A 72,089-nucleotide genomic window follows, 5' to 3' on the forward strand; every position below is an offset into this window, starting at 1 on the left:
GTTTTAAAAACTGAACCAAGGGCAAAACTGTGTTTGCCTCCGATCCCTTATTCAACCCGATTTTGATCGGTTTTTGATGATTTTAGGGTTTTTTTTTTTTTTTTGTTCGAACCAAACTAGTGGTTGGTTCCTAGTTGAACCGATCGAACCGGCCAGTCCGATTTATTTTTAAAACCATGATAATTATTTATACCTATGTCGTCCGCTTCATGATGTATAGTACAAAAGCTGGTGGAAATGAGCATACCGACTTCAATGAGTTATAGAAGCTGGTGGCTACAACTTGACCCTCCATGTGGACAACTTTGAGTTATAAAAGCACGAGACTTTGGTTAGGGAAGCTATGCCTTTGGCTCGTACCAATAGTGTGAATGCCATTGAATGAAGAGAAATGTGCAATCTAGCATGGACACCAAGCATTATCATGAGAGAGAATCCAACCCCTGTTGATCAGATGATGTAGGACATCTCTCATTGGTTAGTATAAGTTGGGACCACCACCAAGGACACATGTAACGTCCTTAGGCCTCACATTTTCCTTCTCCTTCTCTTTGCTTGTCCTTCATGATAGTACAAAACCGCCCTTCAACCCACCACTTTGAAAGATATAGTTTTTCTCTCTCTTCCAGTTGCGGAATGGTAATAGTGGTAGCTATATTAGAGTTTGTAAGGAGCAATGAGAGTGATACACCTATCCTTGTACAGCGAGCATCATTCCTCGTACTATAAGAGGAGAATGTTGTTAAGAAAAGAGAAAACAACAAGGAGAAATTTGGGTAGAGAAAGAGAGTAGAAAAGTGTAAGGATTTTGGGGGAAGAAACACCGTGTAGTCCTCAATTTTTCTTAATATTGCATAGTCTTTAAGGGATAAGGATATCCCATCCTTCATCCTACCGTGGTTTTTTATTTATTTATTTATTTTTTTAATCTATATTCATAGGGTTTTTCCACATACACACCTTTTCTTTCATTGCTAATCTGTTTTGCCATTTTTCCCTTTTTATGTTTTGGTGTTAAAGATGTCATTTTTTATACTTAACAAGCATGACACCCAAATGTACTATTAGGATTTAGGTCATAAAGCATTTGAGTTATTCTAAAATATAACTTGCATGTATACATGATAATTCTTTTTATCACTGGCCAAAACACTAATTGGTGTTTGGTATAGACGGAATTCGAACATAGGGTTGGTCCCTTATTTGATGACAATATACTTTACCAATTTAACTATTTGAAACCAAGCTATTAAACCCATATTGGAACTTGACATGATGTAGGTTTTAGATTATTGGGCCGTTGAATGAATTGTAGATTCAATTAAGAAACAAAGTAGAACTCTCAAAAAAAAAAAAGTCGGGGACATATATTAAAAAAAGTCAATTCATTTACAGAAAAATATTATGAAAAAAGAAACTAGGGAACTTAAATGAAAATACTATTTTGGGACTAAATTAACTGCTACCAAAATGCATGTAAGGACCAAATTGACAATAACCCTAAAATGTAGTGACCAAAATGACATTTTCCTTTTAAAAAATGGTAAATATCACAATAGTAAAAGAGTCTACTTTTTATCTAAAAATATAAAAATAAATAAATAAAAGAGAGCTCTATTATAAAAGAAGTCCAAAACATATTTTAAGAAAGTCAATTTATTTACAAAAAATAAAAAAAGTTGAAAAGAAAATAATTTAAAGTCTTCTTCATTAAAAAATTCATTTAAATTAAGAGAGAGAAAATTTTGAAAATAAATTGTAGGGATAAAGGCCCAGAATAATATGTTGCGCCTTGGGCTTTTGTCCGAGGATGCTGAATGGTCCGAGGAGGGGCAAATAGTCATTTAGGGTCCTAATAAAGTCTTATGAGTAAGGAACGAATGGAAGGTAGTACAAGGAAGAATTACTCCTCAGATGTGGCATGTGCAGCTCAAATATGTATTTCAGCAATTAGAATGACCCTCCAAGAAGCTATAATGATAGGAACATGTTTCATGAACATACAAGAAGGAAGGAAGTCCAAAAATATTTAAGGAAAAGCTGTTGCCACTGTATTAAATGTATTACAGTTACTTTTCTGGCCGCATTTATGTAGGGAAGACCTCTGAACAGTGTTACCTTGGCTACCACAACTCACAGAAAGCTAGAAAGGGTGTCTGATGGGATAGGTACTCAAATTGAGGCTCAGATGATCAACAAGTGTAGAGTTAAGATGTTCCACAGAGAGCTATATAATGTGAGAGACCCTACATGAGAAAAATATCAGAAAAATAGAGAAACAAGACTGTAGCAATCTAAATTGTCTTTGTATTTAATTGCGATCAATATATATAAGTGTGACCTCCTCAGACTGAAAGTCTATTGATATCAAAATCTTTTATTTTGTGTTTGATTGTCATTCAATTCAGTACTAGTTGTTGTTCAACTCATTAGGGCCTAGTTCTTCGACCCACTCACTACAAATTTATTGTATTGGGCTCATTGGGCCAATATCCCATACGTTTTGGGCTTGAACTGTAGATCAAGACCCTATATAAATCATTGAAGATATAATATTCCTTTAGTTCTTTTTTTAATATAGTAATTTTTTTTTTCTAAAATACCAAAATTCGAATATCTTCTTAATTTAGAATAGAATTTTAAAAGTTAGGCAAATAAGTAATTCGAAGTACACTAAAACATTAAAATGGTTCTAAAAAATCTTTTCAATTCGATTAGGTTATAAAAAAACCTATTGGACTTGATTGGATTTAATTGAGTCATATGCTTAAACAATCTAATTAAATACTCAAATTGGTCTAGACGTCATATTACCAGTTCATTGGTATAATTGGTGGAGTTCATTTGAGCTTAATAATAATGCTTATCAATTTGGTGAGATTAATTAAAGCTTTCGACTGACATGAAAAATTGTAATTACGTCAATAATGTTGTAGTTCAGCCAGCACTTCTAGTATTTATTTTCAACAAAAATATCTAAGGTTCGAATACCGCCACTTCCATTGTAATTATGGAATTATAGAGAAAAAGAAAAATTTTAACTATTATATCAAGTAATAATTGTATTAGATTCAAAAATTAATTATTGTATTAAACTTTTTATCAAATTGGCAAAAGATAAAAGAATGTTTCTTCCCAAAACAGGGCTATAGATGACTCATGCTTTTTAAGGTGCGCAGCATCCTTTGGTAAAAAAAGAAAAAAGGGGAAAGTGCATACAGCCCAATACAGGATTCTCACTTTCTGAACAATCACTTCAATTTTCCAAATATATTGACGGGGTTTTTTCATTTTTTCTATTTATTTCAAGTGCACATTAGGAAAAAAAAAAAAAAAATTAAGGTCCGTTTGATAGAATAGTTTAAGTAATATCGTTTGTGGTTTTTTAAAATATGTGTAGGTGAAAAAGTGTGTAAAAAAGTGTGTAAAAATGTATGTAATATTATTTAAAAACTAAAAATTAGTTGTTTAACAACTCTACCAAACATGATCTTAATTTCACTTAAAACATGTTTGTTACCATTTGATTTATGCTAATAAAACAGTCAACATATGCAATGCATGGGAAATTTATCAAAACATATTTATAAATAATGCATGCATGCATGCATACAACAAACAAACATACATACATACATACATACATACATATATATATATATATATATATATCAACAAATAACAAACTAAATCAAAGAATTAGAATGAAATAATCTACATAATTAAATGCAAAACGTAGGTTAATTAGAAATTGTGTAGAGACCTGTTGCTTTATTTGATGCAATGTATATGTATGAAATAAGATTTTGACCCAAAAAAAAAAAATTCAATAATTTTTTTTTTTAATGTTGGGTTATTTATTCTAATAAAATAGTAAGTTCTAATTGGTTTTGATTGACAAATTACCACAACCAAGTTTTTTTTTTTTTTTAATTATAATAATGATGTGAAAAATGTTGACATCCAAAAATTTATGTGATAGCATAAAAAAGAGCCAACTATACATATATATAATATAACCCTGCATATTTTGATGTCACCAAAATAAGTTAAATAAAAAACACACTAATTATAAGACAACTATTTTCGTAACCTAACATAGCGGCTTCATGTTTATGCAATTTCTTCCATTTCCCATAATGAAAGTAGAATGACAGAGATATCTACAATATTTCTGTTATAAAAAAGAAAAGAAAAAGAAAAGAAAAGAAAAGAAAGAGATATCTACAGTTTCTTCCATTTCCCATAAGTGATTGTATGTCAAATATCTACAAATTACTCACTGTTTTTTTCTAAATGAATATTTGTATGTGTACAGGTAGTATACGTGGCTAACATAATATGGACTAGAAGTTCCGTATACATACTTAATTATGATTCCATGACAATCATAATATGGTTCTAACACTTATATTGATCATGAGAGGTGTGAAAAGACCACCACTGAACCCGTATAATTTTCTATTATAATAATTCAATGCTTCCATAAGCAAAAATCAGTCTCTTCATTTTAGATAAAATTAGACATGTATTCCAAACACATCACGAATATTTCCTGCTTGAGAATAGCATCTAAAAACCGCTATTGCCTAAACTATGAAATGCAAACCCAAAAAAAAAAAAAAAAAAAAAAAAAAAAAAAAAAAAAAATCACACAATGGTAATATATTTTTTGATGGAAAAAAAAAAGGGTATATAGAGGGACGACCTAAGTTGACGTTTTTCACTTGAGCGTGATCATAGTGACACTCTATCTACTGGACTTGGGCCTATGGGAATAGAAAATTCGAATTGAGCATAATACCATATAACATGCAAAAAAGAAAAAAAGGAACAGAAAATGGAAGTGGTATCCTCATTCTTTTTTCCCCCTTAAAAAATTGAAGTGGTATCTTTCCTAGTGTAAAAGGGATACAAGCATACAACTATTTAACTTTAGGCAGGGACTATTCGGAGTTGGGAACATAAATTATGCTATGCTTTTCAACACAGAAAGATAAGGGGAAAAAAAAGCACAACAACAATAAAAACATGTGTTTGAGAAATGAGATTGTACGTATTGAGGAATTGAGGTTGACATTCTTCATTGGTTCACTTTAGCATGTCGACCCCATTATAGCGTACTATGCTATATATTCCAATACTTCAGCATCAAGTTAGGCATAACTTCCATCTTCAACTTTGTTCGGCAAGAAAATTGAGTGCATACGTGGGCCACTAATTAAGATCCATTTCCAACTCATTCTTGAAAACAACAAAAGGTGATTATATTGATACTCCTTAGTAGTACTCGACAAGTGGCAAGTAAGCCGATTCCATTGGGTTTAGGTGATAAGGTGGGAGTAAATGTGTGCCAAGCAAATAAACTGGTCAGTAGTCAGTCTCGAAACCATTTCTAATCTGGAAGATGCTAAGTTATTAAATTTTTTATTATAAAAGACTTATATATGAATTTATGTGATAATGAATATAATTATTAATTAATGCCATTTTAATAATTAATAAATAAATAATTGAATTACTTTTCTGTAATTGATAACACATTATCTTACTTAGTTAAAATTATAGTATTTTCAACATCATTCTTCTAAATTAAGGATAAAAATATTTTTCTCAATTTTTTTCATAACAGCTAATATGATTGTTTCTAAGAGAAATTAGTCTTTTTATTTGAGTCTAATGTCAATAATACTTTTATCATGTATTAATCACAATAAATTATATTTAAAACAAAATTATGAAAAATATGGTGTTTCAAATCTTATTATTCTAAAGAGTAATGTTACATATACAAAATAATTAATATTTTTTTATACTAGTTGAGTTGACTTTTTTTTTTTTTTTTTTTGCTTATGCTAGAATTTTTCTATTCCAACCCTCCCATAAGAATTCAAGGGCGGGTCCCTTGGACTAATTTATATGTGGAACCAAGAAGCAAACCAGTGAGATTTATGCATGTGTTTGATTTGATGCCGAACGTTTGGAGTTAGAACTTAGCTAGATTACTCATGGAAGTGCTTTGTGTCAAATGCTGGCTGGTTTCACGTATTTTATCGTTTTGGGTTGTGATAAAATACACACGTTAAGCTCATGTGGCTCACATATTTGGACTAGAATCATATTTAAGAAAATATTTAAGGATGACAATAATTCAAAGAAGAATCCTTTTTTTTAGATGTAGAAGTTGTCTCACACTTGTGTTCCCCTTCATTCGGATGGATGGGTGACACCTAGACATGAAGAGACCTGTATCAAATCATATTCACATTTTAGAATACTTAAAAAGTTTCAACTGCGCAATACGATGAATTTCACTTCTATTAAAAAAAGAGAAAACGAGAAAGAGAACTTTCAAGTAAATATGAAGAGAATCTTGCAACTTGAAGAACCAAAATTCAAGTCTCTTCCAACATTAAGAAATAAAAAGTGAAGTTTTCATAACTTTATCAAGATTTTAAAATATATATAGAGTTTTCATGTGTCATCTATTGGAATTTAGAATCTTATGCGTAACTAGCACACTAGTCTTTGGAATCCTCCTTTTGCTTATGCTCGCATGATAGGATCTCTTCGGATTTTAAGATTATTTAAGATTATAATTAATTAAGTATTTTAATTCAATAGTTACAACAATGAGAGATGGAGATTCAAATTTTAGTTCTTCTAAAGAAAAGCATTAAATATCACTAAATTATAAGATTCTTAACTAATTATAAGCTTTCGTATACTATGATTATTATTTGAAACAACTTGCTGAGACAATCACCTAAAAATTACATATTTCAATTGTAATTATTTTTTTACCTATTGATGTACCTAATTTGATAATACATAGACCAATGTGGGAGGTTTTGGGGCTGGTTGGGCAAACCATGGGACTTATTCTATTTTACAAAGATTGATGTGAATGCTCATAACTAAATAAATGAAAGAGATCGATAAGAGTGAAGAGTCTGAATTTGGTAAGGATGGAGTGTAAAACTCATGTTTTACACCATCTAGTAAAATATTGTCACATCAATATTTTATTTAAAATTCAATACATCTTATCCCACCTAATAAAATCTTAATAAATTCCTAATTTGGTTAGATTTATATATATATATTTATATATATATATGGGTATTAGAATTAATTGGGTGTGGTTGTGCTTATTCTTAAATATGTGATAAGATGATGTGACATGTTGAGATTGGAGGGATAAAACATAGGTTTTACACCACATTCTTATAGAATTTAATCTCAATAGTGAATAGTGATTGGATACCAGTGATTGAATTTAACATATTGGTTAATGTACTTCAAGGGTGGCGTTACGTTGATGGAAGGGGGTTCAAAAGAACCCCCTGAATTGAGGTGAATTTTTTTTATATGATATATATATATATATATATATATGTAAATTACTGTATATTTTCAAAAATGGATAACTATGATTTCAGAACATTATTTTGTGGTTATACATTATTTTGATTATGTTATCTCCTACAAATTATATTTTGTTTTACATCTATTTTCTTATAACACTTCCATTCCCATTCATTACTTTCTTCATCTATTATTTATTCTCAGTCTTTGTTTATTGCAATCTCTTTTGGTGGTAGGCTGAGCCTCCCATTCTTAGTGGTGGACCAGTCCATTTTGACTGTTTCCCCAATTTCACTGTAGCACTTGATGACCCTCACATTATGAAGGTCCTCACCCTCAACATCAAGACCCATGGAACTCTCATGTTACATGGAACCAGACAGTTAGCCCTTATATACAGAGTGTATTATAAGTGCATCAGAACAAACATGTCTATCCAAGCCATAGACAAGAGAAAGATGGGAGAAACTACTCTCATCCAAACCACAGACGTTAGATCCAAAGTTCAAGTACCTAAAACCCTGAAATGGTCTGAAGTCACCTTCACAACTATAACCTTTTATTTATGCTTCCGCACCCAGACGGCCTCAGTCGGCCCTCTCCCCCTCTACTTGTAACTATATATATAGATAACTTTTTTTTGACCCCCCTAAAAATAAACTTGAACACCCTGACCTAAAAAAAAAAAAAAAAAGAAGAACATGAAGATGACAATATAGAAAGATTCACAATGTAGGATTAGAGAAATGTTCATTTTGCAGTGGAGGAGATCAATTTTTCACAACTTTGCAGCAAAGGAGATCCCTCTATCACAGTGGCTTGTAGTGGTGGCCATACTATATGTAGACGGCAGAGGAAACAACACTTATGGCTTGTTGGTGATCTCCACAGAGAGAGAGAGAGAGAGAGAGTAGTTGGTCAACAATAAAATAGAAAGAAAGAAGTATTGAAATAGGTGGGGAAATTAATTGGGATGATGTGTTCTACTTTGCTACTAGTTATTGTAAAAGGACAAGAATAAGAAAAAAAAAAGGGAAGATAGAGAGATAGAGAAAGAGTGATATTAAGGTACATAGTAGTAAGGAGATGAAAAGGTAAAGGGGGGGGGGGAGGTTAGAAAAAGAGTAAAAATAATTTGGGGATTAATATGAAGAATAAGAGTTAAAAATGAGAGAGAGAGAGAGAGAGAGAGAGAGAGAGAGTTGGAAACAGATGGATGATATGGCTGCTGATGTGGCTTAATATGAGTGTAGTAATAATAAATGTTACCTTTTATCTATATATAAATTTGTTAGCATGTATTATTTCGATTTAACTCTACTACTACTATACTAGAGTCTAGTAATGTGAGTGAAATAGTCAAATCTTTTTTTTTTAAAGTGTGAAATAGTCAAATCAAATGAGTTTTGGATTTTTGTGTGTGTATGTGGTAGAACTCTTTTCCCTCTCCCTTGTGTGTGAAATAGTAATGTGGTGTGCCCTTATATTAGAATTTCTTTCCCTCTTCCTTGTGTGTATTTGTTTCTCAAAAAAAAAAAAAAAAATTTGGATTTTAATGCTTTTGCCTTTTGTATTTTTTTTCCTTTTGGTTTCTAACTTTTAGTTTTATCTATTTTTTTAAGAAAATAAATGGAGGCGTGACCACTGGCTAGGCAATGCAGTGCTTTGTGCCTCTATGTATCTAGCACCTAGTCAGGCGTGTAGTCCAATTTTTTTTTAAAAAAAAAAGGGTTTGGTCAAGGGTTAGCAGGTAAAGTCACGGGTTAACCCGCAAAAAAGAAAAAGAAAAAAAAGAGAGTCAGGTCACATGTCAACCTATATTTTCTTTGGGACAAAAATTTCGGGTTCAAGTTGGGTATTTTCCTTCTGGTTCGCGTTGGGTCAGTGAATGCCAACCCATTTTGCTATGTCTAAATTTTATACACCAACTCAAGTATTTTCTTCTATTTGAAAAACTTATTTTAGAACCTTGAATTCTAAAAGTAAATATAAACATAAATATCGTCTTAGAAAAAAACAAAATTTGAGATTGCGATTGAGACTTTTTTTTTCTTCCGATCTATCATCTGTACGTTTTTTATTTATTTATTTATTTAAATAAACATAAATATTATATTCTTATCTACTATTTAAAAAAAAAATAGTAGATAAGAATATAATATTTCTATTACATAACTTGATTTGGATAACTTGGTGTTTATTATATCTTCTTCTTTTTTCTTTTTTGCTTCTCATCTTATCTTATTCACCCTTTAAATTCAGCCACATCCTCCATATCATTAAATAATTTATATTTTTTCTCATTTTTTATTTTTAAAAATTAAACATATAATATTTTACTTAAATTCAAGTAAATAAAATTGTCAAATTCTCACTTCCAACATATCTAAGAATTAACTCAAACCAAAATTATATGTGATGAGAAACTCACAAAACATACCACCAAAATGCATCGATCCAAAGTATCGAAAGTAGAGTTGCAAGAAGGAATAAATATATATATATATATAGAGAGAGAGAGAGAGAGAGAGAGTAATCACATATTCTAGGAGAGAATGTGAGAGAAATAGAAAAATTATATAAAATAAGGTTAGTAGAAGAATATTTAAAAGAAAATGTATAATTGTAAACAACAAATTATCCAAGCTATGCTATATAGTAGAATAACATTATATAACCAAATTAAAATATAACCAAATGCATCAACCCAAAGTAAAGTTCAACAAAAAAAATTCTTCAACCAAAATTAGATGTGCAACAAAGAATTAAAAATTCACCAAAAGAAACAAGAGAGGAGAGAGTATTCACCTGTTTGTGTAGGTAAAATATAGATAGAATGGAAGAGAGAAAAGAAATTATTTATAGTAAAAAAAAAATGAGGAGAAGAGTCAAAATAAAAGGAATATGAAGGGATGAAGGAATTGTAAGGTTAAGGTATAGAGTAGTGGGAAAATAAAAAGTTTTTTGCTCAACAGGGGAAATAAAAGGTTAAAAGTGGGGAAAATGTTGGAGAAAGAGTAATTATAAGATGAATAGATGATAAATTAATAAGGAGAAAAATACTTAAAATTGAGAGAGAAAATGTTAGAAGTAAGTGGATAATATGGCCAGTGGCGACTCCAGGAATTTTGTTTAGGGTGTTTCTTAGGAAGTATAAATTACACAATCTTATTTTTTTTTTTTTTTTTTAGCCTTTAGGTAATTAGGTTTGATTCAATGTTATTAATTTCATTCCGTTTTGGCCAGAAAATACCGTGCCGGTAAACAAACTGAAACAGTAACCCACCCTATTCCACTTCGGAAAAAATTTCGGGTCATTCTGGTCTATTTCAGGTGTTTCAGTAAATACCAGCTGAAATTCAAAATTCGGCTGGCATGAAGTTTGTGCTTAAAAAAAAAAAAAATTGTTCTTAAAACCAGAACAAATTTGCATTCTGTAAACCAAAAAACCTCAAAAGGAAAAGAAAAAAAAAATGAAAAGAAATGAAATGAACAAAGGTACTTGTACAGCTAAAAAAAAAAATCGTATTGAGAAATTTAAACTCAAAACTTGAGAAGAGGCAATGCCGCATTGGTATTGGTAGAAGACACAGACGAACAAGGAGGAAGGCAAAATGTAGATGTAAAAGTGTAGATGAAGATGTGATAAAATTTAAAAGTATGAAGTGTAAAAATCAAGAAGACAGAAGACGTGTGTGGTTAAATATAAATAAGAAAAAATAATTAAAAATGAGAAGTAAGTAATATATGTCTGGTGAGAAAAAATAATACTATAATAAAAAATAATAAAATGTTGAAAATTGTGTTGTATTGGGCAGTGTGTTGAAGAAATCAAGCCACTGCCCAACCTGTAGTAGTTTTATTATAATTTTTTTTTTTTTTTTAGATTTTAGTTCAAATTTTTTTTTTTTGAGTTTTTCATTTTTGCTTGAAAGACTCCAATATATATATATATATATATATATATTTTTTTTTATGAACTCAAAACAATAGAAAACTTTATTGAAACGAAATAGAATACAAGTAAAAGACTGGGCATTAAGCACATATTTCTTTTTTTCTTTTTTTTTTTCATTGGAAATGGGGGAACAGTAAACCATTAAAACAAGTGTCCAGGGAAAGGACCAAAACAAAGTGTAGGCGTAGCCCAGAGGCATTACACCTTTGTCCACTGCGAACCTATCAGACCTGTTCTGCCATCATCAGTTGAAAGACTCCAATATATTGTTAAGTTGCTCAAATTATGAACTAAAATTTAATTTTATTGACATAAAAAAATTCAGGGTGTTTCTAAATTTTTTTTTAAAGGTAAATAAATATAAAATTTTAAATTATTATATTAAAAAAAAAAATTTTCCAAGTCAGGGTGGTCCTGGGACCACCCTAGCCATAAGGTGGCGTCGCCACTGAATATGGCCGCTGATGTGGTTTAACAGAAGTATAGCAACAATAAATGTTAAGCAACCTTTAAATATAATATGATATAGATAGATAACATATATCCAATGAAATAAATAGAACAAGCACTTTTCAAAGGGGGGAAAATCTGAAACAAACGGAGCATTAGCTCTGCGGCTCCTTTTAAGATGATAGAATTTAGACTATTATAGTACTACACTGCTACATCAGTGTGAGGGATCTTTTGTCAATTTCTGTTACTTTTTTTTTCTTTTTTTCTTTTTCTGTAAAAAAAAAAAAAACAACAACAACAACAACAAAACAAAAGCAGAGCCTTTCTCCCAACCAAGTTCTTTACCAAATAGTAAACACTATCACACTAACAACTCCATAGCCCAGAGTACAAACTAAAAACTGTAGTATCAAGGCCCCAATTGGATGTTTAGGAGGGGGAGCTTGTATATCTATCTCAAACACACACTACACGCATGCTATATTGCGATCACTATCACCACTTTGGTCAAAAACTTAAAAGAAAACGGTCATATTGCGTATCTGTACATCAGTTTTCAACCAATGTCTATCCATCCAATGTCACTTGACTCACTTCCTTCGTCTCAAGCTCCCCCACTGCTGCATTCCGATTTTTATTCATCATACGTGAAATCTCTGTCCAGCATCTATCCCAGCCCTCTGGTGCTTCCCATGTTTGACACTGCTCCATAGATAATGTGAAAACATCTTCGTCCTCGTTATTAAGGTTAGCAAGGCCGCCAACAAGGTTGTTCACAGCCTCTAGCACGTCTTGCATTTCATCCATACTAAAGGAGGAAGAGGACCTTGGACGCCAACAAAACTGCAAAGTAACATGAGAAAGATGAACTACCAAATATAATTAGACATTTGTTAAAAATTTTGAAGGGACCTCCAGTTATGGCATTTTATATTGTCAAGCACATAGACTCACAAAGCTATGTTCAAAAACTATAAGCATATGCTAATACTAAAAAGCCCTGCACATATTACTTTCATGAGCTTCATGCTATGATGCTGTTAGGGAAGGCTCACATATGGCAAAGAGTGAAGATTCTTAGTCAAACAAATTAACCAGCTATTTCCCTTTTATGATATTTAATGTTGGATATGAATAATAGGTTCAATCCATATCATATCCTTGATAGACCTGCTAACTAAATTCCAACCCCATCCCTCCAAAAAAAAACGTGTATCTTAATGATCAAACAAAAATGAACAAGGGGTGTTAAGTAGACAGACACCAAGCTTAATAAGGGTTAAACCTCAAATAAATTTTAAAACAATATGGTATCAAGAATCTCATGACCTCAAACAATGGAAGAGTTTAAATAGGCAGATAACTGTTTGTACCTTGTACTTTTACTGAAATATCCTCTTCTTTCTTTTTTTCTTTCTTTTTTTTAATTTTGTTCCATTCACACGATATCACTAAGGGTTTGTTTGGATACCGTTTATTGTTAAAAACTGAAAACACCATAGCAAAATAATTTTTAAATGTGTGAATAGTGCCGTGGAACCTAATTTTAAAGTTGTTTTTTTCTGAAAAAAGTACTTGCAAGTCCCGTGAACAATGCACGGAGCCCACACAAAAATGCAGACGCACGTTGCTTTCCTTTTCAGTTTCAGTGCAATCCAAACGTGCACTAGTTATACCTGTTTAAGTTTCCTCCTTGGAATTTGACACAGTAGCACCCCAAAGAAGGACCAAATCATGACTCGCCCGACATCCATTTCATCAGATATAGCTGCAACATACCTGCGGAAAGGGTTGACATAATTATACAAGTAAAATAAATTATATTTCAGCAAACTACCAACTGATAGAAGTCAATTTTAGCAAACAAGAATATAACTGACCCCAACTTTCTCAAAAATAAAGATGGATAATGTATCCAACAAAAGGAACTATAATGGTAAATGATTAGGATGTGTTCAAAACCAGAATAAATGTTGCCAGATTGCTAACTATTTAAAAAAAAAAAAAAACAATATACAATATGATGCTATTGAAGTATGCATCACTTACCCTCCAGTAGGAGACCACTCAATGTTTGCAGCCGCAAAATGCTCAGTGGCTAAGGTTCCAAGAGCAGCAGCATCATAAAATATCAAGTTTCCACCACAACCCTTCATTGCTGCTACTACAATGAAACGCCCAACAGGTGACCAGTGAAGAGATCCTGCTTGCTCAACTTCCAGAGTCACAAGCTTTGAAAATTGGAGCCTATTGTGAGCTTTCAAAACCGAGTAAAAACTCACATTTCGCCTTTCACCCAAAGCATGGATGACTGCAAATCTTTGGCCTTTTGGCTCCCAAGCAAATGCAATAATCATATCATTGTTATTCTCAAGTTCGAAGTCCTCAATGGGGATACCTGGATCTTTGATACCAAAGATCACAAACCGTTGGTAAGTGGTACTCCTTGTTTCATTGAACTGGTTAAACATAACAGCAAGGTATTCCCCATTGCTTTGCCAAAACATTTTGCAATCTCTAACACCATCGAGATTTTTCCTCCTTAACTCCTCTTTACTGGGAACCTGTATCAGACTCACCTAAAATAGAAAGAACAAAAAGAAAAATGAAAATATAATGTGTGTTTGTGTGTGTATAGAATTTGTTAAGGCATTATTTAAGCTTTCCAAAAATATGAATTTGTTGGGGGAGGAGTTTTAAATACGCACCATGGCAGGCTGCACCTCATCATCATCTGTAGGAACAAATAGAGTTATTATAGGATCGGTAGGTGACCAACAAAAATCCATTACATTTTCAGCCTTTAAGGGTTCATTGTCAATGAGGCCGAAGGTCTTGGTTTCATATATGTATATTGCATTTTTTCCGATTCTGGCGAAGTACCTGTCATCATTTCTACCACTCCATCTACAAAAGATGCCTATAATTTGTGAAGACCGAAGCTAATAAACAATGCTTAAGAACATCATTTTTTTAAAACAAGAAGTTAACTAAATTAAAACCTGAAAACAGGCCAGGATACTTGAGATATGGCTTCGATCCCCCCAATTGCGTGCTCGAAATTACTTCTATCGATAACCATCTTTACTTCTCCAGTTTCAATATCAAAGATTTTAAGCACAGCTCCCTAATAATGAGTTCACATTAGAATTAGCTTATAATTCATTCTACTAACATACAACCAAAAAAATAAGAGAATATACAAACTCACATTTATTTCATACTTGCTGTAGCTAACCAAATATTTCTCCCCAGGTGAGATATCAATCAGCTTAACCTGCAATACTTGATCAATGTCAAATCATTACAGAAGGCAAGTACAATTTTATAGGACAAATATGAAAATAAAGCTCAAGAAGAAAACCATTTTGTGATCGTAAAACATTAATGGGCTAAAGAAGGTGGTGCCTCCCCAAATAATAGATCCCTTCTTGAAAGTGGTGGCCAAGTAAGTCCCAGAAGGAGACCACATAACAGATTCTGGATAAACCTGCAATGGAAAGGACAAATTTTATCGATTGTTATTTGTATGTTTTCATTTCCCTTCAGGAGAAAATTTAATTGGAATAACAAGGAATGAAAAAGGAATAAAACTACTCCAAATTAATTAAAAATGAAAAGACATTTGGTTCCTATAGAAACTTCAGTTGCTTTTCACCATAAATCTGCAAATAACAAGATTCTTTGCTTGTATTCCTTATCTTATTATATTACTTGTTTATCTAAGTAATTATTTATATTTAGTGTGGAAGAGGACCATCCGTGATAAAATTTCTCAATCTGCATATACTCATTATCAGATAATTCCTTCTCTCTAGTTGCATCACAAAATTTGAAACTGTAATCTTAACATCAAGCATGAGGATGAGGATGAGAATGGGATAACAAGGCATACATGCTAGTTTTTTTTTTTTTTTTCAAGATAGTGCATCTACTATTAGAAACTCCCTTAATGTCTAATAATTTAATCATGATGCATCAATGTTCACTACTGCAAATAATATACGACAAAAAAGAAAAAGAAAAAAAGAGAGGATGCAGGTCAATAGCTAGAGTCTGCAACTTGAAAGCAAGAGTAATAGGGAGGTAAGAGTGTTCTCCCTTGGATTATGTATAAAACTTACCATACGATAGTCAAAAAGCTCGGGCTTCAACTGTCCTGTACCAATGTTCCAATAAACCTCAAGCTCCCCAAAACGGTGAATAAGAAACTGATCTCGAACTCTTTTGTCAGTAAGCCAATTTTGAAGATGTACCTATACAATACTCACATGTGTAACTAACCACATAAAGCACCATCTTGTGTGTCAATTTGTATGTGAGAAATAGAGAGGAAGTACGTAATTATGATGGGGAATGGACAAGTCTATACCATCCACACAATCTATCAAGCTTAGAATACGAGCCATTTCTACAATTTTCACATTTTTCTCAAATAAACGACGCAAGACATACTAACACAAAGATGTTGATCCAACTATGCAAATCAATGACAATCAATCCATGTTACACAAAAATTCCTAAAAGATTAAGCTCCAAAAATACATAATTCCGATAGGAATGAGTACTTTTAAACTGTCTCATGCATTTACATCATCAGATATAAATTTGGATTTCAAAAAATATAAAACAATATTAGGGAATATTGAGAAAATTACCCCAAAAGAGGATGAACTAGAGTCTGTAGGAACTTCCATGATGATCCTGTTTAAGTTTAACTCTGTCAAAAAGGGGGAACAATATGGAATTGGTTATACTGTTGGCTAGGATTAATTAGTCACCAGACTCACCACATATCAAATCACAAAACATTTTTAGAGATCTCACATCATCAGATAAAGTGAAATTTCACAATTTCGAAATCACATGTCATCACGCTTAAATTTCGAATACTTGATTCACAAAGTGATTGATCCCGGGATGAAAGTGATTAAGTTTCTAATTAAGATTATCACACAAGTAAAACTAAAAACTTTCCAAAACACATAATAAAAAGTTCATTGGCTTCACAAAAAATTATTAAACTCTAACTGATATTAAAAACATTGTAGACTTGAAATCCACATACAGCATCTTTATAATGCATCTGAAAATCTACATATATGTGCAAAACACAACACCAGCGAATTGAGAATTGAAATCGTTCTGTAGAGTAATCTGTTTTTTTGCAATTTCGCTTTTACCTTGTTCTTCGTAAATGATCTTTGTCTAGATAAATCTTCTTAGGAATGAAACCTATCCCTAATTCTTTCTTTCTATTATAATTTATAAAAGAAAAAATCCCTAGTTCCCTACTTGACTTCTTAGCGCCTTTCAATTTTTTTTTTTTTTTAAATCTTATCTTAAATAAAAGTGGGGGAAAAGAGAGCATGTCATGATTCATGAAAGCATATTATGAACACATTTAATTCTTTTTTGCATGAGCTACGCTCGTGCTTAGAGCTTTTATTTTTCTAATTTAATGTTAATTTTTTTTTTTTTTTAAATATAAGATAAGATAGAAATTCTATTTAACCTAATCTAAGTGTATATGTGTGTAAAACTCCCTCTTAAAGACTTGAACTCCAGCTTTTGCCTCCCACATCTCATAAGCATTTATACTTATGGAGTGACCATCGTGCCAAGGATTCACAATGGTCAAAATTTATTTTTTTAAATGTGGGGGAGGGGGGTTTGAGTATATCATGCACATATTTAATTATTTTTGTTTGAGAATTTATATATATATATATATATATATTTTTTTTTTTTTATATTGAGATGAAGACTCAAAAGTGGATTGGGCTATTAAAAGTTGAAGGGACAATTTTTCTTAAAAAAAAAAAAGGGTTCGATTAATGAGTGCCTTTAGTGCATTTATTATTAGACCTAGGGTGTCTCGCCCACTCGACCCACCAACCCAACCTTCGCCAACCCATCGCCACCCAATCTGATTGCTAGAGGCGGTCAGACACAAACACAAGTCTCGACCTTCAAAAACCCAACATCAGTGGGTCAGTTACGGGTCTCCTCCTCTAAAACTTGTGAAACCAAACCCAATAGAAATACATTAATTCCCACAATTTTTCAAGATTTTTTTTTTGGCAACTTTTTCCAGCTAAATGCTACAAATTTTGGCGACCAATGCAACTAAATCTGGTGGATATACACTAGATTTGGTGAGTTCTCTACCTAATTTGGTGAAAATCTCTCCAAATTCGACAAGATCTCTACTAGATCTGGCAAGATCTCACCAGATTTAGCTAGATCTCACCAGATCTTGTAAGATCTTGCCAGATTTGACAAGATCTCGCTACTTTTCGGTAGATTTCGATGGTTTTTGTCTTTACCCAAAACCAACCACCACCCAATAGTAATTTGAATTGACCAACCAAATATCCTTAAAGGTTGACTATGGGTTTGGAAATTCTCCACCTGATTTGATTGAGTTGGTTATGGATTGGATATACACCCGACTCGAACCGACCTATGAATAGCATTAATAGACCATTGTTGATACCCATTTTTACGACATATTGGGGAAATTGAGGAAATGTGGTTTGGAGGGTATGGGTCGGTTTCATACGAACATTTTGCATAAGCCCAACCTATGTGTACTACCAAGTGAGCAAGGGATACTAGTAGCACCTCAAACTCATGGAAGAGGTCTTGTACTTGAAATTTCCACCCCAAAAGAGCTTTTATGCACCTGTTGTCTGTGATCCAACTTTTTTGCTTTACCTTTTTTTTGGGGGGACCTAAAACACATAATTGGCCTAAGTGGCTAGCCTTGTCTATTGAAGCAATCAAATGTGGCCTCCAAGGACCTACCATGTCTAGGAAATATTAGCCTATGAATTTAGGCCACTTCATTTCCCAAATTATGCAAAAAGCAAGTAAACTCTCTTACCCAAATAAAGTAAATCTTACCATATCCTTTTTTATTGAAATCCTGGGGTTCAAAGCCTTTTCTATTAACCAAAAACTAGTCACTTAGAGCACCCCAAAATCAATACAAAAGACCTCAATTAGATTCAAAAGGAGCTAGCCATGTTTTACCCATGGAGCCAAACATTCAAAAAATCTGAAGTTTGGGGTGGAAATATTGGTACAAGGAAATCTTTCATCTCTTCCTCACAACTTCTCTCAATTTTCTCTTCTTGCTATTTGTGGGTTGAATTTTCGAACTTATTGTTTCTAAACATTTTTATGCATTTTTAGTTATTGGCATTTTTTTTTTATACAAAATAGAATTTTTACTCTAACCTAATCTAAGTGTATATGTGTGTGAAGCTCCCTCCTAGAGACTTGAATCGTAACCCTTACCCCCCCACACCCCACAAGCACTTATACTTGTAGAGTGACCAATGCACTAAGGGTGTGCGGTGGTAGTTATTGACATTTTGATTTCTCTTGTAATGCACCATTAATCTCTATTCACTAATTATTGGAATTTTGGGTTTGGCTCTCCATAAATAATCACTTCTAAAGAACCCAAAAGGAAATTTGGGTCATTCTTGCATTTTTTGCCCTTGTTGCAAAACATCCCAACAACTATTTTTGGAAAGTTTTGATATCACTTTTGTGGGAAATATAAAAAGCTAACAAAAAAATTCAATTGCATTATTCTTTTCCCGTAAAGTTTCTAAAAATATTTCATAAGTCAATATCTTTAGGGCATTTGCTAAATTTTCTCCCAAAAAAAAAAAAAAAAAAGGCGAAGGACTGAAATGTGGGATTTTTTTTTAATAAAGACTCAAAAGTGGGTTGGGCAAATAAAAGTTGCAGGGAAATTTTTCTTTAAAGAAAAAAATTCTTGCTTGAGGTGTTTTTTTTTTTTTTCTTTTTCTTTTTTGGGTGCAAAAATCGTTCTTGAGTGGGAAAAGTCTTTTGTGGTTATGGAACTATTAGTAGATAAAAATAGAAGTCCAAAGCTTTTATTATTATTATTATTATTATTATTTATTTATAAAGAGTTTCAACCTATGATATCTGCTACTAATGATAGCTCTTAATCATCAAATTATAACACTAATTGGTTTTTAGTGTAGGCAAGAATTGAGCCACAGATTTCTTATTCAACCATCAATAACTTTACCAATTAAGATTAGAATTCTATTTCCTGATTTTTTTAAAAAAAATTCAAAATTGATTTACTTAGTTGACCCTATTCTTTTAAGATTTAATATGGTGTGAGAGGGTATTTTTGGACAACAGAAAAGTGAAACCAAAGCAGGAGAATCTTGTTATTAATAATACTATCGGTTGGCCTATCCTTTAATTTGCATGGATTTTTTTTATTTGTAAATATTAGTGTTTAGATCTCAACTAATGTTTTTTCTTTACATAAATTTCATAAGAAATAATGGTATTATATCAAATGATTGTATTTCTCTACTTAATAGAACTTTACATTTGAACTAAATTAGATAATGACTATTGTAAAGACTCAATTTGTAATGATCCCAAACTCGTATTGGGTTCGAACGCTAAAAACCCAAACAATAAATTTACAGAGCGTGGATATAAAAGAACTAGATTAATTTCAAAAGAAAAATGATTAAACTTCACGTTTTTAGATGGATTAACACAAATATTACAATCAATTTCTCATTGAAACAAGCTAAGTTCTTTATTTCATAAGATTTTCCTCTAGACGTCACTTGTTTAGAAGTTCCGATCTTTTTCTCTCAATGCATTCTTCCATGTTATATACTGCCCTCTTGGTGTCATCTTCACCACACATGTGTAAGTTAGATTCTGGAGATCCCTTCCTGTCCCATCCAACACTCCCTAGAACCTTCAACCAACATCTGTAAGACTGCTTCATCGTTGTAAGGCTGTTTCATCACTATTCAGGCATCGTTTCCATATTAATGCGGCTAGAGAGTTGGTTGAGAGGCAATTAATGCGGAGGTAGCAGTTGTTCAAGATATTTATTTATCTTTTCTTTCTTACCCTTAGTCCCATGTCCCACCTTTAGTGGTAATGTAGCTCTGAAGTGTATTTGTAATAATATGGCGTTCAAGTCGTTCTCGGACGCATATTGCCGAGAAGGATTTTGTCCTCGGACGAATACTGGACCCATCTTATGTGATATATACTCCTCTTTTCATTTGATTCCCCTTATAACCTTATATGGGCCTTCTCGAACAGTTTTACGTCCTTAGATGGGCCACAGGCCCATTTAGCTCAGTTTTAATAATTATTAATTAATCGGCCCCCACAATTATGTTGATGTTCTTTTTTTTGCAAGTTCATCTTCAATTAAATGTTACTTTTCTATTGTTATTTAACCAAATAGTTAGTGAACACTTTTAAACACATAAAATACATGTATGCGTATGCAATTTCTATATAAATAATTAAAATATTATATATATATATATATATATATATATACACACACACATTATTCAAAATTAATACATGTGATGAGTAAATGGTTGAACCATTTTAGTTATAAAATTCCTTAACCTCATAGATATTCTCCACGATATTATTTAATCCAAAACCTTTGTTTTTCCATGATTAAGATCTATTTGCTAATTAATTGATATGAACAAATGAAAATTAAGAAGAAAGAGAGTTAAATATGAAAAAAGGAGATAAAGAGAGAGAATTTGCTTTAATGAGATGACCATTTATACTAACTAGTTCGTAATCTCATGTATATTCATGGATACACTTAAAAATATATAATAAGATGCATAATATAATTCATATATATATATATATATATATAATTTAAATACTATTGATAGTCATTTTTATATTTTGTTGACTCTTTAAAAAATTTTGTAAGGATATTATTAGGTATAAAATATAAATTGTCCATGTTTATTTATTTATTATTGTGAATCACTTTTTTTTTTTTAATGATTCATTTATTTTAGACTCTTTGATTTTTGTACTTAATAACTCATTTTGATGAATATTTATGACGTGGTCTTATATCTAATTCTAAAATTAAGAAATGAAACTTTTTAAGAATAAATAATTTAGAACACATGGTGCAAAATTGAAATTTTAATTTAGAATTTTAATTTGAGTTTCTCTCAGTTTCACCTATTATATATATAGATTTTCATTTTGGACAGCTAGAAGAAGTTTTTATCAAGGTGGTCGATACCATACCGTACCGGCCGGTATGTACTATATTGGTACGTGTACTAGTACTGAAATGTCAACATTTCGTAATGGTTTAAATACTGGTTGATTTTGGGCGCTTTGGTCAGTACCGAAATAAACTTTTTTTATTATTATTTTTTATTTCAATTTTGTAATTTTTGAATTTTTGTAAGGGCAAAATGGTAACTTACTTGCGTTAACTTCTTCTTCTTATTATTATTATTTATTTATTTTCTTAGTATGCTAAAGTTTAAAGTCTAAAATCATGAATAATTTGTTTTGAATTGAGGTAATGTTTTATGGTAAATTTTTATTTTTATTATAATATATATAGAAAATAGTGGTAAATCCGAAACGGTACACCGATATTGATTGGTACCAAAATATATCGTTCCATTGGTCAAATTGATACAGCATTCGGTACGAGATTGACTCCCTTAGTTTTGATACTGATTATGTCAGTAAATTAACCCAAAACCCTAAAAAATTTCATGAACACCCACAGTACCATTAAAACAATACTTGTAACTACTCATACATTTTTGTATATAAATGCATATAATCTTCCTTTGATATATTGTTGTATATATATTTTCTTTAAACAAGATAATATTTTAAAAATATTTTTGGATGAATTTGAATTAAAAAGAAAAAGAAAAAGGAAAAGAAAAAAGAACTCAATGAGAGAGAGAGAGAGAGAGAGAGAGAGGTTACCTTCTAAAAGATTGAAGCAATCCACTACCCACACACCAAGAAAGCTACCACAAGTAGCTGTTGCGAAGAAAGCTTAAAAGGAAAAAGAATAGGATGAAGAACACTGAGGTGAGCATTGAGGAAAAAAAATTGGGATATAATTTCTTCAAGAATTAAAGATATATATATATATATATATATATAGAGAGAGAGAGAGAGAGAGAGAGAGAGAGAGAGAGAGAGAGAGAGAGATTTTCTGTCTTTTTGTTATTAAAGATTTATAGTCTCTATTTTGGCATATCTTATGAGATAAATGTTAGATTTATTAATGAATTTGTATTCTAGATTTCAGGAGATGATTTAATGACTTTGATTCCTATTAATTTAGATTTTAATTTTGTTAGGAGTTTTTTGACTAATTTTTTTCTCTTTCCCTTCTTAATCTTCTATGTTTTGGGATTTAGCGAAACATTTTTATTACACAATGCATTCTATTGGCCAATAAAAGGACTTTATATTTTTTCCTGGGGTTATGCATAATGCAACCTTAATTAAAATATGTAGATAAATATAGTGTATTATATTAGTTAAAAGTGGGGGGCATTTTTTATTTGGAGGCCTTAAGCCATTGCCTCACTTGCCTATATGCTTGAACCAACCCTAACTATAGTTTCCATTACAATAGATTAACATTAACCAGTCTATGAATGTTATAGATTAATTATACCAAGAATATCACTTTAGAAGCTTTAGAAGATTAAAATAACAATATAGCTATTGTATGTTGATTATTGATTAGAACAAATAAAAAGTTATTAAAAAAAAAAGTGCAAAGCAAAAGCATAAATCAAATATGAAGATGAAATGTGGAATAATTATTACATTACAATACCTATAACGGCCTACCAAATGTGCCATAAGTTTAGCATTGCGTTTTTTGGGTATAGTAGCATGGTAAAGACAATTAGCTGAATTAAGTTTCTTGCCAGTTTGAAGAAGATTTTTTTATTTATTTTTTATTTAATATATATAGGGTAAATTGCAAATTACATTCTTAAAGTTTAGGGATGATTGGATTTTATACCCTGAAGTTTCAAAATCTGGATTTTACCCCCTAACTTTTTATGGTGTTTGGATTTTACATCATGACGTTTCAAAATTTGGATTTTAGCTCCTATATTTTAGAAGTGTTTGGATTTTACACCCTAAAATTTCATAATTTTGGGGTATAAAATCCAGACATTCACAAACTTTAGGGGATAAAATCCAAATTTTGAAACATTAGGGTGTAAAATTTAAACACCCTAAATTTCAGGGTGTAAAATCTAATCACCTCCAAACTTTATAGGTGCAATTTGCAAATTATCCTTCTTTTATTATGTATCTTGGATTATGTCATTTATATCTTGTTGGTCTCCTTTTTGCTATGTATGGATTTATGCATTAACTCCATAGTTAATGTCAAAGATACATGCTCCCAGAGCAAATGGGTTGGCAAAATAGCATCCTTTTCAAATAAGTTTTCAAAAATGTTTGCTTTAAGAATGATGGTTTTCAAAAAAAAAAAACTTTTTTCCCAAAAAAAGGGGATTTCAATGTTTTATAGACTTTTAAAATAAATAAAATTCATGGGGATTTCATTCTTTTTCAACTTTTCAAATCAAAATTCATAAAGATTTTTATCCTTCCTCGTTTAGGGAACTTTCCAAAATAATAGATTTTCATCATTTCCTTTCTAGATAATTTTCTAAAAATCAAAACTCATGACAATTTTAACCCATATTCCTTTTAGAAATTTTTTTCAAACTAAAATTTCGTGATATTTTTGTTAAATCCTTTCTAGGAAATTTTTCTAATTCAAAAACTCATGAGATTTTTACAAAAATATTTTAAGGAATTTTTCTAGATTAAAAACTGATGAGAATCATATTTTGGGTGTTTTAAAATATGATGCTTTGCCCATGGCTTAATAAATTCATTAAGTCCATAGGTTCCCTAAGAAAAGCCAAATATAAATCCCGACCCATTTTTAAACTAATGTCTTACTTTATTTGTTTTGACATAGAATAAATGTGATTTATTTGGCTTTGTTAATTTAAAAGGGTGAGATATATTTTCTTGCATTCTTGCTTTAGACTAATCATGTCATATCATCCTAAAATAGATTATACATGTCTTTTCAAATGTCATTTATCCTAGGATAGATTACATGCCTTCGCCATTGTTTCATCCCATTTCACATGTACATGCATATCTTTTTAGTTCCCAAAAATGCAAATGTTTAGTTAATATTAATTTAAAGGGTAGATTACATGCCTTCACCTTTGTTTCATCCCATTTCACATGTACACGCATATCTTTTTAGTTCCCAAAAATGCAAATGTTTAGTTAATATTCAAAGGTGATTTTTTAAAATTAAATTTGAAATGAGGTACTATCCTTTTGGATAGGCGTTGTAGGGTGCCTAACATTAACATTTTTCCCACACGTAACTAAACTTTCGAATCAATAATTTCTGATTCGAAACATTTTTATATATATTTTTTATTTTAACTTAGGAGCCCTAGGAATTTCATAGTTAATTTAGAAAATAAAATTGATTAAACTTAGATGATCAATCACACCATTAGAATTCCAATGGTTGGTGGCAAGTCTTTAAAATAAATATAGGTCAAAATATTCACTCTCACACACCTCACTCTAGTGTTATACACATGTCACATAGTTGTTTATTTTTAGAAAAAATACATGTCACCAAGCCAAAAAATTCCCAAGCCATGGCAACTTGTCGTTTAATGCAGTGAGAATCCGGGTATGATAGTGCCACCCCACTTGAAAAATGTCGTACCATTGTTCAATTAGTCACATAGACATATAAACTAACGATAGTTAACATAATTGCAGAAGGACCAATAGCACTTGTTTTTAAAAGTTCTGAGACTAATAGTATGCATTTAAAACTTTAGAGATCAAAAGTGCTCACCTAGTACACTTCAAAAACCAATATAATATTTTGCCTTTATTTATTGTGATGATATGTTACGCAATGTTTCAAAAAACATTGCCAAGAGTCATATAGTTTTTCTTCCCCCATTAATGTAATTATTGAATTATAAAAATATAAAAGTAATTTTGAAAATTGTTTTTGCCTTATTAGTCTTATTTTTCATAGACCATAGAACATGCTTTCCGTTGACTTGCATTTTCCATTGTACCAAACACTATGAAAATGTGGAAATGCTCGGGGTGTGAGTATAATCCAATTACTTGGCTGCAACGCAAATTGGATCATTTTCATTTCAATGAGTTTTACATTAAACAAAAAAACAAAATTGTGAACACGTGAACATAGCACAAATAAGTTAGCATTGGACTATATATAAAGTGGTTAGCATCTAGGATTTAGCAATAGCAGATCATATATCATCCATAGTTACCACCCACTATTTCATCTTTTGAGAGAACCTCCCAAAAAACTTTTGCACAGCCATGGAAATTGATGCTGCGGACAGAGATAGGACTTGTTTTTTGTGTGCCGACATTCCTCACAATGCAGTTAGGTTGGATTGCTGGAGGAGACAAGATGGAAACAAATTCCCAATTCCAGCTTGTAGGACCTTCGTTTGTGCCTACCCCAATACCAAAGGAAGAAAAAACTGTGCCACACAATTCCTCTCTAATAGTGGGGCAAAAGATTACTATAGTTTTGTTCGTTGGAATGATAGTCTAAGGACACTGGAGTACTTAGACGAGCGAACACCGGAGTCTAGTAATTGGATTGTTGGCAAGTGTCCTATCTGCCAGGGACATATCCGAGGTGTTGAAGTCATTGATACCGTGAGACAATACTACAATGCACAAGTAAGAGGGTGCTACTATAATGGCTGTACATTTGAAGGAAATTTTATTGCTATGCAACATCACGTGCTAGAATATCATCATGACCCACCTCTGGAAGAGGAGGAATGGGTTATACCGCAATAGGTAATCTACTTTCTCATCAACTATATATATATAAATATATATATACACACACATATAATTACATCATAAGTAGGCTTATACTATATCACTAAAATCCTATGCCATGCCAATGACTTCTTATCAATTAGAAAAATATATACTTCTTTAATTATTTACAAAGATATCGAAGATATCAGAAATATCATAAATCTTTAAGAATCATTATGCCAATCCCTTAGACGTTGGGATTAAATTTGCATAAATACTTGGAAATCCATTTTTCTAATGTTTAAAATGTGGTTGAAATGCCAAGTCTTTATGCCAAGAATCATTATGCCAAGTCTTTAATTAAATTTTTTTTTTTCTTTATAAAAGATTAGAAGAGTATTAGAAAATTTGTCATTTGTAGTATGACTAACATAAAAGATTCATTTTAATATTTTTTTTTCTTGATAACAGATTAGAAGAATATTGGACATATAATAGAATATAATAATGCTAAGCAACTAAGATAGAGTAGTTTCAAAGCATTGTTTGAGTTTTGTTTTGTGTTTTTAACTAGGAAACACTAATTAACTTTTGGTTAGAAGAATAAGCCTCATCGAACATGCAAGACAGATGCTTGGAAACTTTTCTATTTTAATATAAAGTATTGAAATTTGTCATTAAACTTTTATAACCGCTTAACTTTTTGTTATCATTGTCAAGGCCGTCCCTGATGGAGTCCTCCTTTGATGCAAGTCTGAGCAAGGTGCATCCACCGCCAACTACAGTCTACAAGCAGCCTGAAAATCAATGAAATTGTAAACTGATAAATACTTAATAAGTTAAAAATTACCTTTAAAATATAAGACCTGTCTGTTTTTTTTTTTTTTTTTTTTTTAATTATAAAATTTTGAGAATAAACACCTGTCTGTTTGTATTGGTGTATTTGTTTTTAGTTGTAATATACTAATATGCAACATATATGGAACTTTTTCTTTTTTACTGTCACATTCAAAGACACTCATAGCCCATTCTCTAAACAAAAACCTCACAGTGTGGATTGCTTCCAGCAAATAGGAATCTAAAAACTGCACGAAACGTACCCTGTAAAGACATTTTGATATTTTAGTTAAACTCAAACCCGTTCCATACCAACTTCTAACAACCTTGTTTCCACAAGGTACAAAACATTAATTGGAAACTTGGATACCATACATGTAGGGTTTTTTTTTTTTTTTTTCGTTAATTTTTGTTCCATACAACTAGTTGCAACTCATATGGGAGACGAAGGAATAGGCTTTTTTTTTTTCCATACAACTAGCTGCAACTCATATGAGAGACGAAGGAATAGGGTTTTTTTTTTTTAAGTGTAATTAAGCTAGAAACAGAAAAAGTGATAAAGCACAAACAAAAACAAAGGAAAAATAAAAACACCAAATACAGGAAAGGAAACAAAGATGAAGACAAAAAGATAGAAAATATAGAAAAACAAAAACCAAGAATATAGAGAAGCGAAGCAAAGTGATTCCCACTGACGAAGCAGGCTCAACGCCTCAGCATATAAAAAAATGGAGCACCATTGACCATTGTCAAACATCATCTTCAGTAACTTCTCTTTTTGGAAACGTAAGAGAATGTATAGCAGAAACAAACACGAGTGAATGTGATAATGGGGGTCGATCTTTATCGATCAGTTTTTCCTAGTAGAATTTTATTGGTTCGCGAATGATGTGATCATTTTGCATGGCCACTCTATGCATTTTGAAACTTAAAGGCAAGAAATTTAAATGGGATCTTTTTTAATATTTAAATATATGTCTAATAAATATTTTGAAGCAAATATTAAATACAATTCTTTAAACAAAATACGTACTTACGTAGATATCTATTAGTAATTCTTAACTAGATAAATGGAAGAGATAAGAGTGAATATTGTTTCAGTGGTTTATTTCCCTATAGGATTTTTGTGTGATCATTGTGATCATTTTTCTATAGTGAGCTCACATGGGTTATTTAGAGACCCACTAGAATTCTTAACGTGCAATTTTGTTCCTATTAATTATAATATGAATGTATCATTACTCGAATGCTTTTTTTTTTTTTTTTGTTGAGACCATTACTTGAATGTTAAATATGCTCAATGTTCACTTCTTCCGGCAAATTAGGATATGAATATTAAAATATTTTATGCTCTTCTATCTACCTATTGCCCCACTCTCAATTATATATATATATATATATATATATATATATATATCTTTGAGATATCTGAACTGCATGTTTGATAAAGTCAAATCTCATACCTCTAATTATGGCAAATATGCAATCTTTGTTATTTATAACTATTTTACTTGTAATATAATACATTATTATGCAATGCTTTTTTTCATATAAAATAATATTTTACCGTTACACATTGTAGACTATTTCTGGCCACACAATCCAACATGAGGTCCAAATAGGCTAGGATGTACCATGCACACATGGCGGGCTATTTGGCCACAGTCCAACACATTATTAATTTTAAATATAATATTTTTTTTCTTTAAAATCTACTTTTTGGCATTTTGAAATATAAAATTATTATTTAAGTTTCTGAATTCAATTGCTGCTAACATTTAATATTTCTTGTAATATAGGGTCTGTTTGGATATAACTTATTTTGCTGAAACTAAAAACTGAAAACACTGTAACAAAATAATTTTTAAATGTGTGAATAGTGCTGTGGGACCTATTTTTAATAAAAAAATTGATAAAAAGTAGAGTTTGTGAGATCCGTGAACAGTGCACAAGTGCACTGTTCACAGCAGACCGGGTCAACAGTTGCGGCTGGGGAGAATTAAAAAAAAAAAAAAAAAAACGCAAAAGAGGAAACGTAGACGGGCAAAACGCCCTATCCAAACTACACCATAGTCTATATTAGATCAGATTTTATTATTTTTAATTTAGAAAAAGTTATTTATGCAAATCCAACTATAACACACACACACATATATATATTATAGTAAAATTTTGTGAGCAATTAATGGATTTGGAAAAGACTCTAGCCTTCTTATATAATTTTGTACATTTGTACATCAAGTGAAGTAATTTCATCTTCTTCTTTTTTGTTTTTGTTTTTGTTTTTTGTTTTTTGAGAAGGAAGTAATTTCATCTATTTGAAAAAACTATTTTGAACTTTGAATTCTAAAAATAAATCTAAAAATTAATATTATAATAAATATTGTGGGGCCTAGGGATGGCAATGGGGCGGGGCGGGGCCGAAGGATGAGATCTTCGCCCCTGCCCCGCATGGATTTTTCTTGCCCCATCCCCGCCCCGCCCCACATGACGGGGAAAATTTCTTGCCCCATCCCCGCCCCTTAAGGCCCCGCGAAGACCCGCGAAGCCCCGCCCTACACCGTAAAACTTTATTTCTTGTTAATTTTCCCTACAACTATTACCATTTTTTCAAATAAAATGACATGTTTCAATAATAAAAATATACTTGAAATTATAAATAAATTTATCCTATCAAATCAAACTAATTTTTAGCAAAAACTAAATAATATTATCTAAATGTTTAACAAGACAATATCACAACAAAAATCTCATAACATGATAAAATAAAATTTTAACAAGCTTAAAGAAACAGTGTTGTTAAGCAGCCAAATGCCCATACAAAATTACAAAAACAATGACACAGACACATATTTAGAGCCACAGAGCCGTAACTCATTAAAAAAAATTATATTATGTTCATGATAAAAAGTAAGTTGAGAAAGACCGTATGAATCATGAATGAAATCATCAATTCAATAGTATATAAATTTGTTTCCAATAAAGACAAAAAAGAAGAAGTTAAAATTGATACCTTATTTCCAACTTTGCTAGAGAGAAAAAAGAGGTAGAGCCACGTTAGGTAGAATAAAATAAGCTGATGATATTTTTGTTTAAATAGTAGGGTTTTAGGGTTCAATAAAATTACAATTTAACCCTTATTAATGCGGGGCGGGGCGGGGATGGGGCGGGGTGGGTTTAAAAAGTGTAAACCCATCCCCGCCCCGCCCCGTGGTGTGGGTCTAAAATCTCGCCCCATCCCTGCCCCACCACCTTTGCGGGGCGGGGAAAACCCGCACGGGGCGAAGCGGGGAGGGGCGGGTCAAGCGGGGCGGGGAAAAATTGCCATCCCTACTGGGGCCCAATAATTCGTGGGCCAGGCCCATTTACTCATTGGGGCCCAAAGGCCTAGGTCGAGGAAAGTTATGGCTCAGGTTCTGTAATACAAGTATAAAATAGCCTTGGGATGCAGTCGAGGACGATTCAGTCCTCGGCATGTCCGAGGCCTCACCGGAAGGAAGGGCAAAAACGGTATAGGACCAGCTTGGAAGAAAATCTAAAATATCTAGGTCAATAGAGTAGGATACGCTGGAAAGTATAACGACCAGGGAAAGCTGCCCTTACTGCCATTCAATACTCTGCACCTGACAGAGCCATACTCTTCAGCTTTTACAACCACCCCCAACCACTCTGGGTATGGGCTGATGGGACAAGTATCAGTCTTGAAATGCCGATCCTACATGTGGACGAAGGATAAGGAACACAGGCTAGTATAAAAGGAAAAGTAAGCAATCCAGAGAGAGGGCTGGGAAAAATGGCCAAAAACCAGAGCCTCCCAGCCCTCCTCCAGGAGAAAGACTCCTAGGGCGAAAATGACTTAATCATGTATGAACACCACGAAAAACCCACTGTTTGGTGACCAAAACCTAACCTTTCAAATCCACGCTCTACAAATGATATTGTTTGGGCCTTTTTACGTGCGAACCCAACACTGTTACGGTTCGTTACAAATCGCGTCCTTACAATTGGTGCCGTCTGTGGGGAAGGCTTGTGTCTTGGCATAGGCGATAGGTCGAGACAGTTCCCTTGTCATTTCTAACAGCCGGTTATAGTGTTCTCGCGTAGGGTTCCACTAGGGGCTATGATTCTTGACTAGGGGTTACGCTTTGTAGCATCAATCGCGTGGATGGTTCTGGGGGCTTGGCCGAGGAGCCAATCCCCCTAAAGCTAAGACCCCATGCCAAAAACCGAGTTTTGAAGAAAAACTGAGTTTTGGACAGAACCAAGGTATTGCATGGTCCTCGGACTCAAACCTATGGGGAAACCAACTACTTAGATGAGAAAACTGAGTTTTGGACAGAACCAAGGTATTACATGGTCCTCGGACTCAAACCTATGGGGAAACCAACTACTTATTAATGTCTATCAAGTTTTGGATAGAACTAAGGTATTGCATGGTCCTCGGACTCAAACCTATGAAAAAGTCGGCTACTTAATAAAAGTTCTAAGTTGCTCAATCCTCGACTCAAATACCAGAAAAAGGTTAAAGTTATGAAAGTTGTTAGGAAGATGGTGGAACACCCTATTACTCAGCAACTTGGAGGGGCTGTTCATTTTTGGGCTATATATCTTCGGATGATTGCCTCCTACACCGCACCGAGCATTCAGTTGTCATCTCGGCTATTTTGGGGTAAGTGTTGTTTTCTCAGGTCGACATTATTGTGCCAAACAACTCTATTAAATTCATGATAATATCTTTCCCTTAGCAAGAGTTTTGACCCTAAGTGTCATTTGTTCAAGTCGGTATTATTGTGCCGAACAGCACTCGTAAGCTCACAATAGCGCCTTTTTCCTTGATAAGGGATTTCGACCCTATGTATTGTGCTCTAGGGTCGACGGTATTGTGCCAGACCGCCCCAATAAGCTCATCATAATATCTTTTCTTTTTCTTTTTAATATGGGTTTCATCCCTAAGTATCATTTGTTCGATTCAGTATTATTAAGTCGGGTAGTTTCTATAAACACAGAGTAAGATCTTTTTATTAACTAGGATGTCGGTCCTAGACATCGGTCAAAGTGTGAAAATGAAAAGAATTCACAAGATAGTATGTCTATTCACGGCGTAACCATTTCAGAAATAAAGAGATAGAGCATGTGAAATAAAGCAATAACGACTTTTATTAATATAAAGAGGTATTACAACGTACAAAGAAGGGCTTAAACAAGCCTATACAGAAGGTGGATTACAACAATAATAATAAAAAAAAAAAAAAAAAAACAACAGCAATATGACAAATAAACAGTTAGATGTCTTTTTAAACTCGTCTCCGAGGTTCTTCCAAACTCTGCCCCAGTAGCGCCCATATTGAGAGGAGGACCTTCTTTAGAAGAAGAAGGAGGAGATGAAGAAAAAGGAGGAAAAGAAGAGGAAGAAGGAAAAGCGCCAGGATGGATCTGGCGGTGGAAAGAAGAAGAAAGAGAGGTAAAAAAAGGCACCAGTGAAGGAAGAGAGGAAGAAGCAGGGACACTTTGTCCCTGCGTCAGTCCTGAATCCTAACACGCCGGTGCCATGTTAGCTATGCTCGTAAGAGAGCGGCTGGTACTGATAATGGGTGATCCCAGCTCAGTCGCGCCAAAAGTTTGACGCGACGAGCCTCTGCTTCGGATTTTGGCTGAAAGGAGGGTAAGAAGGATCTTGAGTCTCTGCCATCCCTGCCCTGACCGAGCCATTTCTAGTTTCATAAGAACATGGTACTTCTGAGAAGGGTATGGTTCCATCATTACTCACTCCTATCTCGAACGTATCACACTTTAAGATGTAACTAGCAGATAAAGAAAACTCTGGAGGTGGCTAAGGGTTTCTGGTTTCAGAAGGATTGAAAGGGTCTCTATATGAAAGAAATAACCTCATGCCTTTCTTCTTATATGAAGGGCAAAACGAGAGGTATTTAATCCGTCCAGATTTCCAAGAAAATCTGTAAACTAGACCATACCCGTTCCACTTCCCCACACCGTCAAATACCGTCGAATTTGAATGGTCTCGTAAAGGGAAATCATTAAAGGCGAGTTTTGAATAATCAAACGGCAAGAACGCGTCATGAATGAAATCAGAGGAATGTCTCGTAGCCCGGAATGTTTCCTGGGTAGATGAAGAGACACCAACATTGATGAAGGACAGAATTAAACGAGCCCTAATAAAGGCTTAGCATTATCAAAACCCTCCTCTCCAACCAAGAGGTCAGACAGCAGGATTTTAAGGGGCTATTGTGGGGCCCAATAATTCGTGGGCCAGGCCCATTTACTCGTTGGGGCCTAAAGGCCCAAGCCGAGGAAAGTTATGGCCCAGGTTCTGTAATACAAGTATAAAATAGCCTTGGGATGCAGCCGAGGACGATTCAGTCCTCGGCATGTCCGAGGCCTCATCGGAGGGAAGGGCAAAAACGGTATAGGACCAGCTTGGAAGAAAATCTAAAATATCTAGGTCAATAGAGTAGGATACGCTGGAAAGTATAACGATCAGGGAAAGCTGCTCTTACTGCCATTCAATACTCTGCACTTGACAGAGCCATACTCTTCAGCTTTTACAACCACCCCCAACCACTCTGGGTATGGGCTGATGGGACAAGTATCAGTCTTGGAATGCCGATCTTACACGTGGACGAAGGATAAGGAACACAGGCTAGTATAAAAGGAAAAGTAAGCAATCTAGAGAGAGGGCTGGGAAAAATGGCCAAAAACCAGAACCTCCCAGCCCGCCTCCAGGAGAAAGACTCCTAGGGCGAAAATGACTTAATCATGTATGAACACCACGAAAAACCCACCGTTTGGTGACCAAGACCTAGCCTTTCAAATCCACGCTCTACAAATGATATTGTTTGGGCATTTTTACGTGCGAACCCAACACTGTTACGGTTCGTTACAAATCGCGTCCTTACAAATATCATTCTTTAAAATTTAAAAAAAAAAAGATTGAGATTAAGACTTTTTTATTTCCCAATCTGTCATCCGTAATTTTTTTTTTTTCCTTTTTAAATAAATAACATATTTTTGGGGCCTTTTTTGTGTATGGTGTGTTGGGCTGAGCTGTCTCCTGCGGTGATGGGCCCAAATGTTTCTAAGTAAAGGAATTGGGGCCGGTCCAATTGTAACTCAATTTGGGTCGGTTTGTACACAAACTTATGCCTTGTCTACCAAGAGTAAACTTACGGCAAGCAGAACTGTTTCAGACGAGTTACGGCAGACAGATATAATAATAATAACCAAAACAGAGTATTCTGATTATTAAAATAAATGGTTATGTAATCCCTACTTATAAAGCATGATTACAATCATGATGATGTCAATCACAGAGAAAGTAAAGAAAATAATACGAACTAATCAAATGGGCATAAATCAAGTTTTAAGTTTAGTCTGCCGAAGTAAAGCCAAAGAGGGGAGAACGTCTCTTCTCAATGTAAATAATCTCCCAGGAAAGGATCCTGCTGTGGGGATTAATGGTTTTGAGGGAGTCGGACCTGAATGGTTATTGCCCAGAAAAGGAGTCCTTGTTTACGTTTTGGAAGAGAGTAAGATTTAAGGGTGAGAGAGGGAAACCGATCTACTGGTGCATGCCCACTGTATTACCTCTCATTTTTCCTTAATTTTCTCTCTTTTCTTATTTGTTTTCTTTCTTATCTTTTTTCTCTTCTATTTACTCTGTTTTTCTTTCTACTCCGTAAAAATGCTCTGCTTTTCCATCCCCTCTTCAGGGCGCGGCAAGGGCCCTTTTATAGTGCCTACCGTGACCAATGTTTTACCGTTTTTCCCCTTAACCGCCTTTGTCTGGTCTGGGCGTACTTGCCGACCACCAGGTCTGTGCGACATTCACCCTTGCCAGATAGAGGCAGGTTTGTTTCGTTCCTCAGTATACCGTAACACTTCTTCCTGCCACGGTATAAATGCTTTCTCTCTCTACTCTCAAGACATGTACCCAACGGTTCCCCCTCAAACTTGCTTCTTTTGGGTGGTCTATCATCCCAGCAGGACGTACCTCCCAAAAGGGCTTGGGCAGGAGCCGCAAAATAGATCTTTTCCCCTCTCTCCACCACCAAACCATACCCCCCTTTACCTCTTACCTCTGGCCCATGGCCCCACCACGTCCTATATTGGCTGGGTACAGGCTGGTGGTGCCTAGGTCTTGCACGTGCTTTCCTTTCAAATATGTCCAAGAGTCTGCCTGCTGCTCATGTGTTTGCCATGATCTGGAGGCTCTCCGTCCGTGTTTTCTGACCTTTTATGTGGGTTTTTTTTTTGTTTCCCGCTCCATTCAAAAGCTGGGCTTTGTCTAATGATGAGCCTTACATTTCTTTGGTCCACTCTTGATTTTCTTTATTTCTTGCAACGTTGAACTGTTATTCCTGTCATAATAATTTAATTCTGTTGGACCTCTTTTGGGCCAGCCGTTTATCCCTTTTCTCAGTGGCCTGTCATGGGCACTGTTTTGCTTTTACTTATGGACTCCTATGTCCCTTTAGGCATCCACGGCCCGATTGCTATCTTTGGGCATCCACGAGCCGATTGCTCTTTTTGGGCTTCCTCGGCCTATTTGCTAATTCCACACTCCCATGGGCTTTTTACTAACTTCATTGGACTTCCCCGGCCCAATAACCTTATTCTTATCTTTGGGGTTCATGGGCCTGTCATAAACCCCTTACTCTCTTAGTTTGCATTGTCTTGGGCTTGCGGTGGCCTTTTCTCACTTTTCTACCTCATACACTGCCCATGAGATGTTATTTCTTTCTTTCCTGGCTCTTTTGAGTCTGTTTGCCTCTTCAAGATCCATTTATTTATTTGTTGGGCTTGTGATCTATTATTCCTGCCGCTTGAGCCTAATGGGTTTTTACTATCTATTTTGTCAATTGTTTGTAGTCCTCATTATTGAACTTTCTTTCTGTCTGTCTGGACTTTCATAAATGACCCTCAACACATATATCTAATGAAATAAATAGAAGAAGCACTTTTAAAGAAGGGGGGGGGGGGGGGGGGGGGTACAAACGGAGCATTAGGTCTGCGGCTGCTTTTAGTTTTAGATTGATAGAATCTAGAGTCTAGACTAGGATAGTACTACACTGCTACATCGGTGAGGGATATTTTATCAATTTTTGTTACTTTGTTATGTAAAAACTTTACAATTTTAGTATTATTATTATTATTTTAGTTCTTACAAAGGGGAACAGACAAATTCACTAAATTACAAAAAATTTAACTGATTTAAGTTTTCTCCTATGATTACTATTTTTTTATAGGCTATGATTACTATTTGAATTCACTAAATTACAAGATTTTTAACCGATTTTAAATTTTCTCTATGATTACTATTTGAAAAACTGACTAAGACAATCACCTTAAAATTGTATATTTCAATCTTAATTGTTTTCTACTTGTTGATGTACCTAACGTAGTGTGTGCATTATAAAGCATTTGAAAAAGACTTGAATATCAAATATGCTGGGCCAAAGACTTGAATATAATGCTGGCAATATTCATTGATAATGTATGGTTAATTATTCATTATTTTAGTACAGGGGAAAATGTAATTCGTTACTTCTTATGGCAATTTTAGTTATTTTAATACAATAAATTTATTTAACGTTTACATTTTCAAATAAGTTTTGAAATTTGAGTAAATATGAAAATATGCTAAATTTGAGTGAATATGAAAATATCTTGAAAATGAATAGTTAATTTTTTAAGATCATGACATAGGTTTTAGTTAACTCAATTAATAAAATTCATTTTTTCAACTAAAAAAAAAACAGAGAGAAAATAAAAGAAAAAGTAAAATCTTCTCTCTTTGAACATAGAACATAGGTTCAAATCTCGCCTACACCTAAAACAAACCCAATATTGTTGTCTTGGCCTTATAAAGAGAAATCTTTATGGAATAGATGCCATAATTTTCAAATCTTATCTATCGATCTATCAAAAAGTAAAATATATTAAAAAATTTCATTGAAATTTATACTTGAATTAAGAATAACTAGAACATGGTCTATTTTTTTATTCCTTGAAATTTAACTGGAATGTAGAGCAATTGAATCTAACCAGAAGACACATCAATTAATATTTTGAATAACCTCTTGACGTCACAAAATATATATATAGGACCACGCACTTTTGTGCCAAAACTTTGATGTGATAGATTGTAAGTGGTAGAGAAAAAGTAGTGGATACATATGATTATAGGCAGCCAGTCACAATCTACCACATAGGATAGTTGTGGAAAAGAGTTTGATAAATGATGTAGTCCTAGAATTCCTCTGACATCACATGTAACCTCGAGGTGTTTAGAACACGATGTGTGTATACATACATACACACACATATATATATATATATATATGTATACATACACACACACATATATATATATATATATATATATATTGTTTAGGCGGCTCAGTACACCTACAGAATTCATAGACTTCAATTTGGACACATATATATATATATATATATATATATTGTTTAGGCGGCTCAGTACACCTACAGAATTCATAGACTTCAATTTGGACTGCACAATCTAGTGATGGTGCAAATCGCAATGTACCTGCTCATATGGTATATTTAAGATTTAAGATATGGGGTTGACATGAGTTATACTTTAGCAATTTGCATTCTAAATAATGTAGGGCAGAGAAACTCATCTTAAATATATTGGGATTAAAACACCCAGCACCTAACCTAGACTCATTGAAAGATCGAGGATTAGAATTATTTCTTAATTGCAGCTACCCAAAATGAAAAACATGAAAGATATATTGCCTATCCTGTCTTGCTTGGTTTTCTCTTGGTTGTTCAGCATTGACTTTACAAATGCAGCATATAAATTAAGAGCAGGCAAGGTAATGAGAAACTGGGAATTCTAAAAGTCTTCAAGCAAGCTCTTTCAGTTATGATTCTTCAGTCTTGGTTCTTCCAGCAACCGCTAGGTCCACTACTTGGGGATTCAATACATAAACTACAGAGATATGAAGATAGTTTGGGTGGCCAACAACAGAATTCGTTGATGGATAGCTCTGGAGTTCTATCCATCAATGGTGATGGGTACCTGGTTATTACCAATGGCAAAGGGACCTCTAACAACCTGCAATAAGTAATAATACAAGTGAGTCACTTCTTGATTCTGGGAATTTAGTTTTGTGAGCAGGAGAAGAGATTGTGTGGCAGAGCTTTGATTATCCATCTGATACAATTTTACCAGGCATGAAATTGGGGCTCTTTGACTTAAAGCCAGAACAGTATCAGAACCTGTTTCTTACCTCATGGGTAACACTAGAAGTTCCAGCTTCAGGAGCATTTAATGTTGGTGTTGATCCAAACACAAAGCAACTTGTGATTTAGCAAAGAGGGTTTCTATATTGGCACAGTGGTAATTGGAATGGGAAATTTAGCTAGCATAGGTGATAATGATAAGTTTAAGTTCAGCTACATATTGAATGAGAATGAGAACTACTTCACTTTATCTGTGAATGATTACAACTTTTATTCAGGGATTGGGATGAACCCATCTGGGCAAATTGACATGTTTATAGTGGGGCTCGATGGATCTTCAGCTCTGTGGTCCCATCATCCTGCGATGATGAAGAAGAATAAAGGTCCAAGGGTTGTATAGTGCCAATGCCATCCAAATGCAGCAGTGGCAACAAAGTCCCTCTTACAAGTGGAACCATGGATGAATGGGAATCCTTTAACAATCTTATTCTTAGTCTCAGTGACTGCAAAGAGATATGCAGGAACAAGTGTTCTTGAAAGCTTATGCGTCTGAACAATCTGATGGGACAGGGTGTGAACTTTCTTATGGCCAAAAGCTTGATCATCTTGATAGATCGGATGCAGAATTTTTTTACATTCGAAACAACACAGTTTTGGAAAAGGTAGAGGTTACAATAAAAATTTAAGTTAATCAATACTTTAATTGACATAAAGGCATGTATATAAATCTGAATTCAATAACCAATTTTTACTCCTGATCATTTCAACCACTAATTGAACTCTATCATTCCTGATTCTACTTGTAGCTTGACCTACACAATGCTAAATCACATCATAGTTAGAACTATGAACAACTAAATACTAATCTGTGAAGTTAATATGTCTAATGAGTAATCTATGTATTTATGTATTCTCATTTAATTTAATATGGAATAAACTTTGTGTAAAGCAAAATCAATCTCTAACATTGGAACTAATGATCAGCCATGTTGTTTACCTTTTCTAGAGACTCCAAGGAAGAGGCAGCTGTGGTTAACTATTGGTAGTTCAGTGGCTTCCTTGATAATTCTTATTCTAGTTATCTCACTGTGCTATTCACAGCGTAAAGATTTCTGTTTTCAAGGTACCATATCCTAGTTAACACTTAGCTGCATTCTAAAGAGAAATTTCTGCTTGTAGTAACCAGGTAAGAAAGGAAGCAGTAATGGGTGCAGCATGGGCCAGTGCATGGAGCTATTTATGCATGAATTAGGTACCACAGCAGCTATGAATGAACTCTGGCTCAACAAAGCTAAAGTTATATGGAAGGAAGGATCATGAATTTACATTTGTTCTGCTTTTCCAGCATAAAAAATTGGCACAGATTACTTCTCTGAAGTGAATAAACTAGGTCAGGGTGGTTTTGGGCCTGTTTATAAGGTAACATATAATGATATAAGTACTTGTGAGGTGTGGGGGGGCAAGGGCTGGGATTTAAGTCTCCAGAAGGGAGTTTCACACACATATACACTTAGATTAGATTAAAGTAGAATTTCTATCTTGTATTAAAAAAAAAAAAAAGATTTCAAAGGGTTGATACATTTCTTTAATAATATAGGCATTTTGAAAAATAACAAGGTTGTCTTGTAGGGTACGTTTGTTGATGGATCCCAGGATATCTGATTTTGGCACAGCAAAAATCTTTGGAGAATGAATCTAGAGCATATGTGAATTAAATTATTGGAACATAGTAAGTAAGCGACCTTTATTTTATATGTGAACTGAGTCATATACTACATGATAAATGCATTCCATACTTGGTGCAGCTTTTAAATGAAAATAAAGCATTCCATTTACATATTAATAGAATTCTGGTGAATGATGGAAACAGTAGTTATATGTCTCCTAAATATGCCATGGATGGTCTTTTTTCCGAGAATCCAATGTTTCAGCTTTGGAGTTATGATGCTAGAGATCATAAGTGGCAAGAAAAAGAGTGGTTTCTACCAGTTAAATTGCTCTTCAAACCTAGCAGGATATGTAAGTGACTACAATAAGGCTCTTTTTTTGCTACTATTTTGTCTTTAGAGCTGATTGCATCTCCTAAATTCTTAGTTCCTATTACAATGTTGACAATCAACACCCTTGTAGGCATTGGATTTGTTGAAAGAAGGAAGAGGCTTGTAGTTAATGGATCCCACTGGTTGAAACACGTTCAATAGGCAACTTATGCAGTGTATTCAAGTAGATCTCTTGTGTGTGCAAGAATGTGCAGCAGATAGAACAACAATGTCAGATTCTGTGTATATGCTCTAGAGTGAATTGACAACTCCCCCAGATCATAAAAAACCTGCTTTTTCTACCATTGCAAGCACAAATGACAATGAGTTGTCAGAAAATCCAGGACCCTGCTCTGTTAATGATGTGACAATTTCAAATATATAGGGTCAATAACATTCTAGGAGACTAGGACTTTATTCAGTAAACTCACTTCTTGCCTAAGCTCATCATTACATATTTTCCCTCAGCAAATAACATCACTTTGTTCACCATGTGCAGTATGATAAATGTTCATTCCAACGTTACAAAGTTTATGACGTGTATCATGGATGTGATTCTAAATCAAAATTTACATTCCAATGGAGAAGCCTGATTGAACCAATCCTATTCATGTTATGTTCTAGATTACGTACTTTTCCTACTTGATTCACTTTGACATACATCATGGTCAACAGCTTATGCAACAGTTATATAATGATTATAATATGTTTGAGGGTAGAGTTCCTTGGTAAAAAATTATGAGCATATAAGCATTTGAAAGTAACTCCAGATGAGTTCTAAAACACAGCAAATGCAACTCACTTGCAAGATTCAAAACTTTATCTTAAGCAACTCAATCGTAGCCCTTCCCTAGACAGTTAAGACAACGTTGTACCCTGTCATGAGAAACCATCGAAACAACACATAAGCATTGCAGTATTGCACAATAGGGAAACTCAAAAAGCAAACTCTTTCTCAAAACACGGTTTATCAAATAAATTGAGGTTTCATGCTCAAATATCATGAAGAGTTTCAAAAGGCAGATTAAAACTTCTAATTGCTTCAAATTAGCATTCCAAAAAAAAAAATTCAGTAAATTCAACTCATGCATAATGTACTTCTTTCCATAACCCTTTGTTAGGTTACTTCAAAAACTGTTGAAAATGCAACTAAAAACAAGTCAAAAAAAATACCCAAATCTGTTCAATGCATTTTTCCTACAGTTCAACTTATAAAAGAGCAGAAAGGAAATTGTTTTCCCAGCAACCAAACAAAGCACAAAAGAAAAATTTTAGACCAAGCACTTTAAATAGAGCTCCAACAAATAAATAAATAATAATAATAATCAGAGAGCAACCTGTTTCCTTCGCAAGTGGGGCAAACGCAAGGATTGATAACCACAGGGTCAAACATAGGCGACCACTCTATGGTGGCATTTCCATTGCACAGTTTGCATATATAAAACCCTTTTCCTCTGCAAACCCCACAAGGCAACGCCACCTTTCTCTGCACAAAAAACCCACCAAGAAAATCAAACTCAGAAGCAAAAAGAATAGCAAAAGAGAAAAAGAGAAAGATAAAAAAAGTTTGGGAGCCGGAGATGGTTTGGCTTTTGAGTTTTACCCGTTTCGCTTCGCTGACGAAACGAATCGCTTTGATAGTGGCGGTGGAAGCGAGGTTGAGAGTTATAAGTCCACCGGTGATGACAGCGGCTACGGTGGCCAACGGGCGAATTGGCTTTGGTATCATTTTTGTGTGTGCGAATTTTTTCAGAGGCAATTTTTCAAACAGTTGGAGTGCATGAAGGTGATTCTGCAGGAAACCCAATCTCCTTTCAAATCCTTTTGGTCCAGGTAAGCGTCCCACTTCCAGCGTGGCCTTTGACGGCTATAATTCTCTAGAGAGCTACTACAAACAATTTGACTTTGACACTGCTGACGTGGCAGATTGTCAATTAAAAAAGTGATATGGCGATGAGGCCCTATATAAGAACGAGGGAAAGTTTGCTGACTAATAATTTTCTATTACAACAAGAGGAATGACCATTGTGATCGGTGAATAACAAAAATAATAATATAAGTGTCTGAGTGTTGATGTGAAAGTAATATTGTTTCAGGAGCTCATTTATTTTTTCATTGCCAAGTAGCAAGGGCCATTTGGATTGGTTGCAGTTGGGGCATAAGAGCTAACAAATTAAATATTGCATCAAATGAGGACATCCTCAAAGTGGTCTTGAACTTGGACGAGCTGAGTGCACTTCAAGTGGCAGTCACGGTTGAGGCTATCTGGCATCTTAATTAGGAATCAAGTAAGGCATTATGGTAGTGAGAAACATCATTTCTACCATATGCAACGCAGAAAATAGAGTTAATGAACTTTTGAATGCTTTGGATCAAGAGCTGGATAAAGAAAAGAGAGAGAGGAATTGACTTCATGGATCCCCTATCCTAAAAACTATAAAAAAAATTTGAATGTAAATGCTGTTGTCTCACAGGATTTCACCTCCCTAGTTGTGGTGGCTAGAAATGAGAATGGAGTGGTGTTAAAGGTATGGACTAAAATTATGCACTCCTACTCAAACTGAAGCAGCTACAATTTTGTGGGCATTAAACTTGGCTATCTCTGAAAATTGGTGTAGCATCATAGTGGAAGGGGATGCAAAAATATGTTTTGAAGCCTCGTCTAAAGAAGAAGAAACAACTGACTGGTCTATCTCCTCAATCATTTGTAATACTTTTTATTTGAGTTTATCTTTTGTTAGTTGTGAGTTTTGTTGGGTTAGGAGATCTCTAAACACTGCAACTCATTTTGCTGCTAAACATGTTGCTCTTAAACTAGGTTTCTTTTGTAATAATTGTAATCTGCCTCCTTTTATCTTGGAAGTTTGTAGGCAAGATTGTTGTACTGCCTTTTCTTTTGTTTAGTCTTTAATGAAATGGAAGTTCATCAAAAAAAAAAAAAAAAAAAAAAAAAAAGTAATATTGTTTCAATGACTACTTCTGTTACTTCAACACAAGTTTGATAAATAAATAAAAATTTAAAAAAAAAGTTATATACATATCATTATTCTCTTTGCTTATTGATAAGGGTTCCCAAACCTCAAGAAGAAACTCACTAATACAATCAAAGTTCTTTCAATTGAAACATACTAGTATCCCTAATTACTATTTTCAATAGTGACTTACTCATGTGAACACTTGCAACTCCAACTCCTTGAACATCTTCTATTTTGAATTCATTTACAACAACTTCTCGATCTTCATAGCAAGCCCTGGGATGCCTTTAGGCTTCAACCTTAGTTTGCACTATGGAATCAGCAACATTGTATTAATTCTTCCCTTTTGAACTCACACTTAAATAAGTGGGGTTAGGATTTTCTTTCTGATAGCACAAGTTTTTCAACCTCTATAAAACCTATAAAAGTCGGGCATAAATGAATATTTTCATAGGCACTCTAATTAGGGTTACAAAAATCCACTTGTAAAACAAACACAATGTAAAATGCATTAGATAAAAAACTATATGTGCGATTCTCAATTGATAAAAGATGTGTCAAGTAAGTGTCAAGATTCTAGAAACTATTCTTTCCTCTAATTGATCTTGGGTCTTTGTCTTAAAACTTGAAATACAACATTTTGTGACTTTCAAGACTCAACCTTTTTTTCATGGGATGCCAACATTCAATCTATTGAACTTAACAAATTATATGATTTAATTATTATATAAAAATAAATTTGAAGAGAAAACAAAGATCTGGAGTGTGGCCTCCTTGGTTCTCGAGTACAAGTAAATCGGTCTCTGCTCAAATATGTTGTCCCCTGGTTCCCTCCTTTAGAGCGAAGCCTTTGCAACATTGCAACCCTCCTTGCCATGGTTGTCAAAATTGCGATTTGGATCATAGGATCACACGATTTTACGATCCCACCTTACCAAAACGTTTAGGATCGCACTAGGATTGTAAAAATGGTAGGATCGTAAGTAGGATCGTAGGATCATATGGGATCCTACCAAAAACATAAATTTTTGGTTTTTTTTTTTAATTTTTTTATGGGATAAATTTTTTGTTTTGATGAAGTTTTAAGGGTTTTTATTTTTTCATGTTGTGATGGTATGACTTTTTTATTTTATTTTTATAAAATTATGTTAACCTAATCAAATGTTTTTTAGTTTCTAGTTCACTTGTAATCAAAATGAAGGAATGCTTCATCATTTCTAAATGAAGAATTTGATGTTGGCTTTGCTGCCTTTTAAGCTATAATGTTGTTAAATTTGTTTGATCAATATACTAATTTGTGTTCTGATATTACTAAAATATTTTTTTATATATAATTTTATAAGTTATGCTTGTATTTGTATATTAATTGATTGATTTTTTTCAGCAAACTCTTTAATTGTTGCTGAGTGGTATAACTTGAATAGTTGAATGTAAAATTATATATTGATGTCTTTTGCAACTCTAGTATACAAATATATATTATCTACATAGATGATGAAATAGATGATGATGATGATTAGGAATTTAGGATAGAAGTTATAAGAACCTTAGAATGAGAATAATTAAATGTTCATTTCACCTTAATATTCATTTTGCTTTTAAATTTCATATTGTAGTTAGATAGTTTCAATTTGCTAACTTATTTTGGATTTCAAACTTGGAACTTAGAACTTGAAAAATATTTTCCATATGTTTTGATAAATATTTTGGTATTTGATTGCTAATTAAACATTTATTGAACTTTTTAAATACATTAGGTCAAAACTTAAATATATTTGTTTCATTAGTATAGACTTAGTGATGTATGACATGCAAATTACATCATATGATGCAAATCTTAGTTATTTTTATGGATGAATTTATAATTTACATGATTATTTAACATACAAAACCATTATCAATGTGTTTTTTGCTTTAAATATGAAAATATATAGAATCCTACGATTCACGATCCGATCTTACGATCTACGATCTCACCTACTTTCAATGATTCTACGTAGGATCCCGATTTTGAAAACTTTGCTCTTTGCAATTAACACAACAAAATACCTTAGCTTAAAATACTCTCTTTTTGTAAGGTGACGCCCTCAATGTGATCAAAGCTTTTAGGAAAAAATTTCCATTAAAAAAAAAAAAAATCTTTTAGGCAAAACCATAGTGATATAGATTCGTCTATCCAAACTCCAAAGTATTATTGAAGGTACAAAAGCTCACCTCAAAGTCTTTGTCAGCCTGGGATTTTGTTCATGTAAAAAGGAACTCAAATTTTTTTGTTCACAAGTTGACTAGACTTGGCGATTGACTCATAATATTGATGGGCCATTAGCCATCTCTTCTATTTCTCAAAGGGTGTTTCTCCCTATCAGGTAGAGAATGCCTTGAAGACAAATTGTTTTGCCTTCCTTTTAAAATAAAAAAATTATTTATAATTGGAAAATTAGCTGTTGTCTTGTCTCACACAAGTTTTTAAATTCACGATTTCTAGTTCTAAAATTATGATAAATTATAAATTGTTTGAAAAAATTAGTTTAGTTATTGCGAAATAATATATTTAATTATTTAATTAATATTCTAAGCTCTAAAGATAATTAAAAAATATACATAAATTGACCCCCAAACTCAAATTAAAGTAAGCGATATATACATAAGTTCTTGTCTATCACACAATATAGCCCCACATCCAATATAAAACAACTTATAAAAAAGGGGAAAAATATAAAGAAACATAGGAAGAAAATATTGTCACGAATGTTAGTGCAATCGGAGAAGCTGCCAATATGAACCACCCCAAAAATCCAAACCCTTGTGTACATGTTCAAATTAAAACCTATTTTAATAAAGAATTAAGGGCGACCAGAGCAACAACTCCCCTCTAAAGTCTAAAGTTATTACAATGAATTCATAAATTGGACAGTCCTTATCTAGAAGGGTCTAAGGGACTTTTCCTAATTTTGACGTGACAGTTCTATTCATTTCTGTTTATATGATGTAAATGAGTTAATTCTTGAGATGAGTATTAAAAATTTTATTTTGTTTGGAATGAGAGTTCTAAACATGGATATAAAGGGTATTAAGTATTAACAATTCAAAATCGATTAATTTTATTTTATTTGGAGTACGAGCTTTTCACTAAGCTTAATTAGATGTAAGTTTGGATAATTTTCTTGTCGAGCAAGCTCAAGTTGGTTTAGAAGCTATTTGATTAACTTTTGTACTTTAACATTCCTCTCAAACTTGAGGCAAAGACGTATCAAAAACTTGAGTTTGGAATGAAGGTCTTTAATGCCCCCATCAAATGAATCGACAACCACCAAGAAATGTCTGAAAAGGATCACCCCTGAAGAGGAAGGATCCTATGAAGCTCTTGATGCAAGTGAAAAACGCAAAAAGAGCTTTGGTACAAGAGCACAATTAGACTACATCAAGGGAAGCAACTTATGGTGTCATTTGAGAGTTAGCCTAAAAGAACTCCTTCCTACTAAGAAGTGCAGATCGAGTCTTCAGTAGGGGTTGGAGTACATGTGCTGTTTTGCAGAAGAAAATCTTAGTGGCTAAACTATGTGTTACAATGAATGCAATGTAAAGTATATATAAGATTACGTTAGGCTTAATATGGTAAGCTTAAAACCATGGGTTTCTACCAAACCATGGTCTACTCTACTTATGGTACCATAGTTGAGTCTATTGATGTTTCTCCAAAAAAAAAAAAAAAAAAAAAAAAAAACTATTGATGGTATAGCGTATTGTATTCTAACAATAACAATAAATCTAGTGTCCCAAAAAATTTCGTGATTACTGATCTTACTTACTGTGCTTGGTGACTTGGTGCAGGATAAAAGTGGTGTTAGTGATAAACCTATAAGAAGTCAATGTTACTCTATTTAGTATTTACAACTAATCACTTTAATAAGTTGTATAAAATGTTGAGAGAAATTTTGCATCTCTAGAATTAGCACTGCAATTCAGGTTGCTTCCATAATATTTTAATGATTTAAGCGCAGCATTTGAACACGTTACTGAGTTTTTATTTGACTTCCATTTCTTAAACCAGTGCTCCAAGAAAGCTCGTGAATGGTAACTTAGGCTGTGAACATTTTGGTCCCCATCTTACATTTGCTGCCTATCTTTTATACTTCTAAGATGAGAATATCCAAAGCATTTTTTGTTTTTCTTGGTATCTTCTTCTGTTTCTTTGTCTGCTTATCTCTTGCACTAGACACTCTTAGGCCTGGGGAGAACTTGTATGGCACTGAAACCTTAGTTTCTGCTAGTGGGGTGTTTGAGTTAGGTTTCTTTGGCTCTAGTGAGTCCAGCAATGAATATCTTGGAATTTGGTTCACGAATGACAAGAACAAGAAAGCTATTTGGGTTTCAAATACAGATGCTCCCCTCATGGGTTCCCCGGGGGTTCTCAGCATAAGGTATGATGGCAACTTAGTGATCAGTGGTAGAGGGCCAATTCCCAGAATTGTGAATTATGGACAACTTGCAACAAGTAGCAAAACAAGTGCAAAGATTCTTGATTCTGGAAATCTGATTCTTATGGAAGGAGAAAAGATTATATGGCAGAGTTTTCATTATCCAACTGACACATTTCTACCAGGAATGAAATTGGGGTGGTTTGACATAGGCACAGATCATGTTATGAAAACATTTCTAGTTTCATGGTTAAGCCCATCTGTCCCAGGTAATGGTCCTTTTTCTCTAGGCCTGGATTCAATTACATTGTCCACATTCAATGTATGGCGCAGAGATGATTCTTATCAGCAGATTGGTTTCTGGGATGGTCATACATTCAGATTCTTTTTCCAGAATCCATTGGATGGTTACAATTTCAGCTTTTTCTCAAATAGCAAGGAGGTTTATCTTACTTTCAATAATAAGGGAAGTTACTTTTCATGGTTTGTTTTAGCTTCAAATGGGTATATTAATGAGTTCAAGATGGATGGGCAGGACATTTCAGTTGTGAATCATTCACTATGTGATGACACACAGGTGAGCAAATCAACTGACTGTTTGGTAATGAAGCCATCAAAGTGTGAGGAGGGAGGTAATTTCTCAGAGATAAGAGGGTTGATGCCAAATTCAATGGTGATAAATTGGTCCATTCATACGGGTCTGAGTGATTGTGAGCTAATTTGCAGCAGCAATTGTTCATGTACTGCTTATGCTTCTCTCCATGATGATGGAACCGGTTGTGAACTTTATTACGGAGATAAAAGTGATCTTCTAAACATGATAGAGAGAGGAAACAACACTGTTTATGTGCGAGATGATGCTCCTGAATCTGGTAAGCTTTCTATAATTAGTCTAAAATTGAGATTGTTAGAGGCTAATTGTAATCAGTTAATGAATCTAGTGTGGTTAATTGACTTTTATCTCATTAAATTTACAATAACTTTCTACTGTTCATGGCTCTTGTCCTCTCTAATTGCTTCCAAATTGCCTATCATTTATTTTTCAGCCTTTCTCAGAACTATGTATTATTCATAATGAGAGTGTTGACTGATCTTAGTTTATAAGATGCAGACAAATTTTTATTGTCAATGCATAAGTTGATAGGGATTCTTTTTGTTTCTCAGATCTTCAAAGGAAGAGGAAGCTGGTGTTGGTCATAGCTCCAGTTGTCTCCTTGATATTGATCATTTTGATGCTATTTCTGTGTTATTTACGATGGAGAAAGTGTGACTATTTAGGTAATCTCTCTACATTGGCCAATGCAGTTTATTTAGCCACATGATGTTGCGTGTAATTACTTGTTCATATTAACAGGCGCAAATGGGAGACAATGCCGCATAAGAGACAGTGTGGAGTTGCTACTATTGCAGTTAACTAATAATGAAAATGCTACAAATTATATTGAACTCGGCAGGAAGAAGGATCATGAATTGCCTCTCCTCAGCTTTTCTTGTATAGCAGCTGCCACTGACAATTTCTCAGCTGCCAATAAGCTAGGAGAAGGTGGTTTTGGGCCTGTTTATAAGGTATGAGTTGATTTTTATGCCAAACAAATAATAAGATTGCTTTGATCACACAAAAGAAGATAAAATTATAAATGCAGCTGATATACCAGATGATCTCATTCACATTTTCTTAATGACTACTATATCTCATAGAAATGAATGCCTTTCTTTCCAGTGGGTTATGATTTTAGTAGCATTTCCTGAGAATAAAATGGTTAGTAACATCTATATCATGAAACCAACAAGCTGAATAAATAGGCCTAGCTTTATAGGCTACTCATATATCTGATAAAATTGTCAGTTTTATAAGAAATAACTAGCATCTAAATTCTGTTTCAGGGTGAGTTACGAGGACATGAAATTGCAGTCAAAAGACTATCTAAAAGTTCTGGACAAGGATTAGAGGAATTCAAAAATGAGGTGAAATTGATTTCTAAGCTCCAACACAGGAATCTTGTTAAGGTTTTGGGTTGTTGCCTTGAACGAGAAGAAAAGATATTAATATATGAATACATGGCCAACAAAAGCTTGGATTATTTCATTTTTGGTTTGTAAACTCATCTAGAACCATATCTGTTTCTTTTTCTTTAGTTTGTTAATGCATTCAGATGGTTGAATATACAAGTAATGCAGATCCAACAAGACAAATGTCACTAGATTGGAAAAAGCGTGTTGACATCATTGAAGGGATCGCTCAAGGGCTTCTCTACCTTCATAGGTACTCAAGCTTAAGAATCATTCACCGAGATCTGAAAACTAGCAATATATTGTTGGATGCTTATATGAATCCCAAAATATCAGATTTTGGCATGGCAAGAATTTTTTTTGAGAATGATGATCGAGCAAAAACAAAAAGGGTTGTTGGAACATAGTAAGTCCTGTCAATTTTATAAACATGAAATAAGGGAACACAATTAGATAACATCATGCTTGCATTCATATGTATCCTCGGCAGACAGCTAACTAATTTATTGTACTTTGTAAGCAGTGGTTATATGTCTCCTGAGTATGCAGTGCATGGCTTTTTCTCTACAAAATCTGATGTATTCAGCTTTGGAGTCATTCTGTTAGAGATTGTGAGTGGCAGGAAAAGCACAACTTTCTGTCAATCAGATAGCTCTTTGAACTTGCTAGGATATGTAAGTGATCACATTAGACTTTGTTCCTGAATATTTTTTATCACATGCCTTCTGAGTACTGATTTTGAAGTTACATATGGAACCTTTTAAGGCTTGGGATCTATGGAAAGATGGGCGATGCGTAGAGTTGATGGATCCAACATTGACTGATTCATGTCCATTGAATGAGCTTATGCTATGCATTCAGGTGGGCCTCTTATGTGTTCAGGAAAAGGCAGAAGATAGGCCAACCATGTCAGATATTGTTTTGATGCTCAGCAGTGGAGTGACTTTGCCTACTCCAAAACAACCTGCCTTCTCTACCCTTCTAAATGTTGATTTACCAACAGGAATGCAAAAAGCTTCTCAAAATTTTGTAACATTTTCATCAATGGAGGCTAGATAATTGCTCTTCTATTCTGTAGCACAACCCAACCATAAGTGAAGAAGTAGAAAAGGATAAGGAAAGCAAAAAAAACAAAAAACAAAAATCAATAACTTATACAGCTATTTGTGGAATTATATTGTTCCTTTTGTAATCATGAAGATTTCCCATGTATTTTATAGAATTCTTTATTATATCAATATCAACTCTTTCTACATCACTGCAGAACATTGTCCATATTTTCAGACAATCCATCTTTTAAGTAAACCTCAATGAAGATTCACTTGTGAAAATTCCTTATGGTTAAGATTTTATTATTACTTATATGGCAATTCTAGCAAAATAATTATAATCCTGATTGGAACCTATATCAAATCCAAGAATGAAAGCTTGTTAATGCGCTAGATTTTAGATTAATAGCATTTAGACTCAACAAACTTTAAAAGGAGTTCATTGCCTTAGACCACAAGGACATAATTCAGGTGGGTTATTTCACCAGCCTATAATGCCAAACATCAGATAAAGGTATATTTTCTATTTCAGACTTTTCAGTACAAAAATGACATGTTCTGTTAAGAAACTTAACAGCGCAAGGATTATATGACTGCAGTCAACCTTGGCCAATCAAATCAACCATAGCTTTCATGAAAGTAAGAGCAACATGCACCAACCCCGATTGATCAATTCTCGAAATTATTGAACATTTTTTTAATGGATTATTATTGAACATGTAATTCATACAAAAATAATATGCAGCAGCAACACCTTTAATAGATTAAGAATTTTTTTTTTCTCTGAAGGGCCATCCCAAGATGGATGTCTTCGCCTGTAGTGGTCCACTTGTAGTTCTAGACTTCTTTCTAGTGCCTTAAATTTTCTGCAATTGACTATTGACTATGATTTTGGAGGTCATTTATAGTTAGCCTCTATCACTGAGAATAACCAAAGACTGAAATTTCTGCCAGCAGTCAGAATTTTTAGTTAATATTCTTAGTGTAATTTTTGGTAGTGCTTATCAAAATATAATTTTTTTTTTGTAGCCTTTTATACTAAACATGTGACAATAGATTTTTTTTTTTAATATTACTTTTTTTTTCTTTTTAAAAAAATTGAGACAAAAAGCTAAAATTTGTTTAATTTAGGCTGTTAACTCTCAACCATGGTTTTAAAAATCGGACCGGAACAAAAACCGAATTTGCCTGCGGTCCCCGATTTTCTTGATTTTAGGCATTTTTTTGTGGATTGGGCTTCCAGTTCCTAGTTCGACTGGCCGGTCTAGGCTTTAAAACATAGCTCTCATTTATCGGCTAATCATGCATAACTAATGGATTGGAAAATGATTCTCTCCATTTTAAATGAATTAGTTTCATGGTTTAGGTTAAATATGACAAATTTAAACCTAAAATAGATTCTATCCATTTCAATTTGGTGGTACTTTAATAATAAATTAATTATCAAGAACATTATAGTGCCTCTGCCCTCCTCTCCTATTCAAAGGGGCTATTAGAGAAGAAACTTCCTTCCTTGATTTCTTTACTTAGTCAAGCTTTCTTGTTCCTTAGTGCAGTCTTGATTCATAGTTTAAGACTCCATTCTTTATAGCGTAGTTTATACTCACAGCTGATGTGAGTCTGTATCGACACCTTTACCTTTGTAGATATCAAAGTGCCTTGTAACTTTAATGTACTTATTTTCGGGCTTTATTTCTTACTTTAATATAGGCATTTGTTGGGCTTTTGCCCCTTTGCCTATAGGATGAATTGGGGAAAAAAAAAGGCCTTATTCATAATTCTCTTTCATGGGCTTGACCCAAAAATAGGATTTGACTTTTTGAAGTACAATGAGACAACCTAATACTAAAAAGAGTTATTCTAAGACTACAAACTTAGCCATATTTTTTCACAACTATATTACATGATAGAGTGACAAATTATGACAGACCGTTATTATATTCATATGGATTTACAATTTTTTAGCCACTACTCAAAATCAACCATATGGGATAGTTATGACACAAATTGTGATCTTAGTATTTTTTTTTTTTTTTTTTTTGGGTCTAAAAAGATCAATTTCATAATGACTAATGACTTTTCACAAAACCACGAGAAAGGGTCTTCCACGTGGGCAAATATGTTCTTAGGGACCCATCAATAAATGCTACTGTACACATTGCTCCTTTTTTTTCCTTTTTTTTTTTTATTTTTACCAACCGCATCTCTCATTGGCTAAGAAATTCTGGTGTCACACCCTATTACACAACTTTACCCATAACTCGCTCATGTGACGAGTTGTGGTTGGTGGAGGGGTGATGGTTGATCCATGTGGGGACATCCCTCCATCAACCACAACTCGCCATGTGGCAAGTTGTGGGCGAAGTTGTGTAATTAGGTGTGGCACCAGAATTTTTCCCCATTGGCTCCTCAAACTATGTTTGATTGAGTCAAAGTCACGAACGAGAATGACATGAGTGATGCAAGTCGTTCCATTTGACCTTTTTTATGTCTCACCATGGATCTTTTAATACCAAATTCATGGATTTTTTTAGTTGAATGAGATAGTTTATTAGTAATCAATAATTTCTATTTTGACTAATAAATATTAATTTTAGCGATACAATAGAGCTCACTATTGAATGTTCCGTATGTCAAATTTGTTGAATTTGGGTTTTGAATAATATTATAATTTAATTTAATTTAACAACCAGATATATTTTGACCAAGAGGATTGCTACACTCTTTGGACTATGGAGTTTTGGAGGCCAGACTTATACTTTCAGAGTTTTAATATCATGTGTCTGTAACCAATGACTACAGATTCCAAAGTAAAGAATCAAAGAATAAGAAACTTGTTTTGTCCTAAAAATAGAACTGACATCCATGAAAGTCCATTCCATAGAATCTCTCTCTGAACCAAATTGTGACAAACTACTAGTAGTAAAATGCGAGAGGAGCTAGAGTAGAGGGATATCATACATGATAAAGGAATAGCCGCCAACGATGCCATTCCTTCTCTGCCTCTCTCTCAAGTCTCTTCCTGCCAATATTGACATTCTCCTTCACTGATATGATATCCCTCTCTTCCATTGAGTTTCCATTAGTCTAAGCTTTCTATATATTTTATATATATGGAAATATAGACAGACAGACAGAGAGCTCTGCGTTTCTCAGCCTTGAACCCTTCCTTCAAAGTTCAATGGCCAAAAGTGCAACTTCTTTGTTAATCATATCAGTTTTCCACTGTTGCTTTCTGTTATCTCTATCTCAAGCAAAAGACGCCCTTAAACCAGGAGAGGACCTCAGAGAGGCTAAGACCTTAGTTTCTTCAAATGGGGTCTTTGAATTAGGCTTCTTCAGCATCAGCAGCTCCTCCTCAAGCAACCACTACTTGGGAATTTGGTTCAAGAACGACCCAAACAAGAAGCCAGTCTGGGTTGCAAACCGTGAAAATCCCATTTTAGACTCTTCTGGAGTCCTCTCTATAAGATATGATGGAAATTTAGTGATTGTTGACAGAAGGCAGATTCCCATAATTGTCAACTCTGGAATGCTTGCCACAACTACAAACACAAGCTCCACACTTCTTGATTCTGGTAACCTTCGTCTTGAAGATGGAGATAACATTGTTTGGCAGAGTTTTGATTATCCATCTGACACATTGTTGCCCGGAATGAGACTTGGATGGTTCAACTTAGGCACACAACATTTGAGAGAACAGTTTCTTGTCTCATGGCAAAGTCTGTCGGTTCCTGCCACAGGCTCTTTTGCTCTTGGTCTTGATTCAAATAATAGAACACAACTAAAGGTTTGGCATAGGAATGGGGTTTCACGGCAAATTGCGTTTTGGGATGGCCAGAGGTTGAAATTTATGATTGAGAGTTCGTCAGAGGACTACAATTTTAGCTTTGTGTCAAAACCAGATGAGGTTTACATTACTTTTAATACTAGAGAGAATTATACTTCTTCATGGTTTGTGATGTCCTCAACTGGGCAAATTCAGGAGTACAAAATGTTGGGACAAAAGATTTCAATGGTGAATCGTTCAATTTGTGAAAATACTACAGTAAGCGATGCCACTGATTGTTACATAGTGAGGCCGTCCTTGTGCCAAGATGGAGATAAATTCTCTGAAATCAAAGGGTCCATGCCAAATTCAATAGTTATAAGTGATTCAGCTCATTTGGGTCCTAGTGACTGTGAGATATTGTGCAGGGGAAATTGTTCTTGTACTGCGTTTGCTTCTTTTCGTGGTGATGGTACAGGATGTGAATTTTATTATGGGGATAAAAGAGCTCTTTTGGGAATCATTGGTGTAGGGAAGTCCATAATATATGTTCGTGGGGATATTTTACCAAAACCTGGTGATACAGTTACTGCTTTAGAATCTGGTAAGCCTTATTGTACTTGAAATATTTTGAACATGCGTTTTGATGGAAATCAAAATGTTATAGATTTTTATGAGCAAAAAGGGAAGCTACCTGCTGCATGATTAATTTCACTGGGCCTATCAGCTTGCCTTGTTACTCAATAATCTATAACATCTAGATAACATGTTACAACATGGATTTGATTTAAAGGTATCATTAATTGGTGCAGGATTTTCAATTTTGGTGACATTGTTTGATTTAACATCTCATTCATCTGACAGTCTTAACGCTAGAATTTTACACCAACCAAATTAATGCTGAAAATGTTTAGCGTTTTGTAGAATCTAAATGTCAATGTGCAGAAAAATGAGACTCTCGAAATTATTTTCAGGTGAACAGAACAGCAGGAGGCTGAGGTTGCTAGTCATAATTCCAGTTGTTTCTTTACTAGTACCTATTATAGTTGCCTTAATTTGTTACATACAATGGAGAAAGCAAGGTTGTAGAGGTACCATATTCATGATATAAAGTTTCCATATATTTATATTATTTTACTTCAAGCAAATTTAACTTTTCACTTTTCTCCTTCACAAAGCAGGAGGGAAGGGGAACGAAGACAGCATGAGAAGAAGTCTGGAACGGTTCCTTTTTCAAATTGGCTCTAATGTAGCAGAATTTGACGAAGATAAACCTGAAGACAGATATAATCGAAAGAAGGATCATGAACTGCCACTACTCAGTTTTTCTTGCATGGCAACAGCTACAAATAACTTCTCTGACGAAAACAAGCTTGGTGAGGGTGGTTTTGGGCCTGTTTACAAGGTAATTCCATATAGAATGACTTCCAAGAGTGATTTCTTTTCATTGATTTCTCAGTGAAGAATGTAAATGACAATAGAAACTTTCATTTTGTAAACGAAGTATTTAATAAAGACTTAATACATAGCTTGTTTACTTTTAGCAAAATTTTGTATAAAAGCATAAGGCTAAAGTTTCATAAGCATTGGCAACCGCCAAAAAATGTTTGTAAGCATCAGTGTGAATGACTAGTCTATGGCAGGACCAATGCAATTACTAATTAGATACATGGACATGAAACTCATTCTAGTCACTAATTGCTGTAGTTTACATTGCTATATCTCATATGTAGAGTACAAATAAAAAATTTACCATTTTTTTTATTATAAAGAAAATAACTAGCAGTAAATTGAGGTTCTGCAGGGTGTGTTGCTAGGGCATGAAATTGCTGTGAAAAGACTTTCTAAAAAGTCAGGACAAGGATTGGAGGAGTTCAAAAATGAGGTTCAGTTGATCTCAAAGCTCCAACACAGGAATCTTGTTAGACTTTTGGGTTGTTGCATTGAAAAAGAAGAAAAAATTTTGATCTATGAGTACATGGCCAACAACAGCTTGGATTCCTTCCTTTTTGGTATGTGATGGCCTTGTTTTATTTCCATCTTTGTGCATTTTTATCTGAGCGTGAGTTTAAATTTAAAATTTGAACCAGATCCTACAAAGAAAATGCTTTTGGATTGGAAGAATCGTGTTTTTATCATTGAAGGGATAGCTCAAGGGCTTCTTTATCTTCACAAGTACTCGAGATTTAGGATCATTCATCGTGATTTAAAGACCAGCAATATATTGTTGGATGCTCATATGAATCCCAAAATATCAGACTTTGGCATGGCAAGGATTTTTGGAGAGGATGAAGTTCGGGCAAAAACAAATAGGGTTGTCGGGACATAGTAAGTGATTGCTTGTTCTTTAAGCATGAGCTAAGTGCATTCATTAACATATTCTTGTTCATGCCTAGGCATAGCTACTTACTTGCACATGTGCATACATTTCATTTTTATCACTAATCACTTGTGTCACTTTTTGAAACAGTGGTTATATGTCTCCTGAGTATGTTGTGCATGGTCATTTCTCTACAAAATCTGATGTGTTTAGCTTTGGAGTCATTATATTGGAGATCATTAGTGGCAGGAAAAATGTAACCTTTTGCCATTCAGATAGGTCTTTGAACCTACTAGGATATGTAAGTAACTACGTAAAAACAACATTCTGAACACTCAGTTTATGGTTTAATTCTTTTATATACCATTTTTTATTAGTATTAAGCTAAATTAACCCACCTTTCTCCTCTTTCTAACAACTTGAAATGTTTGAAGGCTTGGGATTTGTGGAAAGAAGGAAAAGGCTCGGAGTTGATGGATCCAACATTATCTAACTCATGTTCGATAAGCCAATTTATGCTATGCATTCAGATTGGTCTCTTGTGTGTGCAAGCGCATCCAGGAGATAGACCTACAATGTCAGATATGATTTCTATGCTAAGCAATAATATTACAAATTTGCCTGCTCCCAAAGAACCAGCATTTTCCACTCATACAAGTTACTCAAATTTACCTAGTCCACAATATACTTTGAATGATGCTACATTTTCAGGCATAGAAGCTCGATGATGGTTAACAAGTAATAACTTTCCTGAATTGTTAATTCTTTGAGATCAAGGGTCTCTGAAATGAAATTGTCTGAGTCTGAGTATGAAATATGAATTGGATTCTCAAAATTGGTTGATTGAAATTTGGTAGAGTCTGTTTACACTAGAGCAATAATATTTTTTCCAAAACTTTCTTTAATGCACACTTTCATTTCTTTCAGATTATACTTTGTAATTTGTATAACAATAACGGGGCTACATAACATTTTCTCATGACTAATGTGTACATTGATAACAGATATTATGTGAAGTTGCTCTTCCTTGATTATTAATTATTATCCCACAAAAGAATATTTTAAATGAAAGAGGTAATCTGAGATTGAGCCTAAGATATGAGAGCATTGGCTGAATTTTACTATGCTTTGGGTCAGTGCAATGCTATAAGTCCAATTATGTTCACAATTTACTCAACAGGTATTCCATCTGAGCATCAACTACAGCATTAATATTAGCCATAAATGTTTCAAGTATGAGATGGATTTCCATTAGAATGAAATATGTTAGATGGTTAAGATTATCTTCTTAGCTTCTATATCCACTCAACAGATACACAGAACCATGTTACTGGGTTAGCAATGTGGAGGGGGCTAGCTAACAGTACCCAAAGGAAAAGTAAAGGGAAAACACACCCAAAAACAAAAAGCAAAAACCCAAATCAACCTTTTTTATTATTGGGTAGGTTTAGGTCCAATGGGCTTATGATTGACCGAAAAAGACAATGAAACAGAGTTTGCAACAATGAGCAGCGGAACTTCAGCTGGGGTACCTTTTGACAATCGCCCAATATCTACCAAGGTTGAATTAAAGGCTGGCTTGAAGCCTGAATGGGATAATATGGGGGTAAAAAACAAAAGGACATGTAAAATATCCCATTATAATTTTATAATTAGTCATTAATCCATGCTAGGAGATTTTGATTAAAAAAATAGTGATACATATTTAACTATTAAGTATTAATAAATCATCATTTAGTTGCCCATGTGACATGTTTTTCACCGAAATCGTCATCAATGCTTTACGTTGTGGTGATATATTTCATTTTGCTTTTGGTCATTTGGTAAAGACACGCTATCTTTTGTAAACTTTGGTTAGAGTTTTTCCTTCTCTCAACAAGCAAGATAATACTGTAATATATGCCTTAACTAGGAGAGTAAGATTTTCTTTTTTGCTTTAATTTGAATAGAAAATGTTCCTCTGGATATTGATACCAGCAATTTGATTAATGCAATGCCAAGCTGTTTCTCCAAAAAAAAGTATTAATAAATAAAAAATTATGTTAGGTAATTTATAGAAGTGGATATAGTATTTGATTCTTTTAATAATAATATTAATAATAATAAAAAGATAGCAAGCTATAATTAGTTTCAACTAACATATTTTAACAGTATTATTTATTGTAATTGCCAAATTGATTGATTGATTGATTGCATATTCATTATTTACTGAGTGTGTTTTGTGTGAGTATGTGCAAAGTCCTATGTACATTGTGCACATTGATTAAATTTAGGCTTTATTAACAACTATAAAGATTCACAATTGTAATTAAATTAGTCATTTTGAGGTAAAGTATAAATGTCATTTGTGCTTTTATGTAACTAATTCCATATGGATGATTAAGAATTATATATGGTTAAAGAAAATATTTCAGCAATATAATTAAAATAAATAATAAAATAGATAATAAAAAAGAATATAATTATTTTAAGTTATATGACAAATGCACATAGCATATGACCAACTTTTTATTAAAAACAAAATATTACAATTGATTATAGAATAAACGATGAAACTCCTGTTAAATTTCTTTAAACTTTTTATGATTGAGTTTTAATTAGAGTGGTATTTTAATTGTCAAACTATCAATTTGGTACCTCTATATTTGTCAAAGTTTTAGTTTTCGTCCCTATACATTTAATTGTTTAGATTTCATCTTTTAACTATCAAAATCAAGGTCTATCACTTATTAACTATGTCAATTTTATTCTTCAACTTTCAAGATCAAATCAATTTTATCCCTATAAATTGACTTGATTATAGATAAAATTGACTTGATTTTGAAATTCAAGGAATGAAATTGACACAATTAATTAATTTCCTCCTCTAGAATTATTATTATTTTCATATTATTTTATTTTTTAGCTATCGGTTCCAAAGCACGACCGCATTTTGTTGTGTCTAACTTTGCTGGAGATATGATATATATATATATATATATATATATAAGAAAACCTTGTTGGGGGTATCTGATTCAGAGAGGTGTGGGACCAATTTGGATATTTATGACGTTGAAAATTGTCACCAATAGATCACACCGTACTCGCGACTCAAAGCGAACCTGCACGACAAGAACAATCGAAGAAAACCTTTAGAGAGCACCGGTGTGGTGCCGGCCTAACACTCTCCGAAGATCAAGTCAGAATTCGTCCTTTCACTTTTAGAGCGCTAGAGAGGGTCAATTAATCTTACCCCGATTTCCGAGAATGTCAGTCCTTTTATAAGGGTGGAGAGGTGGCTTTTCTTCTTGACCTCCAGATCTTTCCAATGTGGGACTCTGATACCAATTCTCCAAAATGTGGTGAGCAACGATTTCCCTTTTTGGATCTTAGTGCTTTTCTAGGCGATAGAGATTTCGGATCATGGGCCCATACTGCGTCTGTCCGCGATGGGCTTTCAAAGCGCATGGGACCATCTTTATACAGGTCCAACAGTCTCAATCCGTCAGGCCCATTAAGGTAGGCCCATCAGGCTCTATATTTTATCATCTTCAGTTGCCCCCTTCACCCCAATGGTCCGTCCGTTTTTAGGTCAAAGGATCAATGGGGTGACGATCCTAACGTAGGGGCATGACGGGTATTTTTATAACGGAAAGGGATCCGTGAGACTAAGAAAGATTAAACTGATTGACGGATTCATGCAATATAGGATGACGGTTCCAGACGGATCAACCCGTCAGAAGAAGATTCATCAAGTTGACGGTTACATGAAGGGTACAATCTGTTGATGTGCCCTGACAGGTTGTCAACATTTATTGAGCATGCCACGTGTCAATCTTTGAGTGGCCGTTGTATAGGATCGAAGCGTCGCTTCGTCTTCCGTGCATCTCCTATATATATATAAGGCGCCTTACTCCCATTTTCACAATTTTTAACCAGAAATCGACTGTCAGAGCGAAGCCGTCAACCTTTTCAGAGCACTCCGTCGTGGACGAGAATCTACCGATTATAACAACCGTCACCCCTAATCCGCCAAGTGTGGTAAGTATTTACTTCAATACATAATCAAGTTACATTTCCGTCCATGCATTGTTGTTAGGCTTACTATACCCGTCAATGATTTCAAACCCGTCAGTCTTAGGTTTTATCGTCAATTGTAGGAAATGTCTAGTGCGTCAAGTAACCAGTCGGTGGTTCGTGACGGGACGGAATACGAGAATGTATACCCGTCCGGTCATAAAGACCAAGAGAGCCCCGGCGAAGATAGGAGTCCGTTTGCCTCCTTTTCGTCCTCTACAGATGAGGATGTGGAGATAGTTGAAATAGAGGGTTCTGATGACGACGGGAATCAAGCACTGGAGTCCGTTGTAGGTGCTGATGGACTGAGGAAGTTCATCATGTTGCCAGAGTGGACAGTGCATAAGTTCACATCCGTCATTAGGGAGAAACATTTCAGCACTTTTAGAACTAACTTCCAAATCCCGGACTACGTTTCCATCCGTTTGCCCCATGTGTCGGAGAAGTGTTACTATGAAGGGGTAGAGGGTGTCGGAATATACGAGCAGGCGTTGAAGGCAGGACTTCGGTTCCCGCTCTCTACACTTCATAGGGAACTTTTGTACTATCTAGGGTTGTCCGTCACACAGATATCTCCTAACGCCTGAAGGGTCTTCATAGCCATGGAGATTCTCTATGGTGCATGGTCGAATGGAGAGAGGAGACTGACGGTCCGTGAATTTCTTCATTGCTACCGTCCAGACGAGATTTCTGGGTTAAGGGGGATGTATAGTTTTGCTAGTCGGAGCCCCTTGTTGAAGGTGATCTTTGAGACCCCAGACTCAAATAGAGACTGGAAGAGTCGTTACTTCTTCCTGGAGGGTAACAGATGGATGAACCATCCAGGGGAGACGGAGTACCTGCCCGTTGACACAACCTGGGCAGTGATAAATCAATTACGTATGCACCCATCTTAGTTTTGTACTGCTTTTCATATTCGTCCATTTTTATGTGTATATTCTGATCGTCTTTCTCTGTAGGTAGACGGCGCCCGCAAGTTAGCCTTGAGGAGTTCAGTTTCCTTGAAGAGATTTGCAGAAAAACTAAGCCGGAAGAAAGGACCTGGGCCAAGTTAGTGAACCCAAAAACAATACACTGGTATTGTGACGGTCCAGAACCTACCCGCGAGGCCATTGCATACGACGAAAGAATACACAAACGTGAGTCCGTCAACTTTTACTCTTGAATTTAGCCTTTAATTTGAGTAAAAATCTTCATCCGTCCTGTATTTGCAGAAATGGACGACGCAAAGAGAAGGGCGATGATAAAATCACTAGCCGTCGAGCAAAAGAAGACAGGTGAAGTTGTGGTTCCTAAGATGCCGGGGTCGTCGGCTAAGAGGAAGCAGCCGTCGAAGTCTGACCGTCCATACAAGCAGCCGAAGGTTTCATTGGAACCCGTTGTGGGCTTGATGGCTGAGGGTGTTAAGACCGTCACCCCAGCCAAACATGGATCCGGTAAGGGCTTAATGTAAGCCCCACCCGTCAACGAGGAGAAGCCCCCTCCCCTTCTCCGTGACGACTCGAAGTTTGCCTTGGAGAAACTTTCGTCGATAATTTCCGCAGAGGATTACGAGGATCTGGGGAATCATTCGACGGAGGCAATGAGGGAGACGGGGTAATTCGCCGTTGGACAGGTAACCCTTTTTTTTTTATCCGTCATTGTATGCCCGTCCACTCTTAGTTTTCTATTTAACACCTTTTTAATTTTGTCTATTTCAGTCCTTGGTTATGATGAAGGGCCTGATGGATCGCTGCCTCAACCGTGAAGCGGCTCTAGAACGTGTACGGACAAAGGCTGGGCAGACGGAGGAGGAGCTTAGCCAACTGTATAAGTGGAAGTCCACAATGGAGCAGACGTTTGAACTGTCTGAGAAGACCAGGAAAGAGTTCGAACAGAGGACGGAAGAAGCTGGGAAGGCCTTGAAGGGAAAAGAAGATGAAGTAAAGGACTTGAAGAAGAAACTCCGTCAGGCCAAGGATGATGCCGTCAACGAGTATCGCGACTCTGAGGCATTGTTGAAGGAGCTGGGGGGATCGTTCCTTCAAGGCTTTGACGATGCAATCCGTCAGATAAAAAAGGCCTACCCAGATCTGGACGTGTCCATGATATCCGTCAGTGATCAAGATCAGACATTTGCTCTGCCCGTCGCTTCAGACAATACGGAGGACCTTTTCGGGGACGAAACAGCTCAGGGTGACGGAGAGTCCGCTGTGCCGAAGGAGGTTCCTGTTGCCGACCCCAATAAAGCAGATTAATTTCTTGTAAATGTTGAGGAGGATCCGTCCCCTTTTTTATATATTTTCTGTGCTTTGAAGACGGTTTGTTTTAACTCAGCTTTTGTACCGAACAATGTTTTTCTTTCAATATATATGTTTACGCATATTTTTGTTGCTGGTAAAGTATTTGTATCTGTTAAGGATTTTTCTCTCCGTCTATTTGTATGTTAAGTGTTAATTTGGACAAACCGGTCTGTTGATCCGTCCACTTTAAAAAGCTTTGCTCACTTCTAATCGGACCCGTCCACTTTATGGATAGGAAATACTATCCGTCCACTTTGTGGTGGCTGACCTTTATCGTCTTGTTGTTCGTCCACTTCGTGGGCGTTTTAGAACCGTCCGTTTTGGGAGCATAATTATATCAGCCGTTTTATGGTCCGTCCACTTTTGCGGGCAGCTTTTTATCTAGACGATGGTCCGTTCACCTTGAGGCGGCTATTCCGTCCACTTTATGGACTTGTAAAATTATTCCCCGTTTCGGGTGATTCGTCCACTTTGTGGCGGCTATACCGTCCACTTCATGGACTTGTAAAATTATTCACCGTTAGGGGTGATCCGTCCACTTTGTGGCGGCTACACCGTCCACTTTATGGACTTGTAAAATTATTCCCCGTTTCGGGTGATCCGTCCGCTTTGCGGCGGCTATTCCGTCCACTTTATGGATTTGTAAAATTATTCACCGTTAGGGGTGATCCGTCCACTTTGTGGCGGATACACCGTCCACTTTATGGACTTGTAAAATTATTCCCCGTTTCGGGTGATCCGTCCGCTTTGCGGCGGCTATACAGTCCACTTTATGGACTTGTAAAATTATTCACCGTTAGGGGTGATCCGTCCACTTTGTGGACTATGTAGTTATCCTTCTGGGACGATTCGTCGGACGCCCATCTTGTTGATTTCAAGTAATCATCCTTGTGGGATGCTCCGTCCATCTTGTGGACTTTATCTTGTATCCGTCCATCTTGTGGACTTTAAGTTGTCATCCCTGTGGGATGCTCCGTCCATCTTGTGGACTTTATTTTGTGTCCGTCTCATGGACTTTTAACTAGCTCTCGTTATCTTTGTGGACAATTGTAATGGCATCCAAGTAGAAGATCATAATTGTATCTAATTATAGAGATGCGTAAAGGAAAAGTGCCTGCCCCCCTGGGCTTAAAAAAGGCACGACAAGATTGTAGCAAAAGAAAAACAGTTAAATGAAAAACTTATAAAAAACTTAAAAAGCCAAAAAGAAACATGGTTGCCGTTCGCCGTATTACTATCACCGGTAGTATTTTCTCAAGTACTCGGCATTCCATGGATGCGGTAGCTTCTCTCCGTCTATTGTCTCCGGGTGGTATGTTCCTTTCCTTTTCCATGCCGTGACTCTATAAGGTCCTTCCCAGTTGGGGCCGAGTTTTCCCTGTGTAGGGTCTCTAGTTGCACCTATGACCCTTCTGAGTACAAGGTCTCCTACTTGGAAGTTTCTGTGTCGGACCCGGGAGTTGTAATGTCTGGCCATGCGATCCTAGTATCTAGCGATCCTTTGTTCCGCCGCCGACCATACCTCATCTATCAGGTCCAGCTGTAGCCTCATGGATTCGTCGTTCCTGCTTTCGTCATGGTTGTGAACCCTGTAACTTGTGAGCCCAACTTCTGCTGGGATGACCGCCTCACTCCCGTATGTCAGTCGGAATGGCGTCTCTCCTGTTGGAGTCCTCGCCGTTGTCCTGTATGCCCACAGTATGCTCGGCAATTCATCGGGCCATATGCTCTTTGCCCCCTCGAGCCGAGTCTTGATAATCTTTAGCAGGGATCGGTTCGTGACTTCAACCTGGCCATTAGCCTGAGGATGGACGGGTGATGAGTAGTGGTTTTTTATTCCTAGCTGTGTGCAGAAATCCCGGAAGTGGCCGTTATCGAACTGCCTCCCGTTATTTGAGACAAGGACTCTAGGAATACCGAACTTGCATACGATGCACCGCCAGACAAAACTTCTAATGTTTTTTTCTGTAATGGTGGCCAAGGCTTCCGCTTCTACCCATTTTGTGAAGTAGTCAATACCCACTACCAAGAACTTTAGCTGCCTTACCGCCGTTGGGAAAGGTCCCATGATATCTAGTCCCCACTGAGCGAACGGCCATGGAGCCGTTATAGGGGTCAGCTCTTTAGCTGGTTGTCCGATAAAATTGCTGAACCTCTGGCATTTGTCGCAGCTTTTAACGTAAAACTCGGCATCCTTCTGCATGGTTGGCCAGTAATACCCAGCTCGTACCAGTTTGTGCACCAATGACCGCGATCCAGAATGGTTCTCGCATATCCCTTCGTGAACTTCCCTCATTACGTAGTCTGCCTCTTCAACCCCGAGGCATCTTAGATAAGGGCGGGAGAAACCTCTCTTGTAAAGAATGTCTTTTATCAAGACGAACCTCGCCGCTTAGACTTTTAGCTTTCTCGCTGCCTCCTTCTCTTGTGGCAGTAACCCGTCCTTCAAGTATGAAGTTATCTGTGTAGTCCAGTTTCTTTCGGAGCGTATCTCCTGCATGTTGTCGGGGTCTATTAGTGGAAAGAGTTGAACAAAGGAAAGTACATTACCCGGTGTCACCATATGTTCTGCTGAAGCGGCCTTCGCTAGCCAATCGGCGAGCTCATTTTCTCCCCTGGGTATTTGGATGACCGTCGATTTTAGCCCATTGACACTCGCCCTTACTTGATCAAGATATTTCTTCAACCTTTCCCCTTTGCATTCATAATCTCCGTTTACTTGATTGGTCACGACTTGAGAGTCGCAATAAACGACCACACTTTCAGCTCCGGCGGCTTTGGCTAGGTCGAGTCCTGCCGCCACCGCTTCGTATTCTGCTTCATTGTTGGTAATGGGGAAGTCGAGACGGACCATACATTCGATCTTGTCTCCTTCAGGTGACAGCAATACTATGCCGGCCCCTCCAATTCGCCGATTGGATGATCCGTCGGTGTAGATGCTCCACTGGGGGGGTTCTTCTGCCCCCTTGTCCTCGTCATGCGTAAACTCTGCTATGAAGTCGGCTACAGCTTGTCCCTTAACGGCCACGCGTGGACGGTACTTGATATCAAACTCGCTCAATTCTATTGCCCACAACGTCAGTCGACCTGCGGCTTCAGGATTACTCAGTGCCCTTCGCAAGGGCTTGTCGGTCATTACGTTCACGGTATGGGCTTGAAAGTAGGGTTTGAGCTTGCGAGCCGCCGTGACCAATGCAAAAGCAAGTTTCTCCATGGGTTGGTATCTTTCTTCGGCACCGCGGAGAGCCCGGCTGGCGTAGTATACAGGCTTTTGTGCATTATTCTCTTCTCTGATTAAGGCCGCGCTGACGGCGACAGAGGAGACGGCCAAGTAGATGAAAAGTTCTTCACTAGGTTGCGAGGGACTCAATAGGGGTGGTAAAGATAAGTATGCCTTTAATTCCTCAAACGCTTGCTGACACTCGTCCGTCCACTCGAAAGATTTCTTTAATGTGCGAAAGAAAGGCAAGCACTTGTCCGTTGCTCTCGACACAAATCTATTTAATGCCACTATCCTGCCGTTAAGGCTTTGTATCTCCTTCACATTTCGCGGGGGGGCCATCTCTACTATGGCTCGGATTTTGTCCGGATTAGCCTCAATTCTTCTCTGGGAAACCATGAACCCTAGGAATTTGCCTGCCGTTACACCGAATGCGCACTTTCCCGGATTGAGTTTCATGTTGTAGGATCGGAGCGTACCGAATGTTTCCTTAAGGTCCTCTAGGTGGTCTTCCTCCTTCCGGCTCTTTACCAGCATGTCGTCGACATAGACTTGGACATTCCTCCCTATTTGTTGCGCGAACATCTTGTTCATTAGCCTCTGGTATGTTGCCCCCGCATTCTTCAGGCCGAATGGCATTACTTTGTAGCAGAATAGTCCTTGGCTGGTTACGAACGAAGTCTTCTCCTGATCGGCCTCGTGCATGCGGATCTGGTTATAACCCGAGAAAGCGTCCATGAAGCTTAATAATTGGTGTTGAGCCGTCGAGTCTACTAGGACATCGACCCTTGGAAGGGGGTAGCTATCTTTAGGGCACGCTTTGTTAAGATCGGTGAAATCCACGCACATCCGCCACTTGCCGCTCGCTTTCTTTACCATTACCACATTCGCCAGCCAATCGGGATAGTAGACTTCCCTGATGAAGCTTGCCTCTTGGAGTTTGCGGACCTCTTCCGCTATTGCTTGGTCTCGTTCCGGTGCGAACACTCTCTTCTTTTGTCGGACGGGTGGAAATGAGGGCAATACATTCAATTTGTGTACCATGACCGAAGGATCGATTCCCGGCATATCGTCATGGCTCCAGGCGAACACATCCTTATTGCTCCTCAAGAAAGTTACGAGCTCTTGACGGATTGCGGGTTTGGTAAGCGTTCCGATCTTGGTTGTTCTGTCCGGATCGGAACTGTCGAGAGTTATCTCCTCCAGCCTCTCTGTGGGTTCTGCCATCGTTCGATGCTCTTCTATGCTCAAGGCCTGGATTTGGTATTGCATCTCCATCATAGCAACGTAGCATTCTCGTGCGGCAACTTGACTTCTGCGTAGCTCTCCTATCCCATACTCCGTTGGGAACTTGATCATTAGGTGGTAAGTTGATGTTACCGCCTTCCACGAGTTGAGCGTAGGTCGTCCAAGAATAGCATTGTAGGCGGACGAACAATCGACCACCAAGAATGTCACGTTCCTGGTGATTTGTTGGGGGTAATCTCCTACCGTCACCGGTAACGTTACCGAGCCCAAAGGGAATACCCTACTCCCTCCAAAACCAACGAGCGGAGCATTTGTCGGTATTAGCTGCTCCCTGTCAATCCTCATTTGCTGGAATGCCGGATAGTACATGATATCGGCCGAGCTGCCGTTGTCGATCAACACTCGGTGCATGTTGTAGTCTCCTGTTCGCAGGCTGACGACGAGGGCATCGTCGTGTGGATGGTGTAGGCACCGTGCATCCTCTTCCGAGAACCCAAAAACAGGGCTTTCTCTTTTTGCTATCTTTGGCACTGTGCCTGCCAACTGGACATTCTGCACCATCCGAAGGTATGTTTTGCGAGCCTTTTTTGACGATCCGGCCGCAGCCGTTCCTCCGATTATCATTCTTATGTCCCCTAATAGGGGTCTTGGCCGCCCGTCTTCTCGGCGGGGGTGTTGTTCTTGTGGGGGTTGATCCGTTCTTCCCTTGTTGACGAACTTCTACAGCTTCCCTTGTCGGATAAGGGCTTCGATTTGTTGCTTCAAGTCATAGCAATCGGCCGTGTCGTGGTCGTGGTCACGATGGAAGCGGCAATATTTGTCTCTGGACCTTTTGCTGGGATCACTCTTCAGCTTTCCTGGGAACGTCAGGGACCCTTCGTCCTTAATCTGCATTAGGACTTGGTCTATCGGCGCGGTTAACGGGGTGAAACTTGTGAACCTTCCGCCCATGGGTTTTGGACGTCTGTCCTCCCTTCGGTCTCCCATCCTTCCCTTTTTCCACCCCTGGTCCTGTCGGGGATCCTCTTGTCTGTCTCTTTTCTTGGGTCTATCTTCTCGGGCTAGTAGCGCGTCTTCGGCGTTCATATATTTGGTGGCCCTGTAAAGCACCTCCGACATGGTCTTAGGATCGTTTTTGTACAAGGAGAACAAAAACTTACCCCCCTTCAGCCCATTCGTGAATGCTGCTACCAATATTTTGTCGTCGGCCTCGTCGATCGAGAGCGCTTCCTTATTGAAGCGTGATATGTAGGCTCGCAACGTCTCCTCCTCTCGCTGCTTGATATTCATTAGACAAGCCGTGGATTTTCTATACCAATGTCCTCCGATGAAGTGCGTAGTAAATTGAGCACTCAGTTCCTTGAAGGTGTTGATGGAGTTGGGTGCTAGCCGACTGAACCAAATCCTTACTGCGCCCTTTAGGGTTATAGGAAAGGCCCTGCACATAATCGCGTCTGCCACTCCCTGAAGGTGCATCAGGGTCTTGAAGGTCTCTAGGTGATCTAGAGGGTCCTTTACTCCGTCATAACTATCCATATTTGGCATTCGGAACTTATTCGGCAGGGGGAAGGAGTTGACGGATGTCGTGAATGGCGAGTCAGTCCGGTTGACAAGGTCGTCAAGATCACTTGACACTCGACCCTTGAGAGCGTTCATCATTACATCCATCTGTTCCTTCATCGCCTGCATCTCCGCGATGAAGGATTGTGGAACCGTATCCGTCGGGGAAGGGATGTTAATGTCCCGTCGCACTGGTCTGCTCGGGGCGTTACTCTCCTGTTGTCCGTCCTGATTTCTCCTCTCAGCACTGGTCCCTTCTTGATCCGCTCCTTGGTTATTGACCGCCACATTCTTTTGGTTCAGCTGCTCTTCTAGGTTGTGGCTTTGTTTGGTGAGGCGCTCCACGGCTGTGGCGAGCGTCCTGACCTGTTTCTCAAGGGCAGTCGTAGGGGCTTCTTCTTCTTGAACGTCATTCGTGGTTGCCATTGAGCGAGTGAGTACCATGTAACTCTTTTGTCTAGGAAGTGATCGCTTTCCCACAGACGGCGCCAACTGATGACGTTGAAAATTGTCACCAATAGATCACACCGTACTCGCGACTCAAAGCGAACCTGCACGACAAGAACAATCGAAGAAAACCTTTAGAGAGCACCGGTGTGGTGCCGGCCTAACACTCTCCGAAAGTCAAGTCAGAATTCGTCCTTTCACTTTTAGAGCGCTAGAGAGGGTCAATTAATCTTACCCCGATTTCCGAGAATGTCAGTCCTTTTATAGTGGTGGAGAGGTGGCTTTTCTTCTTGACCTCCAGATCTTTCCAATGTGGGACTCTGATACCAATTCTCCAAAATGTGGTGAGCAACGATTTCCCTTTTTGGATCTTAGTGCTTTTCTAGGCGATAGAGATTTCGGATAATGGGCCCATACTACGTCTGTCCGCGATGGGCTTTCAAAGCGCATGGGACCATCTTTACACAGGTCCAACAGTCTCAATCCGTCAGGCCCATTAAGGTAGGCCCATCAGGCTCTACATTTTATCATCTTCAGATATGATTTTGCTAATTATTTAAAAAGCTTTCAAACCAATGCATATAGCATAAATACAAAATAAATGTCTTGGACCCCCTTAGTTGAAGCTGCCCATGATGATTTGTTCCAGACAATCACTACATCAGAAACATATAAAGATCAAATTCAGTTCCTCAGTATATGCATCCATATCTGATTTGAATTTGGTCGACTTTCACTGAAATTCATGCTTTTCTATATAAACAGACTTTGTTAAGTAACCATGTGACGCTTCTTTCTTTCTTTATTTTGACAGTTTTATACACATTGTATTGTGGGGGAACTGTGGGTTTGTCAGGTTGCCACTGTCATTGTTCCAATATGTTCATAAATTTCATTTTCCTCTCATTCCAATCCAACCAAGTAACCATTCTAACCAACCGGCATCATTAAAAAATTTAAAATAGACACTCTTAATTGAAAACTTAGACTAATTATGATTTAGAATGGGCCCAATTTCATTGACATGAATTTTGTATCATGTAAATTTCCCATCTCTTAAAAGTGTGTGAAGAACTAACAAAATACAAAACCAATCATTTACATTTCATTAAAAAAAATAATTAAAAAAAAACCAATCATTTACAAATTCTGAAACACTCCATTTTCTTAAAAAATTTTAAATATTAAATATATTTACTCATAATAGGGCTATTGGAGAAAATGTGTCCCATAACCACAAATAATGGTTCATAAAAATTCCAATGAATGCTTGTAGTTGTACTATTACCTATTGTTGAGTACATTCTTTTAAAAAAAAAATTATGGGCCTATCAAAAAACCCATAACAAAAATAAGTAAGGGAAGCCTAAAGGCATGGACCAAACCCACTACTCTCCTTATTTATTACTAAATAGCTTCATATATGTAGGTTCCAATTAGTTTAATTGGTACTAAATATCTTATTATGAGTTTATTGTTGAATATATATATTTGGCCTAACAAGCAACCCATTAGCATGAGTATTAGGCTCAACTACTCCCAAAGATGATGTCAAACAAATTTCTCAGATTTTCCTTAAATAGAAAGATCACTAGAAGTCAACATGAAAAAAAATCCCAAAAGTAGGAGAGAGTCTCTCTTTTGATTTTTCTTTCTTTCTTTCTTTAGCTTAAAACCCAAAAAAGAAAACAAAGTTGGAAATGTCAAAAACTTCTACACCTACCGACACACCCTCTCCAATAGGGGTGTGCATGGGTCGGATTGAAGGGATTTTTTGACCCAACCCACCATGGTGGGTAAAAAAAAATTCAACCCAACCCAACCCTACACATAAGTCCAACCTAAACCAACCCAACCCAATGCACATGGGTCGGGTTAGGTCGGGTTGAACCCATGGGTTTGACAAATTATTATTATTATTATTAAATTGAGTAAAAATATATATAAATATTAATCTATTAAAAAAAACCTAAAGATTAGTATCAATGTAACTCCTTAAAGGCAAACAACACTAATGACTAAACAACAATAGTAATTTATTAGAATTTGTATGAACTAATTGGCTTTTATATAGGATAGGAAGAACTGGTTATT

At 35.6% G+C, this 72,089-nt stretch overlaps 3 protein-coding genes across 5 annotated transcripts; 1 reads left to right on the top strand and 2 right to left on the bottom strand.

Moving 5' to 3' along the window:
• Positions 1–12,142: 12,142 nt before the first annotated feature.
• On the bottom strand, positions 12,143–16,188 carry LOC115973426 (eukaryotic translation initiation factor 3 subunit B-like). The gene is made up of 9 exons (XM_031093693.1): positions 16,120–16,188; positions 15,904–16,035; positions 15,144–15,269; positions 14,991–15,056; positions 14,782–14,906; positions 14,488–14,686; positions 13,829–14,358; positions 13,456–13,558; positions 12,143–12,622 (listed from the first exon to the last, which is right to left on the bottom strand). The coding sequence occupies exons 1-9, from the start codon at positions 16,186–16,188 to the stop codon at positions 12,347–12,349; spliced, it is 1,626 nt and encodes a 541-aa protein (XP_030949553.1). The 3' UTR covers positions 12,143–12,346.
• Positions 16,189–38,094: 21,906 nt separating this feature from the next.
• Positions 38,095–43,184, bottom strand: LOC115977033 (protein BUNDLE SHEATH DEFECTIVE 2, chloroplastic). Of its 3 annotated transcripts, XR_004088484.1 has the most exons (4): positions 42,245–43,171; positions 41,979–42,127; positions 41,444–41,517; positions 38,095–38,474 (listed from the first exon to the last, which is right to left on the bottom strand). XR_004088484.1 is itself a non-coding variant. In XM_031098662.1 (3 exons), exons 1-3 carry the CDS (start codon positions 42,368–42,370, stop codon positions 38,291–38,293), a joined length of 459 nt encoding a protein of 152 aa, XP_030954522.1. In that variant the 5' UTR covers positions 42,371–43,184; the 3' UTR covers positions 38,095–38,290. The 3 variants fall into 3 exon arrangements, 2 of the variants coding, with proteins under 2 accessions (XP_030954522.1, XP_030954523.1); XM_031098662.1 differs by lacking the exon at positions 41,444–41,517 and having other exon boundaries at positions 42,245–43,184; XM_031098663.1 differs by lacking the exon at positions 38,095–38,474 and having other exon boundaries at positions 41,029–41,517; positions 42,245–43,168.
• Positions 43,185–47,711: 4,527 nt separating this feature from the next.
• LOC115973437 (G-type lectin S-receptor-like serine/threonine-protein kinase CES101) lies at positions 47,712–57,953 on the top strand. Its single transcript, XM_031093702.1, has 14 exons — positions 47,712–48,906; positions 49,199–49,312; positions 49,389–49,600; positions 49,919–50,126; positions 50,213–50,450; positions 50,568–50,718; positions 50,810–51,101; positions 54,219–55,439; positions 55,837–55,944; positions 56,062–56,267; positions 56,667–56,874; positions 56,953–57,190; positions 57,333–57,483; positions 57,617–57,953. The coding sequence occupies exons 1-14, from the start codon at positions 47,757–47,759 to the stop codon at positions 57,908–57,910; spliced, it is 4,791 nt and encodes a 1,596-aa protein (XP_030949562.1). The 5' UTR covers positions 47,712–47,756; the 3' UTR covers positions 57,911–57,953.
• Positions 57,954–72,089: the final 14,136 nt, after the last annotated feature.

The sequence above is a fragment of the Quercus lobata genome, chromosome 2 (assembly GCF_001633185.2).
Source record: "Quercus lobata isolate SW786 chromosome 2, ValleyOak3.0 Primary Assembly, whole genome shotgun sequence".
NCBI lineage: Eukaryota > Viridiplantae > Streptophyta > Magnoliopsida > Fagales > Fagaceae > Quercus > Quercus lobata.

Excerpts from the sequence above, each read along its gene's own strand:
- LOC115973426 (XM_031093693.1), bottom strand. The coding sequence starts at position 16,188 with ATGGCTCGTATTCTAAGCTTGATAGATTGTGTGGATGGTATAGACTTG. Across the intron at positions 14,907-14,990 it reads ACAGCAAGTATGAAATAAAT|GGAGCTGTGCTTAAAATCTT; the intron begins GTGAGTTTGTAT and ends ACTCATTATTAG. Across the intron at positions 14,359-14,487 it reads ATGAGGTGCAGCCTGCCATG|GTGAGTCTGATACAGGTTCC; the intron begins GTGCGTATTTAA and ends TTTCTATTTTAG.
- LOC115977033 (XM_031098662.1), bottom strand. The coding sequence starts at position 42,370 with ATGATACCAAAGCCAATTCGCCCGTTGGCCACCGTAGCCGCTGTCATC. Across the intron at positions 42,128-42,244 it reads TCGTCAGCGAAGCGAAACGG|AGAAAGGTGGCGTTGCCTTG; the intron begins GTAAAACTCAAA and ends TTTTTTGTGCAG. Across the intron at positions 38,475-41,978 it reads CCCACTTGCGAAGGAAACAG|GTTGTTAGAGGTCCCTTTGC; the intron begins GTTGCTCTCTGA and ends TACTTATTGCAG.
- LOC115973437 (XM_031093702.1), top strand. The coding sequence starts at position 47,757 with ATGAGAATATCCAAAGCATTTTTTGTTTTTCTTGGTATCTTCTTCTGT. Across the intron at positions 50,127-50,212 it reads CTTGGATTATTTCATTTTTG|ATCCAACAAGACAAATGTCA; the intron begins GTTTGTAAACTC and ends CAAGTAATGCAG. Across the intron at positions 57,191-57,332 it reads AATAGGGTTGTCGGGACATA|TGGTTATATGTCTCCTGAGT; the intron begins GTAAGTGATTGC and ends TTTTTGAAACAG.